This window comes from Lactuca serriola, chromosome 5, assembly GCF_051521515.1.
Source record: "Lactuca serriola cultivar US96UC23 chromosome 5, Lser_US96UC23_V15, whole genome shotgun sequence".
Taxonomy (NCBI): domain Eukaryota; kingdom Viridiplantae; phylum Streptophyta; class Magnoliopsida; order Asterales; family Asteraceae; genus Lactuca; species Lactuca serriola.
The window spans coordinates 247992416-248064504 of NC_136412.1; the positions used below are offsets into that span (position 1 = coordinate 247992416).

General features: G+C 35.9%; 1 protein-coding gene across 1 annotated transcript; it reads left to right on the forward strand.

Annotated features, from left to right (window-relative positions):
- Window positions 1-18325: 18325 nt before the first annotated feature.
- Window positions 18326-24653, forward strand: LOC145053952 (uncharacterized). Its single transcript, XM_079002078.1, has 2 exons — window positions 18326-19494; window positions 24090-24653. The coding sequence occupies exons 1-2, from the start codon at window positions 18397-18399 to the stop codon at window positions 24477-24479; spliced, it is 1488 nt and encodes a 495-aa protein (XP_078858204.1). The 5' UTR covers window positions 18326-18396; the 3' UTR covers window positions 24480-24653.
- Window positions 24654-72089: the final 47436 nt, after the last annotated feature.

A 72089-nucleotide genomic window follows, 5' to 3' on the forward strand; every position in this document is an offset into this window, starting at 1 on the left:
CAACTGGTAACTGCCTAGCATATCAGGGTGCTAACATACCCCTTCGGTCCTTTCGGCCGGTATCTTGCCTAGCATATCAGGGTGCTTGCCTACCCCTTCGGTCCTTTTGATAGATATCGGGGACTATTTCACCCCTACTCTACCACATAGTATCCTAGTGCATAAACATATAATCATATACTGCCAAACTTATCCGGGTGCTGGCATACCCCTTCGGCCCTATCTACCCGTACTAGGGTCTATCATACCCCTCCTATCACATATACCATAACATCATAGCATCCTAACACGTAATCATAACAGATAGCAACATATCAGATAATTATCACAAAGACAACCATCTCTACTACAACTCTTACTAGTTGTTCGACCTTGGTGCCTTAGACCCACTTCTACTGGAAGGTAACTCACCTCAATGTCGTGAAGTAACTGAACTGTCCTCGGTGTTGGGATCAACTCTCCTCAAACTCATACACATAACATCTCTTTTAATTACTCTTTCAAACTTATAACCCCTTGAAGGGTCAACTCTGGTCAATGATCTAGTCAAAGGTCAACACTTATGGTCAAAGTCAACCTTTTGGTCCAAGTCAACATTATGGTTAACTCAACTCGCCGAGTTGGTCCGTCAATTCATCTAGTTCCATGATTCAGAGAATCTCGAACTCGCTATTGAACTCGTTGAGTTACCCTTTAACTCGTCAAATTTCTCTTATGACAAAATCAGGACTTTCCGTTTGAACTCGTCAAGCCCTTCCTTCAACTCGTCGAGTTCCTCTTCATACAAATCGGGGCATTTCACTCGCAGCTCGCCGAGTTCATCCTTGAACTTGTCGAGTTCCTCTTCATAGATGCTAGGACATTTGCCATCAACTCGCCAAGTTCATCCTTAGACTCGTCGAGTTCTTTGATCTTCAAGTCCAAAAACACGTCCTACTTGATGAGTCATCTTCTAGACTCAACAAGTTTTATTAGTAACATAAAAGGTTGGGGAACCATGACCTAACTCGCCGAGTCGTATGGGCGACTCGTCGAGTCCCCCATATTCTCAATCCATACAGTCGATTTTAGTCGGGCTTAATGCATCCAAAACGTATATCTGGCCTCCTAGGGTCGATATAACACGTAAAGTTATGCACTTTACGTTCATGCATGGTTATCTTGCTTAAAACGCCCTAAAATGGGGTTCAAAAGTTGCATGGGACTCCCATGGCCATAAAGTTGGCATCTTTATGCCATGGAGTCCCTCAAAGGTTCCAAATCTGAAGTCAATACCCCAAGAGATGCTTTCATCCATGAATGGTTCAAAAAATGGCTCCTAAAATCCCTAAACTACTCCATGAAGGGATCTAACAAATGAATAGTCAAGGTATAGACTTTATACCTCAAATGACCTAGAAATGGAGCACAAACTCTAGATCTGCTTGCTTCCTATAGAACCCCCAAGCTTACTCTTCCTTCTCAAGCTTCAAAACAACAAAAAACACACAACAATGGATCTAGAACACTCAAAATGGGTTAAGGTTTCGAGTTAGGGTTTTTTGGACTAAGGGAGGCGATAAGGGAGGCCAAAATGGGGTGTTAAGGTCTTTAAATAGGGTGCAAACCCTAAGAATTAGGGTTTCACTCTAGCAGTCCTACTCGTCATGTCGAGGCTCCTCGACTCTTCGAGTAGACTTCAAGTCCTACGTCTAAACTTATCCCATACCTACTCGACGAGTTTGGGGGCTCCAACTCGTCTAGTCCCCTTGCTAAAATGAATAATTCTTATTTAAAGTACATACCAGGAACTGGTCGTTACAAATCTCCTCCACTTATTTTAAACTTCGTCCTTGTAGTCTGCTGTTGCATCCGGAAAAAGCTTAGGGTAGAGCTCCCTCATCTCGTCCTCTAGTTCCCAAGTTCATTCTCAGCCCTTGCGGTTCTACCATTGCACCTTTACCAACTCGACCTTCTTTTTCCTCAGACCCTTCGTCTTCCTGTCGAGGATGGCTACCAGCTGCTCGATGTATTACCAGGCACTTCATCTATACGCCACCTTGCCCACCCGGGCTGCCACTCTAAAAGGACCAGTGTACCTGGGGCCCAACTTGCCCCACTTCCTGAACCAGATGAAACCTTTCCAAGGTGACACCTTCAGGAGAACCTTATCCCCGACCTGGAAATCCAAGTCCAATCGGCGTCTGTCGGCGTAGCTCTTCTGCCAACTCTAATCAGTCTGAAGACTGCTCCTGACCTGTTGTATCCTCTCCGTCGTCTTGAGCACCACTTCGGTACTCCCCATGACCCTATGCCCAACCTCTCCCCGGTATATCGGGCTCATGCACTTCCTCCCATACAACATCTCGAAGGGAGGGTGGTCGATACTCGCATGGTAGCTATTATTGTAGGGTTTTCTGGACTAATGGAGGCGATAAGGGAGGCCAAAATGGGATGTTAAGGTCTTTTAATAGGGTACAAACCCTAAGGATTAGGGTTTCACTCTGGCAGTCCTACTCGTCGAGTTGAGGCTCCTCTACTCGTCGAATAGACTTCAAGTCCTGCATCCAAACTTATCCTATACCTACTCGACGAGTTTAAGGCCTCCAACTCGTCGAGTCCTCTTGCAAAAACAAATAATTCTTATTTAAAATACATACCTATAACTAGGCGTTACATATTATTAACAAATCATTTCTAATTTTAACACATCTTTTATTATAAACAAATAAAATCAATGTTTTCAAATTTTTAGGGATGTAAAGTTGGACTAAGTGCCCCCCTATCGTTTACTGACTACTTCAAACTATCTACGTTCCTTCTATATTGTATGTATCATGGTAAGATGTACTCTATAAGTGTTCCTATTATGTTGGTGTTCCTATCATATTCTTTAACCTAACTATCACCCAACCTCCATACCTTATCTGGTAACAACCATCAACTAACACATATCCATAGAGAATGAAAAGTGAACTTTAAATGACAGTTTAAATCGATAATCACTTTTCACAAGTTTTCCATTTATACTGCCATTCATGGTTCATTTTTTACTCTTAATGGATTTGTGTTAGCAGGTGATTGTTACCATGTAAGTTATGGAGATTGAGTGGTAGTTAAGTTAAAGAATATGTGTAACATCCCAAAACTCAAGTAAAATATTTATTTTTCAAAAACAAACAAAACCCATAAATGTTTACAAATCATAGTTTCCAAAGTGTAAATACACAAATCACAGTATCCCAAAATCAAATCTCATAAAAACTGAAGGATGTGCGCGAATAAGCCTTCTCATTGCCCCGATTATCTGAAGTATCTGAAACACGAACATTAAACCGTAAGCCAAAGCTTAGTGAGTTTCCCCAATTACCACACATAACCATACACATATACATAATGCATGTTGGGTCCACAGTCTCCCTACTGGATTACCATGGCCCACAACCTCCCGGTTGGATTGCCACTTTGGCCTACAAATTCCAAATTAGATTGTCACTGCCCATAATCTCCCGATTAGATTGACACTCTGGTCCACAACCTCCCGGTTGGATTACCACCGGGTTTGTTGGCCGACAGAACAAATACGTACAACCTCAACCCAACCACATTATGTCGACATATGCAACAGATAAACATATAACCAACAAACAGATAATCATATAGATCAAATAAATCACTACAATATAGCAACATCCTATATACCAGAATACATAACTGAATAGGTCGTCATTAGTGCCTTCGACCCACGAGTACAATGATGAGACTTGCCTCATAATCTGAGAAGATAGCAGAAAATAACGTTGCTCTAAATGCCAAATCTACAGATCACCTATACGACAAACAATGACCTAAACTCAACTACAGCTCAAAATACCCAAAATGCCCCTAGGTCAAAGTTAACGATTAATGGTCAAAACTCAAAGTCAACTCGAGCTAGTCACTATATCGTGGCGATCCTTGGCCACGCCTTGGCTGCTAGTCGAAGAAACAAATGTGTCTAGTCACCACGACATGGCAACCTAAGCCACACTGTGGGGACTGGTGTGGATAACTTAAACCATTAAGTCAATTTTCCCTAACTTCAAGAGCTTCAAAGCTCAGCTATGGTCCATTCTAAGGTTCAAGTGGATAAAGTTTCCAACTTTATCCATTTAGACCCTCCAAGAGATAGAGATCTCACTTCTAGGTCTAGATAGGGCAAAAACATAACTTTGCTTAACCCATTAAGCAATTCCTCTTGAAGACTACTACATCCACACTTCCACAAACATTTCTAGCATCTTATAACCACATAAAAACCCTTACTTTCCATACATACATGTCCAATGCATGTCTTGGACCCTTATTAGGTCAAAATGAGGGTTTATGACCCAAAGATCCATGCATGGCATCAAAGCTCACTAATACTTTAGATCCAAGGCACCATACACCCTAAATGGCATGGAGATTCATAAAGTAGCAAACTTAATGAGATCTCACCACCCAATGATCAAGAACATGAAGATTAAGGGACATGTGACAATTGTCGATTTTGGATCCAACAAAAGTCAAACGAAGCAACAAGAGTCAACTAAAGTCAACAAGTCAACGACTTAGGACTCAAAACATTTGGGATTTTTGTTGGCACATGAACCAAAATCACCATGTGATCTTGGTTGGTACATGGATCGAAATCACTAGGTGATCTCGGTGGTTCTAGACCGAAATCACATATGATTTCGGTGGTGCTAAAGGGTTCTTGGTGGGAAAGAAGAGAAAATAAGTGTTGACTTTGTGACTTGATGTTTCAGCATTTCCAATATAGAACATTACCCATCATGTAGCAAAACATTTATCTAGCAAATAACAATGCAAATGTCACCTCACCTTTCCCTCCTTAACTTGCCCGAGAACACCCCAACCTCACCCCACCATTTTCGAAGTGCCCCATTTTCTCTCAAGAATCAAGTCCAAAGCTTCCAAGGGTTAATCCTCCAAGTTGATTTCTAGAATTTTGGTAAGTAGTTCTTGCTAATTTAGTGTTTTTACACATTTTCATGTTAGATTCATTTTATTTACACACATTATTATGTGTTAAACCCATAGGATAAGACCATTTTTAAGGAGATCTTCAACCACTTCAAGTGTTCTAGGCTTAAAGATCTTCACCCTCATCCCTTCAACCAACCCCAACCACACTCAAGGTGAGTTCATACCCCTATATTTTTTGAGTTTTTGATGTTTTAGGGGGGCAGGAATACAAGTAACGTTTGGTTTATCACACATATACTTGCATGTTTCTATTAGATTAGTGTCTAAGTCCATAACTATTTTGGTATGTACTTGACCCGATTATGAGCATGGTCCTTTTGGGTTGCCTTCACCATAGCAATTTGTAGGATGAATTAAGGAGAGAAAGGTTTAATTATGATTTATCAATATATTATGAGAATAATATATTAAAGGAGAAATCATATTGTTTAATTAATATTAGTCAAGAATTAATTAAGAATTAATTTTATGGCTAAAAGAGATTAATTAAACTTAGGGGACTGGATTTGTAATTATAAGATAATTGCAATTGGGCTATGGATTACCTAAATAATATAGGTTGGACGAATTCTATGGGAAGCTCATAAGGAATTCGTCGAAGGGATATGTGAAATGAGTCCATGGGCTGCTTAGGGCTTAAACAGCCAGATTAGGGTTTCCTAGTTGTAAACCGTAATAGCCTACATGTATATAAAGGCTCCTTATGCACCAAAAACGTGGCTAACATTAGGATTAGGGTTTCTAGACGTTTTTGAGTGCCTCTTCTCTTCTCCTAATCATTCTTGTTGCTTAGTGGTGTTTGTGACTCCATTAGAGGTGCAACACTTGAGGCACTAAGCTTTCCAAAGCCAAGGATTAGATTGTTATTGCTATATAACAATCAAAGGTTAGATCTAAACCCTATTTTGTGTTAATATGATTAATTGTATGCTAGATCTAGGGTTTATCGATTTGGATATCCAATTGCATGTTCTTTAGACAAACTAGATCCAAAAGCTATTAGGGTTAGCATGTACACCATAGGAATGATGTATTGCTTGAAACCCATCAGTAGTATTAGAGACTAGGCTGTTTGTTTGATGGATTTGATGCTATAATGGATTATTCTTGCTTGAAAATCGAAAATTAGGGTTTCTAGGGGCTGGACTCGCCGAGTCCATGGTGTACTCGACGAGTCAGCTGGTCAGAAAGAGGTAATTTCGGGATTTTGTGCATCTTTGGCTGTAGGATAGTTACCAAAACGTTTTTTATTTATATAAATAAGATTTTTATGATATTGGATGATTATCATTGCCAAAATAAAAGATAACTTCATATTAATTAAACAATTATTTTCTTATATGATAAATTTGATTATTTGAATTATTAGGTGAATTATCTTGCAAGAAATTGGACTAGGTCGAAATTAGATAATTGCCTTATTTGAATTTTGTGATCTAGAATATTCTTGATAAAGTTTGGAAAAGTTTCAAATTAACCCTTTAGGTTTCATAGTTTAAATTTGAGCTTAATAGTTTTAGTTTTAAAATTTAAATAGTTGAACCTTAATGTTTTGAAAGGTTTCAAAACTTGCCCTCAAGTTTTGAATTTTAAAATTAATTAAAAGTCTTAATTGAAATTTTAAATTCTAAAACCCAAGTAATTTGAAAAGTTCAATTTACACCCTTATGGTTTTATTAATTAATTAAAGTATATAATTAAAAGAGATTTAATAAACCCATAAAGTTTTGGTTTACATTTAAATAAATTAAAAGTATAATTTGCTAAATTAGACCACCTAGTATTTTAAAAGTGTAAAATACACCTTATACTATATATATGTAGCATTAAAAGTCTAATATTATATATATATATATATATATATATATATATATATATATATATATATATATATATATATGAGTAAAGCATCGGTCTTACCGTTAGTAGGCCTCATTCACGAAGCTGGTCTATAAGGGGTGTTTAAGGAAATTGCCTATAAAATAGCGATTGAATGGGTATCCACTCTTACCCACCACACTCTTGACTAGTGGAGGGTCGTTAGCCGAACCGGTAGGATAAGACAGAAACCTTCCATTATAAGTATAATGAAGTACAAAGTAACTAAATGCTTTACAAATTCCCAAATCATAGTTACTTTAGGCAAAATGTGAAATTGTATGCTAATCCATGGAATTACACTTCGTACCCTTGTCAAACGTTAGTGGAGCATGTGTGGTTAACCGTCACACTAATTTGGGGATGACATTGGTAGCAAAGGGTGACTCGATGTTTGTCATAGATCAATGGAGCGTGTGTGGCTAACCGGCACATTGATTAGGTGATAGTAACATTAAGTGCACCACGTGATTCGATCGTATGATTATTCACACCTTATTTGTGATCCTCGGCATCCCAGTCACAAATAGTAGGGCATAATCAGGATTAAACATGCCATTGAAAAGTTCAATGAGTCTCAAAAGATCTAGGAGTTTCAATTCATTTAAAACTTAAACTTCCTTTTCGTTTTTCATGGTGGAAATTGGTAAATCGTCATTTACCTACCTTCAAATATTCTGCGACTAGATTACGACATCCCTTTTCTAGGTTGTAGAGTATTGTGTTGGATCCTATCCTCGATGTTTCATTTGGGTGTTACATCAAGGATTCCAATCAACTTAACTTGAATTTTCTCCCATTTTGTAGTTGTATGAATCTAACAATGGTCTTCCCAAATCCCATGGAATAAGTTTTCCAAATGAAGATGATATTCCACGATATGATCGAGGAACCAGAGATCATGCTTCACTCCCCCCACCTCCTCCTATTTTTCTCCCTGACCCACAAGTTCGAAGGCTTGAAAAGTTCAAGCTCACTCAAGCCCTATTGGCAATTAAGCATGAAGATGGAAAGTCTGTGTGTGCACACGTCTTAAAGATGAAGTCACACATTGATAGGTTAAGGATGTTGGGTGTCGATATCTCAGAGATGTTGGCTGTTGACTGGGTTCTTCAGTCATTTCCTGAATCATATAGTGAGTTCGTAAGAGAGTATTATATGATGGAACATGACGTGACCATCATTGATCTCACCTATTTGCTTATAGCTGCTGAATCAGCAATGATTTGGCGTGCTGGTCAAACAAATTTGTCTGGTGAATCAAACTCCCAAACTTCAATGGACATTGAAAATGATGACATTGGAGATCCAGAAAAGGTAAACTCTGAGATAGTTCCTCGTGTCATTCCAAAGGAGTCGATTTGCTTTTATTGCCAAGAGAAGGGGCATTGGAGACGAAGCTACCCTATCTACCTGAGAGATCTAAGAGATGGGAGAGTCTAGTGTTATCACTCCTCTTCAGGTATGAAATCCACTATCTGGCTCTTTTAAGTTCCTATTCTAGATTCTTAATTCATGATGTGATAAGATATCATTTTGATGTTTTGTAGGATCGAAGAAAAGAGAGGAGCTTAAGGGAAGAAGTGAGCTGAATCTAATCGTGAAGAAATGGATTTCGATCGCATTGCTTGAAGATTGGATTCTTGAGCTACTACTTGGAGTTAGAATAGATTTCTAAGAAATATGTAATAACATAGTTTTTCAATTGAATTGCATTGTAAGGACAAATTTTTCCACAATAAAATAAATTTTGATTTTATCTTATTTATTTATCCTTGCAACGGCGTGTATGAAAAATTGATGTTTGAAGGTTTCTATTATTAGCAATAATGAATTTGATTCTTAATTATGTTATTTGTGGAAATGTCGAGAATTTACAAATAGGGAGAGTTTCTCATCGCCCAAGTTTCAATTGGACAGAAACTTGGAATCATACAACTTGGTTGTGTGATGAATGAAAAATTTCATATTTGGAAATGAGACTAATTTTTTGACAGAGTGTCAAGTGAAGGACTAGGAGATCGAGTATACAAGATTCTACATTGATCAAGTCCACCACAAGAGTGATAAAGATATTCGTCATGATTTACTAAAGTTTAGTAAATATGATTATACTTATAAGATTAAGTGTAATTTTGAGTTGATTGAAAAAGTTTCAATGAATAGCAGAACGAATAAGAAGAATCTAGTAGGCAAAAAGATAAAAGTTCTCCATTCTAAGAAGAAGGGAGAGTACCTTTTATTGTGTTTTATGATAAAGTCTTAATGATTAAGAACCATATCTGAATTGGTCCTCTAAGTCAGTCTTAGTACATTTGTATGTCTAAGAAGAGGAATCGAGAATTGTGGATATGGTTAAATCAAGAAGTCAATCATACTTCGTTCCAATATCGAATCTTAGAGTCATACTCCAAGATTGCAAATTGAGTGAAAAGTCTTTAGTAGGTTTATAACACTCAAAAAATGTGGAATTTGGAAAACTTTTCTTATTCTTGCACATTTGAAATTGGTATGTAGTGTTGTCTTGAATAAGACAAAGACCAACTAGGACCAATTATGTGAAGTTTTTTGTCTTGATAAGAACTACACTAACTCTTGAATATTTGTTTTGTCTAGGAAAGTTTCCTGACAAGAGAATCATATATGTCAAGAGGTTAGTGGGAGTTTTAATGATCTTGAAAAAGATTTCAAGAACAAATCAATAATAAACCTTGTCGATCATCACTAGCACACGACTTGAGGTTTACAACCTATCGTGTTGACATTATTTTGTTTCTGTGCCATTCCAATTGAGTAAATTATGTATCTGAGTTCTATGAGTTCTCATTTGAATGCATAAAGACAAAGAACGTTGATTGATGGAAAGTACATTGATATGTAAGGATAAGTTGCTAAGCTACTTGGAAGACATGCTGGGCACTCGTGTTACCATAAGGCAAGAAATCAAGATTAAGAAAGTTCAGTCCATATGAGATTGTATTTGTCGCAAACTTTGGTTTTGGAAAATTCACATGGATAGGAACTCACACATCATAAAATCTAAGTGTCATAAGATTCCCTCCTTCGTGAAAATGACTATGAGGAAATGCTTTCACTAAGAGAGATTTTAAGAAGATACAAATTGTGAGAATTGTATTCTCAGATTCGATTATGGTTACGACATCCCTTTCCATAGTTCAAATTGTGAGATTTGGCAATTAGTCTAACATTTGGGACTTATTGATATAAGTTCTGAATTGTTTAGACACACATATGAGCCGTCTAAGGCAAGGGTGTATAAGTTTAAGAAGCTTAGATAAAGGCTTATCGAAGCATCTGGTATTAGAAATATGAACTTCAGAAATTCAATAGGCATTGTTTTCTGGAAGTTCAACTGTTTTATGAATACATGTCAAAGCTAGTGGGAGCATAAGTGTTATGCTTATATATATGATAATAATCATCATGATAGTGGGAGCATAAGTGTTATGCTTGTATGATTATTATGGAAAGTATTGCAAGTTAGCAATATTAATTATAGAAAAACAAAGATTAAATTTGCAAAGTTGCATGGGTTGAAAAGTTGTTTTGCTATAATTAAGGGAGAGAATATTATACTTCGTTTCAAAATCTAAAGCTTAGATTGAGAAATTTTAATAAATATAGTCAAATGATACATAGTGTGTTCTCAAATTTCGATTATGATTACGGCATCCCTCTTCATAGTTCGAATTGTGAAAACGTAACACATAAAATATTATGGCAGAAGATTGATAAAGTATCATATCTTTATGTAAGACATTATGCATTGTGTCCCATACGCTTTGGATATAGGATCGATTGCAAATGCTATAATATTTGACCATTCTAAAATTTTCCAAATGTCTAGCGCATTAAGAGGGAAAAAGGACTAGAATCGGTTTTGACTAAAATAATTAAACAACTATCAAAGGACGACCCTAATTTCGCTGAGGATTGGTCGCTTGTGAGTAGTTGGAAGTATGGTATTGGATGGACCATATCGACATTATTACGAATAGATAAGATTCTATTAAGAATAAGTTGTCGTATCGAAAATATGGAAATGTTTCCATATTGGGAGTTGGATATTGAGAGTCTAGATTAGAAAATTTTATGCAAGAAGGATGTTCAAAGGAATGTACTTTGAATGTGAGACTTCACGTCTATGGAATTGTCTTGTAACAATTTCTGATAGAGTACTTTGTAATTTCATTGGCCAAGTCTTGGTGACTTTTGTGCTATGACTTTGCAAAAGGATTGTTGCATAAAATGTTAGAATCTATCATATTCTAGTAGTGACAAGAACCTTGTGTTCTAACGCTAATGATAAGGATTGAGAATTGTGAAATGAGCATCATTGGAAAATTATTTAAATTGATCTATTTCACAAAGTAAGGACCATAGGAAACATAGTGTGCATGCTTGTGCATGGGATGGCTATTGTTGTAATTTGAGTAATAAGTTGATTTTCTGAAGCAGTAAACGATGAATAATGAGTAATCAATATGGTGTTTAAACAAAAGTGTTTTATTTACTCCCACAAGTTTTGGGCCATATAGGATTAAGTATTATAGTTGTGTTTCAGTTTGCATGTTTTGACTTCCAGAATAACTGGGTTATTCGAACCTCCACAGTCGGTCATACGTTGGAAGTAGGTATGAAGGAAGACTATCATGAAGAGTCTGTAGATTGTCTGAAGAGTTTTAAACATAGCACAAGTTTGCTGCAGGGTTCATGAGTGCTTTGATAAGATTAAAGGATTGGATTAAACCCACGCTCACAAGAATCACTTCATGGATTTTATCACGAGTGATTGTGAGTCGATAATATTGTATATTCTTGATACCGAGACGTGTGAGTTGTTATTTGCTGGTCGGTTACACATTATAATAAGTAAACGCACCAGTAACTTGGTGTTATAAAACTTATTGTTGTGTGTTCAATTCCTTTTACCCAAAGTGGGATAAAAGTGATATCTGTGGGCCCCTCGATGATTTAGTGATGACACTTAAGCGCTTGGCCAAGCCGAGACTAAGTTGATGTGTTTAATTGTAGTTTGTTGTCAGTCGTCATAAATCGGAAGTCGGGAAACAGTATAGAGAGAATGATTAAAATTCATGTCTTATGTCTATACGATATCTTGAGAATGGAGGAATATATGATACCTAATCTAAAGGACACGCGTATCTGATAATATCAGAGTTGACAACGGCTTTTGAAAGCTATGATTGCTGATCAGGTTCTGAAGTCATACGAAAAATAGCTATTAGACTTATCCAAGTGGGAGACTGTTGGATTAGTGTCTAAGTCCATAACTATTTTGGTATGTACTTGACCCGATTATGAGCATGGTCCTTTTGGGTTGCCTTCACCATAGCAATTTGTAGGATAAGTTAAGGAGAGAAAGGTTTAATTATGATTTATCAATATATTATGAGAAATCATATGGGAAAATCTTAGAAAAACCCAACATATTTTCACCAAATGCTTAAAAAAACCACTATATTATTTTTCTTAAATTCTTATTTAAGGTTTTCTGAGTTTAGAAAAACCTACTTTATTTTCATGAAAGGATTAAAAAAACCATTACATTATTTTTTTTAGTGCATTTAAACCCTCATATTTTTAATTTTTTTTTAATCTAATGAATTGTAACAATAGAAACGTTAAGAATCGAGTACCTAACATTTTTGGTTATCTAGGATTTACCGAGCTTAACGCCTTAAATGATACATTTTAAAAAATATAAGGGTTTTAACGTACAAAAAAAAATAATATAGTGGTTTTTTAAGACTTTGACGAAAATATGTTGGGTTTTTATAAGATTATCCCAAATCATATTGTAATATATTAAAGGAGAAACCATATTGTTTAATTAATATTAGTCAAGAATTAATTAAGAATTAATTTTGTGGCTAAAAGAGATTAATTAAACTTAGGGGACTGGATTTGATATTATTAGATAATTGCGATTGGGCTATGGATTACCTAAATAATACAGGTTGGACGAATTCTATGGGAAGCCCATAAGGAATTCGTCCAAGGGATATGTGAAAGGAGTCCATGGGTTGCTTAGGGCTTAAGCAGCCAGATTAGGGTTTCCTAGTTGTAAACCCTAATAGCCTACATGTATATAAAGGCTCCCTATGCACCAAAAACGTGGCTAACACTAGGATTAGGGTTTCCAGATGTTTTTGAGCGCCTCTTCTCTTCTCCTAATCATTCTTGTTGCTTAGTGGTGTTTGTGACTCCATTAGAGGTGCAACACTTGAGGCACTAAACTTTCTAAAGCCAAGGATTAGATTGTTATTGCTACATAACAATCAAAGGTTAGATCTAAACCCTATTTTCTGTTAATATGATTAATTGTATGCTAGATCTAGGGTTTATAGCTTTGGATATCCAATTGCATTTTCATTAGACAAATTAGATCCAAAAGCTATTAGGGTTTGCATGTACACCATAGGAATGATGTATTGCTCGAAACCCATCAGTTTCATCTCTATGTTAAATATAAAACATTATTTGCATGAAATATGGTTATCACTAGCTTTTAGACAAATATTTGTGATTTTATTAGTTTTGAGATGCAAAACTAACAAAAACAGAATATAGACTATGTTATATAATCATAAGAAAAGTTATGATTACAAAACTACAATGATCTTTTTATCAATATATGGTTTTTCCAACAAAAATAGCTATATTTTAGTTATTTCACCATTTTTGTGGGATACAACCCAAAATATGTTGTTTTGACCATACATTTTGAAGCTAGACCAAAAACACTGTTAAAAATGGGGCAAAAGTTTGAAATGGAATTTTTCATACTTATGTTAGATGTAAGTTTTATGACATAATCTTTTACAAACATCTAGACAAGATAACTACTAATAATTTATATAAATGATTATATAAATAGTCTTAACAAACAAACATAATAAACTATAATTGGTATAGTTTGGGAGTCACAAACACTACATTATCATTTTGGAAGAAACAAATAATTATTTAAAGGCATAATTATTTTTATCCTATGTGACCACTATGGAAGAGTAATGCATTCATTTACAAGAAAAAAGGGTTTTCAGTACACTATACGTAAACCGGTGAATACAATTTTGTGAGACATTTGGCTTCACCGTACCCACCAGAGTACACACTAAGTCCTGAATTATAACCATCGTCTTTTATAGGGAGAGTGTGACAGTTGTGTATAAATCTATACCGGATTGACAATCTTGCACCTAAGCTGTCAGCTACAGTTAGACCGGCCAGTCTAGGGTGACAAATGTCTACAATTTCGACGCCTGAAGAACGTCATAGCATGCCAACTAGTCATTAGCATGGTTATGATAACTCACATGGGGGTATTAACAATACATTTGGTTTACGGGGTTAACATACATTCAAGTAGTTTTATATAAAGATAAAACTTCATAATACTATTTTCCAGTACATCACTACTCACATTTTCAAGTCTTGGGTTAAGACTTACAACTCTTTTTTAAAGAAAGTATTGGATTTTCTAAAAGCACATTCTATCATTTTACAAGGAAAAGCTACCGATTTTTCTCTCATACAAAACGCTTATGAACTCACCAACTTAATTGTTGACACTTTTCAAAATCACTTGTATTCTCAGGAAATCAGTGAATAGGTAACCAAAAAGGTTTTTGAAGATAGAGCATATCAGCGTCACGTAATATATTATTGTCATTTGTATTTGGCATCAAACAAACAACGATTTGAATACAATGTAAAATTATTTTTTATCAATATGATGGTTGTAATGCTTTGATCACTACTATTCATTTGTTATGATACTGTACATGAAAGTCATCCACCCCTAGACGTTTCCGCCGTTCTAGTTTGGGGATGTGACAGGACAAGATAGCTAGATCTAGTCACTTAAAGCATAAATGTTCTATTTTTGAGGACTTACAAGAATCTAGGAGGTTGCTACAGCGAGGATGAGAGCTTGCTTGCAGATTCAAAGCTTACTTCTTCTTCTTCCTTTCTTTAATGGCTTCAAAAATACCAAAATAATGTTCAAACAAAGGAGGAAATGATTAGGGTTTTTAAAATATCAAAGAGGTTGATGGAGGCTGAGGGTGGGCAAACCCTAGCCTTATCATTCCTTTAAATATGGAGCAAAACACAGAAATAAGGTTTGTCATTTGCCAGCTGCCACACCATGGCCATATAATGTCACACTGTGGCGACCTTAAATGATCCCATGATTTTTCTTGAAGCACCATGTCGTGGCGCCTTCCCCCTACACTATGGCGACCTTAAATGCTTAAATGATTTAATTACCTCGGGATCTGGGTGTTACAATATAACAGGAACACTGAATCATAGAGAGTTAAATAATAAAAGAGTATTTAGTATGTTAGTATATCCCACATCAGTACGCCATGATCTTATAATCGGCCATATATGTTGGAGTTACCCTTCTCTCCGTAAAGGCTCTTTTAGAGAGACAATCTTGGGCTCCACATATATTTACATGGTATCAGAGTCGATGTCCTATACCACGTGGTTTCAACACATCCATATTTACATGATACCATGTAAATATATGCAGAGCCCCAAGACTGTCTCTCCAAAAGAGCCCTTGTGGAGAGAAGGGAAACTCCAACATATATATCCACTTATAAGATTGTGTCCCACCGATGTGGTATACACTAATACACCCCCTTAAAGTCAGAGATTCGATGAGGATAAACAGGGATGTGTTGAGCCACGAAGGTGCGAGACGCCGACTCTGATACCATGTAAATATATGTGGAGGCTACATTAGTGCAACACAGTCTTATAAGTAGTTATATATGTTGGAGTTTCCCTTATCTCCATAAGGGCTCTTTTGGAGAGACAATCTTAGGGCTCCATGTTGGTGATTTTAGTGTCACAATGTCATTTTATGTAATTGGAACTAACATGTGAGCTAAGGGGCTTCGTGATTTGTACCCTAATATATGTCGGGGTTTGTGCAGAGTGCACACTTGTATAAGATCAAATTAGAAGCCAGTTCGACGACAAGTCGGGGTCGGGGGTAGCGCCCTTAGCAGGGTCCAAGGGGCAGAGCCCCTGGCTAGGGTCCCGCTGACGGCCAACCCAAATTTTACATATAGAAACATAGTGGTAAAATGAAATTCTTGAGGGTGATTATGGCAAAACTAACGAAATTCGTTAGTTTTGGAAACCTTAAATCCTCATTAAATTCCGGATTTCCTGGCTTGCTTCCAAAGCATCCCATGACGACTAACCCTAAGAGGTAAACCCTAATCTCGTTTATTATATAAACGAGTCTTCTATTTGATAAGATACACACAATTATTAGCTCTCTTTTTCTTTTGACGAACATAGAATCCTTCTAGAAATTTGACTTACGATTTTTGTGCCGAGATTCGTAAGTGTCCTCTTGGATTATCCTAGACTGAATTTCTTGCAACCTAGGCATCTAGTAGAATTATCAGTTCGGAAAGTGTTCACACGATCCGAAGAATATCCAAATCTCCAACATAAACACTAATTCCTCCAACACTCCACATATATTTACATGGTATTAGAGTTAGTGTCTTGCACCCCCGTGGTTCAGCATATCCCTATTTATCCTTATCTAGCCTCCGACTCTGAGAGGAGTGTTAGTGAATCCCACATTGGTACAACATAGTCTTATAAGTTATATATGTTTGAGTTCCCTTGTCTCCATAATGACTCTTTTGGAGAGACAATATTGGGCTCCACATATATTTACATGGTATCAGAGTTTGCGTCCTGCACCCCCTTGGTTCAACACATCCCGTTTTATCTTTATTGAGTCTCCGACTCTTAAAGAAAATGTCAGTGTATTTCACATCGGTGCAACACGGTCTTATAAGTGACTATATATTTTGGAGTTCCTCTTTTCTCCACAAAAGCTCTTTTAAAGAGACAATCTTATGGATCCACATATATTTACATTACATAGTCCATATTTTCTTTCCAAAAAATTAACAAGTATTTCCTTTATTTCTTTCCCATATCATATTCATCTCCGAAGAGCAACCATGAGTCGATGAGGACTATATTTCGGATCCTATATGCATCGTATTTAAAAATACATAATTAGTTACCATCTTTTATATTTTACTTATAAAACCTGTTCTTTTATTATATATTTAGTCAACTAAAAGAGCTATTAACGAACAAAAAGAATATTTAATTTATAGAGATTTGGAGCCTTTTTAATTAGCTTGCTTCAACTTAAAAAAGAATCCTAAAATTGCGAGAGTTCTTGCATATACGTTATGCCAACCCTTCACAAGTAATTTACAACCCTCACTTATAATTAATGCATGCACAGAATTTGGATTTTATTCTCAAAATATTCATATAAGAGTGAAAAATCTTTGCAATATATGATATACTTTTTAGATTTAATATATATATATATATATATATATATATATATATATATATATATATATATATATATATATATATATATATACTAGTTTATAACCCGTAGGAACCACAGTTATAAAGTTAAATAAATTTTTATGCTAAAAATGCTAAATTATTAATCAATTATTTTAAATAAATTATTAATTAAGAGATTTTTTTGGTTATATAAAATTATTATCATTGATTTAAATAAATATGTGAAATTATAGTACTTTATAAATTATATTAATTTTATTTTAATGCTATTAATTTAATGTATATAAAGTGAGAAATTTAAAATTCATAATTTATAATTAATAGGTTGACAATTGACAAATAATAATTATAAGACATAACAGGATGACAAATGATAAAAGAAAAATAAAATATACATTCATTAAAAGATCTAATACATGTCAAAAATAATAAAATTATTCTTTCATTAGAATAAAAAGAAGATGCAATAAATCAAATCCATGAAGTCTTTGTTTCCAACTATACTTTTGTATCTCAAACAATGTTATAACTAATTTTATTTTAGTACTAGATTTTTGTTTTGATTTAAAATATAAAACTTATTATTTTTATTTTTTAACGGCATAAAAAAAAGCATTATAATATATTAATTTAAATATATCTATAGAAATCAACATATATTAGTTAACCATTCGAATCATTGTACGTAAAGCGGTAAAGGTGTGGAAATTATGACGATGGCTTGATCTGGTAATGGAATTGTACCTTTTCCCACATTTTGTTATATATTTTTATTTCTTGTATCATGCTTTCATGCCTGAAAACCCAACAACTTGTTGGTCAAAAACTACTCAAAAACCACAATGAACACGATTATTAAAGAAATTAAAAAAGTAAATAATATTTCAAAACATTTGTTAACAATAAATTATAAATATAAAAATGATTTTTTTAACAAGTTGATAGCATTAAAACACTTCTATTTCTCTTCTTTATATACAAATACACTTCTTTTGCAATCCATTGTGAATGAAATTATTTTATTAATATTTTTCACTTGCCTTAAATTCTAATTGCAAACTCATACTCAATCTCCTTACAATGACCGCAGTGCCCTCTCCCCACCAAAATTCCACCACCCCAAATTTAGAAATGCCATACCACCACAAACAGTCACCACGCGCCACCGCCGTCGTCACCAACCGCTCATCTTTCTTCTCGCCAAAACTCTCCGTCTACCTTTGCTCAATCTGCGTTACCCTTTTCGTCGTCTTCCACATTCAAATCCTCCAAACTCCATTACCATCTTCACCTAATACCCTCTCCTTCCTCCATAACTGGCAAGAAAAACTGACAACCAACGACGACTCTCCTTCATCATGCGCTCCAGATCTCGAATCCATGGGCGATAAGCTTCGAGAATCCGTTACTTTCCTTCCATTGAAAGACCTCAGGTTCTCAAACGCCGCCCTCGTGGGCCACACATGGTTCATGAGCTCGCTCTACGACACACATGAAGAAGGTGAGGTTCAATACCAACAATTCCCTTCAAAGTCATCCGATGGCCGGATTCTCTGCATCAAGGGTCACGACAATCACGACGGATCATGGAACTACTATGCTCTAGCGTACCCTGGATTCCTACCCAAAAACGCCACCCTGGTCACCGGCCGGACGTTCGTATCCTACAACCACTACGATTTCAGTAACATCTGGCACGGATTATCATCCCTTTTCCCGTTCGTTGCGTGGCATTTAAAACACCAGTGCGCACTGCCCACTCGGTGGATTTTATACCACTGGGGTGAGGTTCGGACTGGAATGAGCCCGTGGTTGAATACGCTTATGGAGGCGACGTTCGGTGGGGAAATGAACATTGAGAAGTTCGATGACGGCGGCGATGAGCAGTCGACGTTTTGTTATGAGGAGGCGGTGGTGATGAGGCATAACGAAGGTGGGATGTCGAGGGAGAGGAGGATGGAGGTTTATGATCTGATTCGATGTAAGGCGAGGTTGATGTGTGGTGCTGAAGTGGATCGTACCGACGGCGAGATTGGGTTGACGTTGTTGATGAGAACGGGGCCGAGATCGTTTAGAAATGAGACGGCGGTGGTGGAGATTTTTGAAAAGGAGTGTGAGAAGGTGGAGAACTGCCGTTTGAGGGTGGCGTATTCCAGTAATCTTACCATCTGTGAACAGGTTAGTATAAAATGTCTATTTTAACCTCGGAAAAATTGATTATCGATTGCATGAATATTTGTTAGCGAAAAATACAATTCGAAATTTTAGAACAAAAAGCACATTGGCAGAAATATATGACATGTCAGCAATATATAACGTCATCCATCTTAGGCCATCTCCAATTGATTAAACCCTTGGAGAGTTGTATGAAATGCCAAGTAGGAAAAAGAATATATACATTCATTTAAATTCTTAAAAAATTCATAAATTTCCATTACAAATCCATTGAACCATTATATGGCCATTCAACTCCACACTCTCTCTCCTCTTTATTATATTCATATTTATTCTATTAAACCCTTATAGAACTCCCATTGTGAATGACTTTAGTGTAAAGTTATAACTTACAAGACCTCAAGGTGTGTTCACAAACAATCCCTCATTTTTTGGTCCACGTCAGTTTTTCTCATAATTTTTATTCACTCACTAAACGTCTAAACCGTATACTTGAGGTGTGTATGGAAATGATTTCATTTTTTTTATATAAATATATATTTCATACAAATATTATATTAATTTTGTAAGAATTAAAAATCATATTTTTTATAATTACTTAATAAATATATAATTTAATAAATATTAAAAAACTAAAAAAAAATCTAACCAATCAAAACAGAAAAGAGAATGCGGGGTCTCTATCCCCCACTCCATTCCAATGTACGGGAACACCTTTCGCATTCTCTTCCCGTGATGCTTCGTCCGGCCTAATGTGTACAACCATAGGAGCGAAGTCACAAAGAATATTAAGGGCTGCTTAAATTTTTTTTAATCGTTTCACTATTACAAATAAAGATTATCTTCGACGATAGATTTTGTAATCCTTCGCTAAACGGATTTCGTTGACCGAATTACATTAGATTTATACTTATTAGGACTTAAGATTGATTTCCAATATATCTGTGAGTAATTTCCGACGGATTTTAAGTAAATAAAGATTTGCACCTATAAAACTTGAGGAATTGTTTTCTCACATCGGGACACCTCCTTTGTTCGTCCTTATATATAACACCTTCACACAAAAGAGTTTGTTATCTTAGGATTACATGATTACATTATCACCGTTTCAAACAATTTACTCTAAAAAATACCTACCACTCTTAGTATTTTACCATCCCAAATACTCTTAATTTTTTTTTTAATTTAAAAATAATATTAATACAGAGAAAGGTAGAGAGAAAAAAACTAAACAATGAAAGAGAAAATACTTTGAGGTTCTTTAGTCACTGCACAGTCTATAACGCCGTATATGCTTAACATAAGGTGGGAATGATGTTCATAAGTTATAACACACTCCACGTTAGGATAACTCATGGTGTGTTAGCACCACATTAAATAACATAATATTTTAGGTATATCACATTAGTTTTTTGAAATTATCCCACATCAACTTTGGCAATTGTGGCTCGTGTTATTAAAATAACAATATTCTTATAATCCATTTACACATCAACAATTAATTTATAATTGTTAACGAATATTATAATTTTAATAAATTTTATATATATATATATATATATATATATATATATATATATATATATATATATATATATATATATATATATATATCCCTTAAATAGTTTATATGTTTGGCCAGAATCACATACTTTCCTTTTGTTTCAAAAAATAATAGTATTAGTTCTTAGCAAGGTTCCAAATAACGATAGGCATGACTTGACGGTAATGTCAAGCCTCAAGTTTTTATAAGCCATGATGCACCATGTGGTTTGTAAGGCGTGTCTTAAGACGGAAATTTTGTATATATATATATATATATATATATATATATATATATATATATATATATATATATGATTTTAGACGATATTTTGTTAAAACATGGAGATATATACAAGCCTTGGAACCATAACATGCCACCACGAAACCACGACGAGTTTTTTAGAACTTGGTTCTTAGTCGATATAAAAAAACTACTTTACCATTTGTTATATATATTTTTTTTACCTAATTTACGGGTTTAAATAATATAAAACTAACAAAGGGACCATCTCATCCTACACACCCTGCAAAAGACTATTGGATTTAGGTTGTCGTTGATGTGAGTGTTGGCCTGGAAATAGATGGAGGGAGATGGTGATATGAATCATGGCACTAATAGGAACACAGAGTAAAAAGGACACCTATTTGGACATGCAGATGATAGGTTAAGTTGGATGTGTTAGAATTTCATATGTTTCTACTATAATTAATAAGTAATAGAAAATAATATATAAAATAAAGATTAAAACAATCTTTTTAAAAGGAGAAATTAAATATCCTTATAATTGTATTCTTAATTATTTTTCTATTCATTTGAAATGATGACAAGTGTTCAAAAATATAATTAATTTTATTAAGATTTAACACTTGTTATTTTTCACATGAGTATTAAAATAAAGTAGAAAAAAAGGCAGAAAGATATTTAATTTCTTTTTTAAAATAAATCTAAAACCAAAACCATAACGTTTTGTACAAAAGGTTTTGTAGCCTAGCTCATGTCATTTATGATAATTGTTCATCTCCAAGTTGTTAAAAGTTCAAGTTACATTGTGAACAAAAGGAATAAATTTAAGAGTAATTGGTGGGTGTATATGTGTAAACAGTTCAATTTTGTTTTTCCTATTTGTATTGATAAAAGTTTTAATATTTAAATAAAAAATATTGATTAAAATATTCCTAAGGGCATTGGGTATGGGTCCAATGTTATAACACCAAAAATTGACACATTACATGACAACACAAAAATAACTAGAAGTGGGGATGATGTGCATATGTTATAACTTGTTAAGAAGTAGAGAGAAAAGAAGAGAATAAAAGATTTAATTGTATGAATTTTCCGTTGCAAACTTTCAGCTTGTTGTCGTTATCACGAGAAATGCCTTAACAAGATTTGGAGGTGGTATTTTTGATGTTATCACAGCGTTATAGGCATGCCACATCAGTCTTAACGGCGTTGTAGTGCCCATACCACTTGCCCTAACATATATATATATATATATATATATATATATATATATATATATATATATATATATATATATATATATATATATATGAGCACCATTTTGAATAGTGAACCTGGGTCTTTTTTGGCGGAAATGATCCTCTATGTATATATATGTTTAAATTTCGTCTTTAGGTTCGTTTTCTATCAATATCCATATTTTTTGTGGACACGTGTTGCTTTTGCCTTCGCTCTTTCTTCTTTACCTTATCTCTATCGGCCTCCAGATCCTTCCATTTCTCCTCTAAGGTCTGCTTCTATCACTCTTCTTCACCCGCCTTTCTCCCAAATCCAGGAACCATCGACGCTCCATCGGCAAAAATTATCATTCACATTCACCTCCACGTTCACCCCCAAAAGTTGAACCATCGACGATCTCCGACGTGACCCCACTTGTCGCTGTCGATTCCATCTGCGCTCCGGACTCCAGTGTATAGCCACGTCATCGGTTCTTCACTTCTCGGTCTTGAATCAATGATTTATCGCATTATAATGATATGTGATTATATTTTAGAAACAACATAATTGAGTAAAAGTAAAAAAAATGATATATAAGATTATACGTGAGGTAATTCGCGATTTATAGATATTTTCGCTTATTTGTTTTTGAACGGCAAAAAACTATATATAAAAATCCAACACGCAAATGTTGGTTTTTATATAATTAATAATGTAAAATAAATATTCTAAATGTACCTTTGATTGTATTTGAAGGAATAAGGCCTTATGGTATACTTATAACGAGTATGTTCGTGGTCTATGTGTCCACGAACAAAAAATGTGAACACCACCCCATACTCTTAGTGGTGGCTAGTGGTGGAAAAATTCGTGGTCAATTGTGGTGGGGAGCATGGACAACAACATCCAATAACTTTTTTTCTCTCTCCATGTCTCTCTATCTCTCTCTACCTCTCTCTACATTTTAATTAATTAAAAAATATATATATTTTAATTTAAAAATTAAAAAATAAAAAGAATATTATGGTGGGTATCCCATAGGTTTAGTGGTTGAATGTGGTGATTAGGTGGCACCCACCACTATAGTGGTTAGTGGTGGGTATAACGGATGGCCTAATAGAATTTACCAGTCATCATTTGAATTTTAAAAGATTAACCTTACTTCAAAAGGGTTCATCAATGAAGACCCATCATTTTCAACCCGGCAATCTTCATCCACTAAAACTATCTCGTTTTAAGAAAAAACCCCAATTTTTTATTCTAAATTGTTACAAATTTCAACGCTTCTCATAGATAACTTTATCAAGAAGCACTTTGACATGTATTTAGTACTCATAAATATCGGGATAAATACAAAATTAACAAAATTATTTTTAAAAATTAACGTAAATGATCTCACATTTTTGTATTTATCGAAATAAAATAAACATATATTCAAATCTAAAATATGTATGTTTAGATTTTAGAAATAGAAAAATTGGATAATTGCATTATATTCTCGAAGTTAAATGGTTGTTTTATAATCATCTCTATATATTTTGTAAAATTATGTATAAAATATGTAATGTTTGGTTCTGAACGAATAATACAGGTAAAGTTAATGGGATTAACAGACATATTAGTTTCTCCACACGGCGCACAATTGACTAACATCTTCTTAATGGATAGAAACAGTAGTGTGATGGAGCTTTACCCAAAGGGTTGGCTCAAATTAGCCGGTGTCGGTCAATTTGTCTACAAATGGATAGCTAGTTGGTCTGGGATGAAATATGAAGGGTCATGGCGAGACACAGATGGCGAAAATTGTCCCTTCCCTGATGATGATCGTCGTTGTATGTCCATTTATAAGAATGGTAGAATTGGATACAACTCGACTTATTTTCGTGAATGGACATCCAAGGTTCTTAATGAAGTTAAAATCAGAAAATTTGAAGAGGCCTCAAAAGGAATCATAATTCCTACCAAGTGTGCTTGTAGCTAATATGTTCAATTTTCATTACATAAATTATAAGTTCTTTTAACATCATTGTTTTGAATTTGAGCATTCATGCTTTGAGGAAAATGTATACTATTTTTCGAACAACTTAGTGGTATGCTTTTAATGGCGCAGGAAGATTTGGTTAGTAAACAAAGTATCGTATCACATGATTTCATATATTAATTTCAAAACAACTAAAATTATGTAGCTTAAATGACTGAAATATTTATGGAATGATTACATATGGAAAAGAGTTTATGTTGTGCAAAGTTGTTCTATGAATTGATTCATAGCATGCGTTTGTTGTGAAAGTGAATTGCAATAAAAGATTCACAAGCTATGGGGTACTCTATGCAAGAGTGCGAGTCCAACATTTACGAAATTATTATGAAACATGGAGGTTGTGGATGTCAATGAATTTTTTTTCATTGAATATTCATGTACACAAACCGGATAAAAGGACTTGGGTGAGAAAGTTATGTATGATAATTGTATTACCTTTCTTTCAATTCAGGAAACCAACTTATAGCCTCTTGATGTGGTTTCTATTAGATACATGTGGGGAAATGTTTATTATGATTTTGCTAGTAGTTCTTCGCGAGTTCGCTCCGGTAAATTTCAGTTATATACTTATTAGGTTTAAACTCATGTATTACACGGTTACTAAATTCTAAAAACATATTCTATTTTTTAAAATCATAGTTTTGTACGGTGCTGCTTTGACAACAAATATTGAAATAACATACAAATAAAAAATAAAAAATGCAGATTCAGTCCATTTGTTAGCATCTTATTTTCTGTCTCTTAATATTTCAAAAGCCTCTTAATATTTCGGACATGAGATTGTATTTGAAAAAGAAAAAAGGCGTGTATTCTTATTTTGCCCTAAGCGACTTCCCTCTTCTCTTTTCTATTTCATACGACCGACCCCTCTTCCCTACCAACACACTACGATTACCTGTAATCTTTTGCCGCCATACGTCCCACCTCCGTCAGCCGCTGCCATCGCTGCCCTTCGGAACTCCGGCGCCACCCTCCCATACCTTCGGTGCCAGCCTCCCACGCATACGGCGCCACTGTCGCACATCAGAGGTCGGCTTCATGTATGTATCGTTTTTTATTTTTTCCTTTTTCTCTCCCCAAATACGATGAAATCCACGATTTCTGGGAGAAATCAATGTTTTCTTGCTGAAATCGATAATGAATCTGTAATTCTTGCTGGCATCTGGTATTTTTTTGCTGAAATCACCATTGTCAAATGTGTCGTTCACACAAATTGCTCCAATGTTCTGTTTTACTTAAATTGTTTTCAGGAAGTATGTTTTTATTTAAAGTGACACTAAATTGACATAAAGATTGATGATTTTAATTTGGAATTGAGGAATTTTGATTACATATCCTTTGAGCAGAGATGGCAAATGCAATACCAGGGCTGTTTTGGTCATTTTTTCTCGAAATAACTTTTCTTGATGTATTAATGTTGAAATCTGATGTGGTAATGTATGGGCACGAAAATCTGATCTGATGCTTATTATTTTTTTTTTTTTCAAAATCACAACTCATATCATATGTGCTGATGTGCTTGTAGGGTTTATTTGGATTTCAATATAATTTTTAGGATTTGAAAATATTTATGTTTGATATGCAGTTTCTATATATATGTTTAAAGTGTTTATTTGTTTCCTTGTTGAATTTGGATTTGTAGGTTGCAACATACTTTGAAAAGTCGGTTGCAAGTTTGTTGTCATTTATATCTCAACATTCAATGTCAAATATTTTGTTTTTTAACTTTGAAAACCTTAGGATGTAAAAAATGATGTTATTTTTGTAAATATATATCTCAAAAAGATCATTATAAACTATTGAAGATAAATTTTAATTTATGTTAATTTGGATTTTATATGGTGTTATATATATATATATATATATATATATATATATATATATATATATATATATATATATATATATATATATATATATATATATATTCAGCAAAAAATAATAAAAAAGGGTATAATGATCATTTTGATAATTCAACACAACAATTCAAAGGTTCCAACCAATCAACATTTTAAAAATTCAGATCTTAAAAATTCAGATCCTGCCAAACAGCCACTTAGTTGTGTCTTTGTCTTTATCCAATAGTGCTTGAATTAAAAACCATTTGCAAAAGTCTATAAGCAATTAAGATTGAAATGACACTTTATGTGATACGCACTATACTTGGTTACATATACAATAAATTAACCCTTATCCTATTTCATAACTCGAAAACCAGGACCGACCTTCTTTTATGATATGTACACAAATTAATCAGATGAAGGTTGAAAGTCTAAAATCTATGTCAAACATAGATTGATATATTAGACATTAAATCTATTATGCCTTTTACCGAAAACATACATGAACCAAAAAACTGACAAACTTAATTTCTTTTGCAAACTTGATTTAGCCAAAATATCCATCTCATTATCTTCTCCAATTTGCCTATTTTGCCACTGAGATGTGGCAGAAGAAAAGTTTACCCCCAACAAATATACAAACATGTAGTTTAGCTCCACCAACACTACTAATTACACCAAAAACATTGCAAATTCAGCTTCAAGATATGAAGAGGGGCAAAAATGTCCTTTGGCTCCACTACCTAAGGGTAATCCCATCTTGTAAAAGTTGACAACAAAAAATACAAGTAAAAAATGATGTGCAAATGTAAGATAACGTGTCTTTTTTGTTATGTAGATTCAAAGTCTCTCCAACCTATGTTGGAACATGCTCTACACATGATCAAACATGCACTAATATTCACAGTAAAAGAAAGAACATGCAATCGGAAGATAGGACAATTTTCTATGTATTGCTCTGCTCATTCATGTGATAGTTACTTAACCTTTAAATGCAAAATAAAATAAAATAAAATATAGTGAAATTTAGTAAAAGATGACAATTTCCCATCTTTTGGTGACGGAAATAAGAATGAAAGAAAGTAGTTGAAGTAACACTTAAAAAGTAAAATTTCCTATGCATAACCTATTGTATTGTCTGAGAAGTTGTTAGGTAGTCAACATGGACTACTTCTTCAAAAACATTGTAAAATTCTAACTAATTTTATATTGGGCTAATGTCATAAAAACCCTCAAGTTTTTAGGGTTTTGTCGGTTTTGCCCAAAGTTGAATTTTATGTTTGTTTTTACCCTAACATTTTCCAAAAAGTGTTCGGTTTTACCCTTTTACCGGTGATAACAGGTTACCATTATATTAACTTCGCAAAAAACAAAAACCCTTAAGTTTATAGTTTTTTTACGTTTTTGCCCTTAAGTTTATAATTTTTTTTACACTTTTACCCTATGTATTTTTTTTATATTATACGTATTCAAGCAGAAAAATCATATGAATATGTATATTATGCAAAAAATATACTTAGGGTAAAAGTGTAAAAAAAATTATAAACTTAAGGGTAAAAATGCAAAAAATGGTAAACTTAAGGGTTTTTTTTTTTTGCGAATTTAGTATAATGGTAACCTAGAAAACCTGTTATCACTGGTAAAAGGGTAAAAACGAACATTTTTCGAAAATGTTTGGGTAAAAACGAACATAAAGTTCAACTTTGGGCAAAACCGACAAAATCTTGAAAACTTGATGGTTTTTATGACATTAACCCTTTTTTATTTACATATATTAAATATTTTAAAAATCTCTTAGGTATATTTTACTATTAAAACAAAATAATATGATATTTCTGATAAAAAAAACATTATCATTAAGATTTAAATAAATAAAAATAGGGTTAATGTCGATATCAATAATTGACCTATTATATTTGGAGAAAATTATAAAAATAGCCAATTTTCTCCATTACTTTGTAGAAAATAGCCAAAAAAACCAACATTAAAAAAATAACCATCTAAATCACAAATGGATTAAGCTCGTCTACGATTTCGCCCATTGATCTGCGAATATACAAGTTGGTAAAGCACGGATGCGCATTATGAGTTGTACGTTCACAAATGATTTTATTATTTTTTTTAGTTTTTTTTCCCGGTAAAAATACCCTCACGCCTTACTAAAATCACAGATGAAATTAGTTTATCTGTGATTTTCTCTGAAGTTCAAATGTGATTTTGTGCAATTTTATTTATTTATTATTTTGATTACGAAATTGATAGGGTTTGACTATGAAACAACCTTATTATATATAATGTCTTGAAAAAAAGTATCACTTCAGTTGTTATTTCTTTGGAAAATTTGTTTAAAACCTCTCTAATAAAATGAATGAATATTTTGTTTGCGTTGTAACCGGTGGGAGGTGGAAAGTTGTGGAAACAAATCTTGAATATGTATGTTCACAGGGAGGTATTTCTGAATTCGTTTTGATATTTTTTTTAGTATATTAGTTATAATGATTTTATATCTTTGGTGAAAATGAAAACCGGTTTGTTAGACAAATATAAAATTAGTCTTCATTTCCATCATCCTGAATTGAATCATTTTATAGCTATGTTGATGACATTGGTGTTAGAATGTTGATCAACGTAATCAAATTAGTTGGCGGAAGGTATGTGAAAGTGTTTTGTGGTGGTGATGAAGGTGATGCGGTTACGGAGGATGGAGAGAGAGGAAGTAAGCTGGTTGCTAACTTATGCAGCGATAAATGGAGCAACAGCCCAATAGATACTTTCATGACTCCTAGTGTACCTCAGTTTCATCGTGTTGCTGAAAATGTTAATGTGAGGTGTTCACCTATTCACTATGTGGATGCTAAAAATTACAAGTACATTGGTGATGATGAAGTTGATACATATCTTAACAACGTGGGCGGTTGTTATGTTGACGTTCCCCAACTAGAAGTTAAAGTTACGAATAGGGGTGGAATAGATAATAGTAAAAAGAAAAAAGTTATGATTCAGAAAGATGAAAATCTACATGGTTACGGGGATTTTGTTGATGTTGTTGATGTAGCTTTAGATATAACTGACTTAGAAAGCAATTTTGATGGAGATGAGTTGGGTGATGAACATAAAGCTAAGTTTCCCGATAACATATTTTACGATATGTCCCCTTTAATAACATGTCCAGTTGATGTTAATAAAGATATCCCATCACAGATGGTAGACCTCAATCAAAAGATTGAATGTATTTGTATATTTAATAACAAAGACCTTCTAAAATGGACGATTGGGAAAAAATGTCTTCAAGAAGGTTTTTAGACGAAGACAAGTAGATCGACCAAATCAAAGTATGAGGTTGTGTGTGTTAGGAAAATTTGTTCTTGGTTACTAAGAGCAAAAGGAATTAAAATTTTGGCGGACTTTTCCAAGTAAATAAATTTGTTGACGTACACACATGTTCTTCAACAATGTTGCAACCTAATCATCGACAAGCAAACAAACATGTTTTGGCTGAATATCTTGCTGATGTTTTGGCTGAAGATTATAGTAAAGTATATCGGGGACAAGATATTATTAACGATATGAATGCTCAGTTGAAAATCAGTATCTCATACCATCAGTCTTGGTGTGCGAAGCAATATGCACTGTTGTTGTTAAGGGGTACGAAAGAGGATTCTTTTACCAAACTTTCGGCTTATTTCCGCAATTTGGTCAAACATAATCCCGACATGGTGACACATATTCAAACATATGGTGATGATCGATCACAGGGAACTATAGGGGTTGAAAATGTTTCTAGTGAGGAGTCAAAATGGTATGAGTCTGTAAGGAGTCAAAATCCAAATGATTTTGACTCTCTATGTATTTGTAAGGCACTGTTTGTATTCGAAGCTAGAATGTTTAGTCCTTGTATTTTTTGTTGAGTCTATTGTACCTTATAAATAGGGTAAGTACTAGAGTAGAGGGTAACTTTTGTGTTCTTCCGATTGTAAAACAATCTCGATATCAGACTTAATACAATCCAACTAGATTATATTTACATCATGTGTTCTTAAGTGTTCTTCTTGAATTGATTGTGTTTGTAATCAAACCTAGCACACATCAATTGGTATCAGAGCAGGATTTATCCAATCTATTGAAGTTTTCTCTGTTTTTTCATTTTTTTTTTGTATCATTTGTTCCGATTCAAAATATTCCACAATTTGAATCAGAAGACTTGTTTCAATTGATTGTTTTGTTTTGATTTTGCACTCTTTGTGTTAGATCTATTGATTATTGATCAATATTTGTTTGATTATCCTTTCATATATCTCTTTTTGAATCTAAAATCTCATTCATCTGTACAATAATGGCGAACTTTAACTTGAACACTATGTCGAGTTTCTCATACTTGCTCGGATCATCAACTATGATTCCAATGCTTATTCCAAAATACTACGAACAGTGGACCGACAGAATGGATGACTATCTGAATGGAATAGATGAAGATATTTGGAGATCAGTCAAAAGTGGTAATTTTCGTACTGGCATGCTTGAAAATGTTGGAACCATTGGTTCTTCTGCTGATATGATTTTGCAAAGGGACAAAATGGAGGCGAATGACAAGAAATGTCTACATGAACTACTCTTCCACCAACAGTTTACAATTACGTCCGAAGTTGTAAAACTGCAAAGGAGATTTAGGACACCTTGAAAGAAAAATATCAAGGCAATGAGACGAAGAAAAGTTTCGTGAAGCAGTGTTTGTTGGAACTGGCTGAGTCCAAACAAAAGGACAATGAATCAATTGAGTCTTTCTATGATCGTTTGAACGAACTGATATTCAAATGTCTCAATACGGTGTTACTCGTTCGTCTTTGGAGTTCAATCTTACTTTTCTGATGGGATTGAAAAAATAGTGGAGAAACATTACCCTCATGAACAAAACTCAAGAAAGTTTCGATGGTTATTCGTTGGCGAGTCTGTATAATGTTCTGAAAGCTCATGAAAATGAGATAAATGAAATTGCTAAAGAAGGAAAGTTAAGTTTGGGAGGACCATTGGCACTGATGTCGAAAGTGACTGCCAAGGAATCTGAAGTCGAATCTGCTAAAGATACTAATCTTGAGGAAGAAGGTTTTCTGTTTAATTCTGATGATGAAGCTGTGGCTTATCACTCAAACAAAAAAGTGAAGAAATTCTTCAAGAAGCCTTTCAATACGATGTTCAAGAATAGTAATGAGTTTTAGGGGAACAGTTTGACTGGAAAGAATACGAAGGTTGAGTCGAAAGAGGAAAAGAAAGAAATAAAGAACTTGGTTGGGAAGAAGGAGCTGAAGCTAAAAGGCGAATCTGGTTACAATTGTAACTATTGCAATGGGTCAAACCATCTAGCAAAGGACCGTATGCTTAGAAAGAAGGAAGAAAAGAAGGAGAAAGTCAAAGATGAAGCATACTATGCTAAAAAAATAGAAGAAATTTGTGCTCGAACAAAGAAAAATTTCTTGATGGCCAGAGGAGGAGATAAGGAAGAGGGCATTTATCAGATATGGTCATCTGGTTCAGATGATGAAGAGATGTGAAATCCTACGCACGGAGCTATGTATGCACAATATGAAAAGGTGATTATAATGAGGAAAAGATCTCAGGAAGATGTTTCATCACAAAAAGTGCTGACAAATCTCCTTTGACAGCGAAGGTACGTGATCTTCTTGTATCTCTTAATATTCGTTCGAATACTTATCATGCACTTTTTTAACAAAATTTGATGATACTTTTTCTTATCTTAATGATATGTTGATTTCCATGAGTAAAGAAGTTGAAAAATTGAAATCATTGCTATATGATGTTCGAAACAAATTGGAAGTAAAGAAGAGTGTCATTGAGATTTTAGAGCTTAAAATTAGAATTGTTACAGTAGATAGAGATTTTGTTAGGACATATAACATGTTGTCAGTCAAACAGAGGAATATTTACTATAATTCAGCTAAACGCTTATATGCAAAATTGATTGAGTGGCATCATTCGTCTAACATATGCAAAGAACCGCATCCAAAGTTGCTTCTTTTTTGGCTTATAATAGAGAAAAGATAGATGAAACTTCTTATGATTGTCAAAAGAAGATATCTGAATATGATAAAATGCCTAATGATTAATATGCATATGGAATAGTTAAGATTGATGATTACTTGAATGCTGATGATCTTATGCATATTGTTAATGAAACTTTAACTAAAAATGAACAAGTCAAGATTTTGAACATGATTGAGAAGTTGACATTTGATTCTTAACCATATTGTTAATATCGAAGATTATTCTGATAATATCAGTGAAACTGAGGCTGAGGAGAGTGTAGGTTGCTCACAATTGTCTGTTATTAATGTCAATTTGATGGCTAAAGGAAAGAAAAATGTCATGATTCAATGTCGAAAGTAAACAATGATCGATCTTCCACATCCAAAGTCTATGATCCTCTTGATCATGTTGTGGTTGAAGACTATATGAGTGATGAGGATGATGTTTCGAATGATAAACCTATTCCTAGAGTTGTAGTTGAATAAGTCTTCGAGGAAACAAAGGAGTACATAAAGGTGTTGAAAGATAAAGGAAAACATTATCTGGAATCAAATTCGGTGGTATATCCAAGGTTTAAGGATACATATGAAGTTTTGTTTTCTAAGCAAATCTTTGTCACCTCAGGAAATGGTGATAAGGTGGATCTTGAATTGAACAAAAACTCAACACATTTTCAAAAACAAAAACCAAAATGTTTTTGGGCAGTGAAGATTGAAAAGTCTGTTGTGAAAAATAAAAATAAAGAAAAAGATGTCAACTCTTTACCTAATGATTCAGAACATCAGAAGGTGAAAACACAAACTTTTTAAAGGAAATTTAGTAAAAGTGTCTTGTGAGGAAGGTGTTTCGAAATCAAAAACACGAAACAAAGCCTATTGGAAAAATGTAAAAGCTTTTCATAAACAAAAGGTTTTTAAGAAAAAATCTTCTGAAAATGTTCAGACACTTTTTCAAAATAAAACGACATTTCAAAACAAACAGTCTCAAAAGCAAAGTGGTTTTTAAAAGAGTCAAACCAATGTTCAAAATCAATTTCGACCCCATAATTTTCAAAATCTTGGAAATGCAATCTATGTTCAAAACCATAATCAAAGAAATTTTGGTCAAAAATATGGAGATGGACGTTTTGTTCAAAACAATGAACAAAGGAATTTTGTTCAAAATAATGGATGAAGGAATTTTAGTCCAACTCATGATCAAAGAAGTTTTGATCAAAATCAAAAACCTTTCAACAAAATGGTGTTGGTTATCATAATCAATACCAAAATCGTTTTCAAAATCAACCAAAAAGGTCATTTCCAAAACGAGAATTTGAAAAATTGGAAGTTAAAGGAAAGCAATGTGAACCTCTCAAACCTAAAAATCCACATTTTCCAAATCCTGATTTGAAACAGAAAATGAAAGCATCATTTTCAAAAGGAAGAAGTGATGTAAGGAACATCAATTACTGGATTGAGGGAAAATGAAAACAATACCAGCCAGGAAAGTATTCTCAATAGCAAATTCAATCTACTTATGAGAAGTATTTGAATGATTCGATGTGTGGAAGTACTTCGTCTCAAGAATATACTCCTGTAGTGCAAAAGTGGAAAGAAATTTAAAAGAAGAAAGTTGAGGGACTTCAGAAAAAGGATGAAAGAGTGAAAGTTAATGGTGAACCTTTCCCATTAAATGATTACATTTTGATGCCTAAAGCCAATGAAATTAACTTAATTTACAGTTTCAAATCGAAAGTTCGTAGTTGGGTTATAGGTCTGTAGTTGCATAATGTGTTTCAAACTAATGTCCAAGGACCTAAAAGGTCTTGGGGACCTAAATTCTTCTAAATGATTGCATGTTTTTTTATGATGAGCAACATGACGAAAACTGGTATATTGATAGTGGATACTCACGTCACATGACTGGGAGGAAGGGGAATTTGCATGACTCTCGAAAGTTGGACAGTGCTGGAGTTGTAAAGTTTGGAAACAACAAGTGTAAAGTCAAAGGATACAAAAAATTAATGAATGGGAAATTCACGGTGAATCGAGTAACATATGTTGAAGGCTTAAAGCATAATCTGATTAGTGTTTCACAACTGGTTGTTGCCACTGGAAATCAGGTTATATTTGATTAGGAAGGAAGCATTATTTCAAACAAGAAAATGAAGGAAATTATACTAAAGTCAAAACAAAAGGGAGATATATTCACTCTCGACTTGAAACCAATTGTGGGTGTACCTTCTGTGTGTTTGCTTTCGAAAGCATCCTCTGATCTCAGCTGACTATGGCATCGACGTCTTTCCCATATTAATTTAAAAAATATTAACAAACCTGTTTTAAATGATCTTTTTCAAGGTTTACCTGTCTTAAAATTTTATAATGATTCGTTGTGTGCGGCATTTGAACATGGAAAGCAACATCGACAAGGTCATCGAATCGTAATAGATTCAAAAATCATTGAAGCTTTGAAACTTCTCCACATTGACTTATGTGGACCTTCGACTGTTTAAACTATCAATAAGAAGTACATATGGGTCATTGTTGATGATTTTTCAAAGGTTTACTTGGTTTTTTTCGACAGAAGTTTGAAACTGCACAAGTGATGATTGACATTATCAAGAACATACATTTGAGTATAATAAAGAAAGTTCGGAGAATAAAGAATGATAATGGATCAACATTCAAGAATCGAATTCTAGATTCAGTCTTAACTAAGTTGGGAATATCACACAACTTTTCGTCTCCTTACACATCGCAAAAAATGGTATTACCGAAAGGAGAAATCGTTCTTTATTTGAAGCTGCAAGAAAAATGCTTACTTATGTGAACTTGCCTCAATATCTTTTAGTAGAAGCTGTTTCAACTGCTTGTTTCACACAAAATTGTTCTTTTATTCGTCGTTGTTTTAATATTACACCTTATGAAATAATAAACAAGAGGAACCTTAACGTTCAATTCTTTCATTTTTTTGGTGCAGATGTTTCATCATGAATCTCAAGGATAATCTTTCTAAATTTTAGTTGAAAGCTGATGAAGGAATTTTCTTGGGATATTCACACAACTTTGTTGCCTACAGGGTGTTGAACAAACGAATGAGAACGACCGAAGAAACTTTCAATCTTACATTCGATGACTATTACGTCAAAAGTGTCGAACAATCTTTCGTTTAAAAAGCCTATAATGGCTGAAACAAATGTTGAATCTGAAATCATGAATTCAATGATATTGATCTTGATTTGATTTTTGGAATTCCTGATAGGGCCATTGATGCTGAAAACCATGTGTAACATCTATAAAATTCATAACAATTTAAAACTTTTTCAAACATCCAAAAACCATTATTTATTAAAAAATGTTTTCAAAAGAATTTCATATCAGAGAATCCCAGAAATCAAAATCATAAAATGTGAGTAGGTGCATGATCATGCCTTCGCCTTCCCACGATCATCCGAAGTACCTGAAACAAAATCCAAAACTATAAGCGCATAGCTTAGTGAGTTCCCCCAAAATACCAACGCCATACAAACCAAAACAATATCATAACGAACAACATGCATATAGAGTCTTCAGCATGACTGGACCGCCTCACCGGCGTTCAACCTATCTGTAACGCCCGTAGGGGTTAGTCAATTTAGAGGCAATAGGGGTCGTAAACGAATTTTCGACAAAATATTAATTAGAATAAATAATTTGAACTAAGTTGTAGTAGATGTCACAAGGTTTCCGTGCATATAAAGAACGCTAAAATCCGAGTTATAACGAAGAAGTTATGACCCGTCGAAGTTTCGCGTCGGAACCGGCACGACACCGGGAAGCGTAAATAGTGAATTTACGATAGAGAGAGTTTTAGCCTTAGCGCTCTAAACGAAAGTCGTAGAATATGTTAAACTAAGAACATCGATAAAAAGAACGCCCAAATCTGACTTCGTATGAAGAAGTTATGATTTTTCGAAGTTTCGGATTAGCACTGTACAACCCGAAATTCGAATAATAGAACGAGTGATTTTTAGCCGACATGACCTAAACGAGAATCGAAGATCTCGTTAAAAGTAGCGTAACAAGAAAAAGATGGGCGAAAACAGACGTTGGATGAAGAAGTTATGAGAATTTAACGGAACAATCTTGTCCCGACCTGTTAATAATATAAATTTTAAAATAAGGTCAAAATTAGCCGACGTAGTCTAAACAAAAGTTGTAGAGTACGTTCCCACCTTCGCGTGTATATAAAGAACGTCAAAAACGGAGCTCGTACGCGAAAGTTACGAATTTTTAAAGTTGAAGCATGAACTTGCGAAGTTGATGCATGAAATTATGACGTGGCTCAATCAGGTCCGTTGCTTGTTGATCACGGTCTAGTCTTCAGATTCGGACACCTATACTTCAGACGCCCAACGTAGCCAAGAAGCGCCTCGCGTACGAGGAGGGAGCGTTGTGTGTACGCCAAGCCTTCTGCGGTCCGAAAAGCAGCCACGATGCACCATCAGCGAAGCGACACATCTCAAGAAGAACGCGCCGCGTCCGAGGCTACACCCCACGTAGTCTGAGGACCTCTGGCCTATAAATTGAATGCGAGATTTCCCGAAATTTCACACCTTTTTCACTTCTCTCTCTAACTTCTTTCTCTCTCTAACCCATTCCAACCCCTCTAAACCCTAGATAAAAACCCCTAGCACCCTAAGGAAGCCCCGAGGCTCCCGGAGTCCCGAGAAAAAGAGTCTTTCGGTTTCGAAAAGTTGCTCGAAATAAAGCCCGGTTTTCTCTAAAATCCGCTATAAGTGAGCTACGCTTATGCAACTTTTAATATAGCTTTCAAATAATTATAGGGATGTTATTAGGTCCTTAAAATAATTATTTGGGCTATTATTATGAGTTATATTGAGTGTTATCAACGCTTATATAATAATAAAAATCAGACTATTAATTTGTCGCGGTTATCGTTAGACTAAACCCTAGTGGTATTGGTACTAGGTTTTATCGAAGGAAAATTGTTTTGAGAGTATCGAAGCGCTGTCTGAGTGCTGAGTCACCAGCAGCCAGTTCACTCGAAGCATAGTCCCTTTCATCTTACACATAGATATGAAGTATTTTATTGAAATGACCCAAAAATACGACCCGAAAATTTCATTTTTAATATAACCAAAAATCATAAAAAAGAGTATATCATCATAAAATCATGTGTTGCAAATCTCAAAACCATACTAAAATACAAATGAGAAAGCGGTGTCACGACTGTATCAAAACATATCTAAGATAGCTGATCAACTCCCAGGATAAAAACTGTAGCTGTGGTGTGTGCGATGTCATCATCCCGAGCTCTTCCCTTTGCTTGCGGAAGTACCTGAAACCAAAACTGAAACTGTAAGCACGAAGCTTAGTGAGCTCCCCCAAACTACCACATACCACACAATAACATAAGCACATACTGGGCCTTGCCCACTGCATCGGACCGAAGTCCGGCTAACCGGGGCCTTGCCCCCTACATCGGACCGAAGTTCGAAGCTGACTGGAACATCGGGCCGAAGTCCGAAGCTGACTGGGACCTTCGTCCCCTACATCGAACCGAGTCCGAAGCTGACTAGGACATCGGACTAAAGTCCGAAGCTGACTGAGACATCGGACCGAAGTCCGAAGCTGACTGGAACCTACGTCCTCTACATCGGACCGGAGTCCGAAGCTGACATCGGACCAAAGTCCGAAGCTGACTGGGACCTTGTCCCCTACATCGGATCAAAGTCCAAAGCTGACTGAACATAGCATAAACATATCATCTAGCGTAAACACATCATCTAACATAAACACATAACCCTGTCTGAACCACGAAGGCATCAAACATACTAACTACTACATCGGACCGAGGTCTGAAGCTGACTGCTAGCTAAACGGGCCGGCATTGTGGCCTTAGACCCATTACTACTGGAAGGAAACTCACCTCGTGAACTGGTTGCTGTGTGTATGGTTCTGGAAGCTAACTGCTGCTGCTCCGGTATCTCCCCGGCTACAAGGCCATAAACACACTCAATCAAATACTAAACACTGCACTGGGGTAAAATGACTCTTTTACCCTTGGTCAAAGTCAACTCTCCCGGTTAAAGTCAACCCTCTCGGTCAAAGTCAACCCACAGTTGACCTGACTCGCCGAGTTGGGCTGCCAACTCGCCGAGTCTCTAGTTCTCATTTCACAATCCCACTCGTGGCTACTCGTCGAGTATGGCATCGACTCGACGAGTACTCTCTCGATCCAAAAACTCAGACAATTTGCATCCGACTCGCCGATTCATATGAACAACTCGACGAGCTGTTCTTGAGCTTAAGAAGATTGCCTTGGACTCGCCGAGTTGTATGAAAAACTCGTCGAGTCCCTCCATTACTGAGTCTGCTCTCCAACTCACTGAGTCCACTCTACTACTCACGGCTTCCACTCGACAATACTCAAAAAGGGGAAAAACGGGACTCGCGACTTGACTCGCCGAGTCACATCCATGCATCTACTCTAAACTCGATTCTGCTTGAAACCATTGCATACAAATGATAGATCTGAGTCCAATAAGCTGATTCACCACGTAAAGTTTCCAACTTTACGTGTACATACACATGAAAAAGGAGATAAAGGCTAAAAAGGCACTTAAAAGGGTAGATCTAGGGTTATCATGCAAAATAGCTCCATAAAGACAATAGATCTGGGCTCTACAACTCCTAAATGAACAGATCTAAGGATATCTCGACATAATAGGGTATCCATACAATCATAAGGCTTGAGAAAAGCATCAAACTAGATCTAAAAGAGTTCTAATGGAGGTTTAAAGCATAAAACAGGAGGGAATCCGAAGAATACCTCAAAGAACTCTGATTTGCCCTTGAATCTTTGCTCTACACCTCTTCTCCTTGCTCCTTTCTTCTTCTCCTTCTTCAAGCCTTCAAAATTTAACACAAGAACACTTAGATTACTCAAGGATGGATTAGGGTTTTCTCAAAACTTTCTGAGGGTGAAGGAGGCGAGAATGGGGGCTATAAGGTGGATTAAATAGTGAGCAACCCGGGGATTTAGGGTTTCTTCCAGGCAGGCAGACTCGCCGAGTCCCGAATATGGACTCGCCGAGTCGCCGACTAACACGTGCTCGAAATCCCGTCCCTACTCGGCGAGTCAGGCTATGAACTCGCCGAGTCCCTCTTGCAAACTTCTAATTAAATACTATGGAATCATCATACCGGCGATGGGTTGTTACATTTATATAAACTACGTGCTATGTGTGCATATTATCTGAATACTTGCTATCTATGCTGGATTAACGTTTTATACATGTTTTAAATGATTTAAACTGTATACGTATTTTATATATACGAATATGTTGGGTATGACATGGGTAGATGAATGATGAGAGATATAAGATGATGTGAGTATACAATGGCAGCTATAAACTTAGTGTCTATGGGAGAAACACCGGTAGCTATGGATTTAGTACCTGTTAGGAATTGGTAGCTATGGACTTAGTACCTATTAGTTAGACACTGGTAGCTATGGATTTAGTACCTGTTAGGAATTGGTAGCTATGGATTTAGTACCCGATGAATAGACTATAGCACCTATGGAATTAGTGCTTTACGAACGAACATTGGTAGCTATGGACTTAGTGCCAGTCCTATAACCCTGGAAGTAAGGGACTTCGGAATAAACGAATGCAGGATAGATGACTCTTAGGTTAAATCCTTAAGAGTAAAGAAGATAATGGGGATGGGTAATTGGGTTGATTGTTTGATTGTTTAAACATAATAATTATATTATTATGGGTTGAAAACCCTATGTACTCACCGGGTTTCCCAACCTGACCCACTCAGTTTATTTATATCACAGGTGTTGATATGATGTCACATTACACTGAGAGATTTAAAGAGATGTAGATCACTAGTGAAAATAAATGTAAGTTCTGTTTATGCTTATGTTTCTGTATTAACGATGACATCCCAAACGTTTTAAAATGAATAAAATACGTTTCTTCGAAAATGTTTTAATAATGTATTTATCATGTTTTTCTGGGAACAAATTCCGCAACACTTTTATTAAAAAAAGTACTCTGATTTTTATAAAGCATAAACAAAATCGGTCTTTTCTGGCCGTGAAAAATGGGGATGTCACACTATCTGGCCTACTCTCAGAACCTTCAGCATGTCTGGACCGCCCTACCGGGCCTTCAGCCTGTCTGGACTGTTCTCTGGGCCTTCGGCTTGACTAGTACGCCTCGTTGGGCCTTTAGTCTATTCGGGCCGCCCTGGGTCTGTTGGCCTAGAGCACAAAGCAGGACCGCCTCAACCCACCCGCAACACAAAATCAACACATAGATATCAAAAGCTAGCTAGCATGTACAAACAATCATACACATTGAACATATCACTAATCATAGCATCATCCTATATACCAGGATACAGATCTAACAAATCACTAAACATAGCATCATCCTATATACCAGGATACAGATCTAACAGATCACTAAGCATGTCATCATACGAGAAACCAAGATACAATCCAATAAGGGCCGACCTTGGTGCCTTCGAGCCTGTTAGCATAGTGAGGAAAACTCACTTCACAAGTAGTGCTGAATTGGACTGAAAGTCTCCTACCGCTGTCTCACCGAAAATCCTGAACTATTAAAATAGTGAATACTAAGTCAACAGTTGGAATATCAACCTTGACCAAGGGTCCAAAAATAGGGTAATAGTCCATTCTATCTTTTCCTTAAGCTGGGCTAAGGCCGAATTGTTGGGTTTTGAGCATTCTAACACTCCTAAGTGTACATGCAACCCTAAATACCTTCGATCTATGTTTTCTCTATTATACATGAAAATATGAATATTCCAAGGTATTATCCTAACTAGCATACAAAACATTGATCCATATGTGATATAGAGGGTTAATAGACATACCTTTCGATGTATCTTGATTCCATGAAGCTTAAGAGCCTAGTGCCCCAAGTGTGACACCTCAAGTGGTTCACACAACATGAAATGCACTTGGAATAACATATAGAGAAATGAAACACTTCATGAAATCGGTTAGCTCTCACCATTCCTTCATAGTCCCCATTTTTGGGAAGAATAAGATGCTTATATAGTGTGTCACAATTAGGGTTACACCATATAAACCCTAATTGTCATGGCCTTTCATTTCCATGATCCATGGGTACAAAAACACCATGGAGCATCCATGGAGCATCCTATGGGTTTTAGCCCAACTTGATAATCCATGGAGCATTAGCCCACTATACAAGTATGGATGATTTACACAATCAACCCATATATTTAATTAGTCTCCTTTTGATCATTTATTTAATTCCAAATTAATTATTGATCAATACTAATTAAATAATCTTATTAATATATTAGAACTTATAGTATATTAATAAACCTTAAGTGTTATTTCTCTCATTTTAGTCTATCCGAATGCATGATGCCATGCAACCCAAATAGACCATGCCAATTGGGTCAAGTACATACCAAATATAGTTACGGACCTAGACACTAATCCAACACCAACTCCAAATCCTTAATCCAAAAGCCCAATATACAAGCTGCATAGTTGGCCCAATTTTCCAAGTTAGACCTAACTCTCTAATTGGGACTCATCCTAAGATCCATTTCCAAAATTAGCCTAAAACACTTCTATTCATAAAGTCCAGCAAGGGCCCAAGCCAAACTGGCCCAAATCCGAAGCCCAACTCGCAAAAACCCATCAGAGGGCGTACGTTGGGCGTACCTCGAAGCTATCTGGGGTGTACGCGATCCTTGCATTGACTAGAAAACAGGGATGTTGGCTATGTACGCGGGGCGTACTGCTCTCTATGCGGGGCATACCCTCGCTGTATTGAAAACTCCAATAAGTTCTTAATGGCTTAAGCACTTAAGCCCAAATTCCAGATCCATCAACCAAATGTGTCTTAGAACCATAAAGTCTCAAACTTTAAGACTTTGAACGTCTATAAATTCCTTAATGCAAGGTCTTAATCCATTAAGACCATTCTACAACTTGCATGGGACACTTCTAGCCATTGGGACCTCATGTTTCTCACTTTGAACCCTTCCTAGGGTCTGAAAGGACAGCTTAAGACGTCTAAAACATAACATGCACAATATTGGGACTTTTTGGGACAAGAAGGGTGTCATAAAGCTATCAAGGCAAGATCTACATCATACAAGTATAAATGCAGAAGCTTTTTTACCTCCTGGAGCTTCTAGAGGACAAGATAATCTCAGATCTTCAAGCTTGCCTCACTTCTCCAACACCTTGATGCAACTTCTTCTTCTTCAACTACTCAAAACACACACTTTTAGATCATACACTCAAGAGAGAGGTTAGGGTTTGGGGAAAACGACTCAAAACTATGGAGGATGAAATGGTAGAGGGTTTTGAGCTCATAATGAGACTTATATACCACCCACACCCTAAATGTTAGGGTTTTCCCCTGATGTGAGTACACCTAGCGTACTAGGGTTCACCTACTACGGTCAACATACCCTTATGTACGCTTAGCGTACTCCTCATGATCCAAAGTTGCAACTTTAGCCATTAAGGCATCTCATGGTTCCATCCTTCCATCCCTAAGGAATGAAAATGACAAGGATAATAATAAAGGGAGGATTCGAAAATACCTGTAAATTCGTGGATGTTACACCATGCTAACGATAATCATGTTCCTAAAGCATCGAAACATTCTGATGATTCTACTATCACAAGTGAAGAAGACAACACACTTTCTTCATCAACTTCATGGGTTAATGTTGAAAGAGTATCGGTTTCAGCTAATGATCAAGTGGAGGGCAACACTTGATTTCGACAATACAAAATGAAAAACATGATTCGACTGTTGAGGGGGAGCATATGCCAACTACAGTTCAAGTGAAGGGGGAGCATGTGTTGAACCATGTTGATGTTAAAGGGGAGTATCACATCTCATATCTATTGGTTGAGGGTAAGCTAATTGGATTGAATCTTGATAATAACAATGATCAAACTAATGATTTTCATGATGTAATTGACAAAATCTTGATTACAAGAGATGGTTCAGAAGTGGATGATATTTTCGAAGATGCGCCTTTAGATTTTGATCCTGCATATCCACCAATGGATAAGTGGACAAGAGATCATCAAAGGAATAGGTTCTTGGTGATCCAAATTTCGGTGTCTTGACTCGATCCCAAATTCGAGCTAGAAACAAAGTGTTGAATGTTCACCATGAATATTGTATGTTTAATGTGTTCATTTCGAAGCTAGAAGAAAAAACAATAAAGGTTGTATTAGAGCACTTTGATTGGGTTGTTGCATTGCAATCCAAACTTGCTAAGTTCGAACGAAATAAAGTTTGGAGGTTAATTCCTAAACCAAATAATGTTTCGTTAATTGGTCTAAAATGGAGTTTTAAAAATAAAATTGACAAAGAAGGCAATGTTATTCGAAAGAAAGCAAGACTAGTTATAAAATGTTATTCTGAACAAGAAGGTATCAATTATGAGGAAACTTTTGCCCATGTTGTAAGACTCGAGGGGGTACAAAATTTTCTTTCTTATGCAGCTCATAAGGATTTCGATGTTTATCAGATGAATGTCAAATGTGAATTCCTCAATGGAGTTATAGAGGTAACAATATATGTCGAATATCCATTTGGTTTCGTTATTGATAAGTATCCTGATCACTGATATATTTTAGATAAGGCAATCTATGGGTTGAAACAAGCACCTCGTGCCTAGTATGCAACTCTGACAAATTTTTTTTTGAAAACTACTAAATTTAAACAAGGATCAATTAATCCTACATTATTTCGAAAGAAAGAAGGGAATCATCTAATGCTTGTTCAAATTTATGTCGATGATATTATTTTTGGTTCGGCTGATCCTTTATTATCTAAGGAATTTGAGGAACTCATGAAAAGTCAATTCAAAATGAGTATGATGAGGAAAATTAATAACTTTTTGGATTTTCATATTTGTCAAAGCAGGGAATGAATTTTTATTAATCAAGAAAAATATACGTGCAATCTTCTTGAAAGGTTTGGCATGATGAATAGCACTAATGTTAAAGTACTTGTGGTTGTTGGCACACGCTTGAATCCTTCGTTGGATAAGCCTGTTGTGGACTTAACGACGTATAGAAGCATGATCGGTTTGCTTTTGTATTTAATTGCAAGTCAAATTGATATTATGTTTGCTGTATGTAATTGTGCCAGGTACTAATCAAATCCAAGAGTACGTCATCTCAATGCTGTTAAGATTATCTTTCAATATCTCAAAGGAACAATTTCGTTGGGATTATGGTATCTTTTGAAGAAAGGATTCTTTATCCAAGCTTTCTATGATGTACATCTAGGTGGATGTCAACTTGATCGAAAGAGACCATCTAGAGGATGTTAATTAATGGATGGAAAGCTTGTGAGCTAGCAATCGAAAAAACAAACTTGTGTTTCGATTTCGACTGCAGAAGCCGAGTATGTGGTTGTTGTTGCATGCACATCACAAGTAATTTGGATTCAAAGCTATTTGCAAGACTGTGCAATCAATATGAAGAAAATCCCTTTGTAGTGTGATTCACAAACTACTATACGCATTTGCCACATTCCGATCCAACATTTGAAAACCAAACTCATTTCTCTTCGATATCTCTTCATAAAGGACCATGTAGAAGATGGGAACATTGAAGTGCATTTTGTTAAAAAACCGAATCAACTTGCAGACATTTTCACAAAACCTTTAGATGAAAAGTCATTCTTAAGGGTTTTGAGTGGATTGGGAATGATATAAGCAAGATCTGTTCCATGTTCTTCTTTATCGAATTACTATCGATTTGTTGGTATTTTTCTGAAACCTTTAGAGGTTACTATTTCCGTTCAGCGTTCGATTGCATTCACATTTGATTTCCCTCTGAACCATTATGAACTCTATTCATTTTTGGTGAAATATGTTCGATGTGCAAAACATGATTGATGGTTGCTATCTAATAGGTCGAACGTATCTCAGTAACATTTTATAGTTCATTTTTGTTTGTTCTTTTTCAAAAATCAAAAATACAAAAAGTTTTTCTTATTTTTGTAATTGATTTCTAAAAACAAAAATCCAAAATATTTTAATATTTTTGTGTTCAATTCAAAAAAATAAAAACAATACAAAAAAGAAAATAAAAATAAAACAAAACAAAAAAAATCCAAAAAGATTTTCTTATTTTTGGGTTTGATTTCTTAAAGCAAAAATCCAATAAGTTTTTATTGTTTTTGTACTTCATATTTTGTCTAACGGTTCATGTCTCATTGTAACAACGTGATGTTGTGATGCATGCTCAACGAACATATTCTTCAAGGGAACAAGTATTCATTTGAACTGATGTACTAGTTAAGTGTCCTTAGAAGCATGTTGCTGCATGTTGTCCTCCTGCCTCATAAACTCTATGTGTTCGAAGCCTTAATGGAACTCTCACTATGAAAGTTTCTCTCCAATTAGGCTACATTCACATTAGTCAAAGAGCTACCTTTCTCTTCTCATAATTAAGAAAAGAGAATTCTACAATGTCCACATATTTCACAGAGGTACAATGACTTCTTATATCCAATCTTTTTCACCAAAATTTCTTTCATGATCACACACTACACTGTATATCCTCGACATTTCTGGTCGAAACCAACCAGAATGTAGATATGACGATACTTTGTGTTTATGATCCTAAATCATTCTACCGTGATGATGGTGAAACCCAATGAACCCAACTATTAATGACTTGACGGTGGTCATTTTTGTTCAAGATTTTAATGATACACTTGTTTCAGTACCTTTTCGATATTCAAAATCTCATTCCATTCGACTTTCATGATCTTGATAAAATGTTCTATCACCAAGACATTTTTGCCCAACAAGATCCATAACTTATTTTTTTTGGAATGTGGTTTTCATCTGAATATCTTTCAAACTTCTTGTCATTTAAAATCATATCCAACCATACTTATTCTTGACTACACTGGTCATCCAAGTAATTTTGTTCAATTGAATCACACTTATGTTAAGTTGTGGTGTTGATCAAAATTAATTGAGCCTAACTTTCGAAACCAATGAAAAAGAAGCCCTTCGATGCTCATCAACGAGTATTCCAATGACTTTGATTTCTCTTGCCGGTTCCACTGCTGTCTTTAACAAAACAATGAAGGTGGTCACATTTCAGTTAACAAATTAAAAGACGAGGAAGCTTATGAGAAAGAACTTTGCCCAAATCCTGCAGTTGCCTGTATCAGGTACCTTTTATGAAGTTTCGAATGATCAAGTTCTTCATATGTTCAATGAAATGGGGCATCAACCACTTCTTACCGGGATCAGTCATTTTAAGAAGTCGAGTCTTCCTTGAATATGGAGTTTTCTGTTTGGGATCGAGTTATGTTGCTTAATAGGGCAATGCTTGTTGGATTAGGTGTTTAAGCCCATAACTATAATTGGTATGTACTTGACCCGAGAGTAGCATGGTTCTTTTGGGTTGCCTTCACCAATGCAACTAGGTAGGATGGACTTTTGAGAATAAGGTTATTTATGATTTGTTAATATATTACAAGTATAATATATTTGTATGAAATAATATTATTTAATTAGTATTGATTAAGAATTAATTAATTTGGAGTTAATTTAGTGATCAAAAGAGACTAATTAAATATACGGGGACTGATTTTGTAAATCATTGATTCTTATAGTGTCAACCAATGATCCATGGTTATTTGGGTGGGCTAAAACAACATGGATAGTCCATGGAGGTTAAACCATGGAGCCTAAGTAAGATGAAGAGTCATGCTACATTAGGGTTTTCATGGATGTAACCCTAGCACTTGCCACATTATAAATAGACACCCCTAGAGCCAAAATTGGCTACACCTATCATTCGTAGAGTTTGATATTTATTTTGAGCTGCAACTTATTCTATTAAGCCTCCTTTTGTACTTGGTGTTTGTTACACATTAGAGGCATCACATTGGAGGTGCTAAAGCTTTTGAAGGCCAAGAACTACAAGTCCTACTAAGAGGTAAGTTATCTAACTAGTTATCTTGTTCAATTGTCAAAATTGTATGCTAGTTAGGATGAATGCTTTGGAAAATCAAATTGCATGTACAATTAGAGAAAACATAGATCAAAATCATTTAGGGTTGCATGTGCACCATAAGGTTGTTAGAGTGCTCAAAACCCATCAATGCTCAGGGTTAGACAAAGCCAAACTAGAGACTTATTTAGTTATCATAGGGCTATACTATGGTCTGAATTGTTGGCTTTTGAGCATTCTAACACTCCTAAGTGTACATGCAACCCTAAATACCTTGGATCTATGTTTTCTCTATTATACATGCAAATATGAACTTTCCAAGGTATTCATCCTAACTAGCATAATAACATTGATTCATATGAATATATCAAGTTAGAATTACATACTACATTGATGCAGAATGTCTTCATGAAGCTTGAGTGCCTAGTGCCCCAAGTGTGACACCTCAAATGGTTCGCACAACATCATATGCACTTGGAAAGACTTGAGAGAATATACACACTTCATGAAAATCGGCTAGCCCTTTCTATCACACATAGTGTCCGATTTTGTCAACAATAAGATGCTTATATAGTTAGTGACAATTAGGTTAAACCCTAATTGTCATGGAGTTCCATTTCCTTGGATCCATGGGTTCAAATATACCATGGAGCATCCTATGGATTTTAGCCCAATTTGATAATCCATGGAGTCTTAGCCCACTATACAAGTATGGATGATTTACACAATCAACCCATATATTTAATTAGTCTTCTTTTGATCACTTAATTAACTCTAGATTAATTCTTGATTAATACTAATTAAATAATCTTATTAATATATTAGAACTTATAATATATTAATAAACCTTAAGTGTTATTTCTCTCATTTTAGTCTATCCAAATGCATGATGCCATGCAACCCAAATGGACCATGCCGGGTCGGGTCAAGTCTTACCAATTATAGTTATGGACTTAGACATTAATTCAACAGTCTCCCACTTGGATAAGTCTAAAACTATTATTGCAAGTATGACTTCAAGAACCGACTGGTAATCGTAGCTCTCAAAAGCTTTTGTTGAACTCTGACCTTGCCGATGATCTCTGACCTTTGTCAATGACTTGTCCATTAGATAAGGGATTATATATTCCTCCATTCTAGATATCATATGGACTGAGACATGGATTATAACCATTCTCTCTGTCCATTTGTTGTTTCCCGATTTCCGATTTATGACGACTGACTAACTAAACAAATCAAATCAGTCCAGGCCCGACCAAGCACTTACATTTGTCATCACCAAATCATCGAGTTGCCCACATATATCACTTTTCTCCCAAAGGTAAAAGGAATGGATAAACTTCGACTCATATGGCCTGTTCTACTACTTGTTTAATCATACACAAAGGCACGTTTTATAACATCGAGTTACCAATGCATTTTTGTGCAATCAATGTATAACCAACTCATAGTAACAACTCATATCTCTAGGTTTGAAGAATATAACATATTATCGTCTCATGATCACTCGTGATAAAATCCATGAAGTGATTCAAATGAGCGTGGGTTGAATCCAATACTCAGAACTTATGAGCACTCATGAATGTTGTAGCACCTCTTGGCTATGTCCCATACCTTGGACATCTACAAACCCAATTCATGACAGTCTTGCCTTAATACCTACTTCCAACATATTATCGACTATGGATGGTTTGAATGAACGACCTAGTCATTCTGGATGTCAAAACATGCAAAATGAAACACAAGAATAATTGAATCCAATATGGTCTCAGAATTTATGAATATAAATAAACCACTTTTATTTATCACCATAATGATTACTCATTATTCATTGTTTCGGTTTATCAACTTTATACTTGAATTAAAAACATTAGTTTTCCCATGCTCCAAGCATGTACGCTATGTTTTTCTAAACAATAGCTTTGCCATACACCAAGTATGCACTCTATGTTTGTCTGTGATCTTTACTTTGTGAAATAGATCAATTGAACATAACTCCAATGATTCTCATTTCACAGTCCCAATTCCTTACCATAAATGCAAAAATTCCAAATTCTTTTCATTTACCTAAATTTGTTAGATTCTAAACTTATATGCATTGGTACTCTTGTAATGATTATGCACAAAGTCACAAAGACTTGACAACAAACATTACAGAGCATTCCAAAGGAGATCAAGTCCTTGGAAACATCCTTCTTGTATTAAGTTTCCTAATCATACACAAATTTATTGAACAACTTCCACCTATGGTATCATTTCCATATTCCCATTTTGACTATCACTTCTAAACAAGAGTTGCCTCTTTTCAGAATATGTCAATATGGTCCTTCCAACAATTAACACTATACTTCTAACTGTCCCTGAGCAACCAATCTTTGGTAAACCTTAGATTGTCCACAACAATTGCTTAATCCTTTTAGTTATATCCAATTCTAGACCTTTTCCCTTCTTAATGCCCCCAGGCATTTGGAAAATTTTAGAAAGGATGAATATTATAACACATGCAATCCATCCTATATCTGAAGCATATGGGACACGATTCATGATGCCTCACATAAAGACATGATACTAGACCAGTCCTTTTGCTACAATATTTCTATTTGCCAGGTTCTCATAATTTCAGATTATGAAAAGGGATGCTGTAATCATAATCGAAATTTAGAACGCAAATAATAGACCCATATATAGAATTTCCTTATTTTGAGCCTCTTCTTAACTATCAAATGCAGTTAGGGGATGAATAGTGATAAGGTCTCAAAATCATTAAGATGGTCTTAAAACATGATACTAAAGTACTCTCCCATCTTTTCAGATTTGAGAAACTTTTATCTTTCTGCCTAAATTGATTCTTCTTATTCGCTCTACCATACATTGGAACCTTTTCCAATGTCTCAGAATTACACTTAAGCTTGTAAGTATAACCATATTTACTGAGCTATAGTAAATTATGATGAATAGTCTTATCAATCTTTTGTGGTGGACTTAACCAGTGCACAAGAATGTGTACTCGATCCCTTAGTCCTTTACTTGACTCAAACATCCATGTGAACAAGTAGTTAGTCTTAATTTTTCCAATGCTTGAAAGTTCTCATTCATCATGCTATACAACTTGCATGATTCCAAGTTTCTATCCAACTGAAACTTGGGTGATGAGAATCTTTCCTTATTTAGTAAATTTAGACACTAACACAAATGAAAGAATCAAATTCATATTTCCACTCTTGCTCTTAATGGAATCCTATAAGCAACAAAAGTTTTCACAAATGCCATTGTAAGGATATTTTAAAATAAATAAAATCAAAATTTTTCCTTTTATTTTAAAAACTTTGCGGAGAAACTATCCTTACAGTGCAAAAGCACATGAAAAATTTGTTGTTATCTATTCCTAAGCAATATATCATAACTCCTAAGAAGTAGCTCAAGAATCTGATCTTGAAACTATGCGATAGAAATCCATCTACGCGATCAGATTCAACATATTCTTTCTTTAAGTTTCTTCACTTCTCTTTGATTCTTAAAACATCAACATGAGACCCAGTCACATCATGTATCAAGAATCTCAGAATAGAAACTTAGCAGAGTTAGATAGTGGACTTTACCTGAAGTAGAGTCAAACTTATTGACTTTAACATCCTTAGGTAAGATTGGCAGTTTCGCAACTAATGCCCATTCCTTTGGCAATATAAACATATGGACCCTTTGGTAATGGGACTATCTCAGACTTAGCCTCTCTTTTTACCATTTGGTCAACCGAGTTGACTATGGCCGGTCCCTTTACATTGGGAATAGAGAGCTTTACTGTATATCCAATGTCATCATTGTCAATGTCCATAAAGTTTTAGGAAGTTGATCTTAGCAAATAGATAAGATCATTACGGGTCTTGTCATAGTTTGTTTCATAGGAGTCCCAAAGGAACTCACTGTGTGACTTAGAAAGTAGTTGGGCCACCAACTTTCTCAAGACTTTGACACCTAACTCACCCGACTTGTCAATATGTGACTACATGTAGGGTTTCAAAGCACTCCATGGATGATGGCAATGGGCCTCTTTGATGAATTCTAGGTTAAAAGCCCAAGACTTGTCTTTTCCCTATAAATATTCATGTATTATTCACAATTAGGGTTAAGAGTGAGACAAAATGTAGCCGCCACGTGAGGTTTGTTATGTAGTGTTAGATTCTTTAGTCTATGCTGAAAGTGTAATTTATTCCTCTTGTTATGAATAAATCGAGTGATCATTCGACATAATCTTCATATTTGTGTTTGTTCTTATTTTCCGCATCTTATTCATCAAATCTCAATTAGGGGTTTATTCCCAACAAGTGGTATCAGAGCAGGTCTTTGAATATCTATCGATTTTTGAAGTATCGGTTCTTGATTTCATGATTTTCTGCACGAGTTATTGAAGATTATTGGTGTTTTGGCGGTATGGAATCAAGATTTTTTTTGTTCGATCTACTGTTCATAGAGATCTACATATTCTGTTACTGTTCATCATGGTAATTCCAATCTGATTCTCATTTAATTCATATATATTTTTTTTGAATCTGATTGGTTTACGATTAAAGTCCTTTGATTCATTATTTTTCTATCGATCCATGTTTTAGCCCACATAATCATGTTCCAGTTTATTGTATTCACGGTATTTTGTTTTGGATCTAAAAAGCGTTTATTCTGTCAATAGTGGCCCAATTGCATTTGATTTTATTTTATTCAACCGAGTTTATTGGTTTAAGCCCTTGACTTGTTCCTTGACATCGCACATTCTGATGCACGCATCGACACATCTCAATTGTGAATGTTGTATCGCGATTTCGCAACTCATTCTCATATTCAGATTGAATTCTTGTCTCGACTCTATTTAATCATTTGTTATCGATTTCTGTTCTTGAGTCAAAGTTTCAAAACGGTTTCATTCTCAAAATCGATCTTGCTTTTATTTGATCATGATGTTTGAATGAATTTGCTTAATCTGCTCCACATCTTGATTGGGTGTTTGTTAAATGGAAATTACGACACCTGAGATGAACCATTGAAGAACATATGAACATGGTATGCCAATCACGTGGTCGGATGATGAATGGATGAACGGCAGTGTATTTCGATTTGGAGGGTCAAACCATAGAAAGTCAAAATTGGGGCAAAATCGGAACTATAATGTGTCTTGGAATCAGATTGATGGAATAGAAATTAGAACGAAGGAGATTTGTGGTCCTTGTCAGATCTTGAATCGTGATTTGGCTTGACATCTTGTTCGCTTCGCCAAGCAGGTCTCTTAATAGAGGCTTAATAACATCGATCGAATGATGTTGGATTCGCAATCTTACCTACAAACGAAAAAAATTGACTGTGATATGGGTGTTTCATGAACTGAAAACGAATCAATCTCAATTGGGATGAACATTGGTCAACAGAAAAGTCAAGATCGGTGTGAAATCCTTTCCTGCGATCGGAAGCGAACCTATGATTAGGTTCGTTTGTTAGCTCTTGTAACGAAAGAATGGAGATTCGCCTTGGGATAAAGCTGATGCACTTGGATCGAACCTAGAACAACGACCTTGGGTTCGCTTGTTAATGGTTAGAGCGAACGGAGGATGAACCGAAAGCGAACCTGTGCTCGGACCGAACATGGTTTCGGTTCAATGAACCTGGACCGAACTTGGTTTCGGTTGCTTGTACTCGGAGCGAACCTATTGCAGTTGATGTTTATATGTGCCAATTTCAAGGTTTCGCGTCTGGTTTGAGTCATCGTTGAAAGATCAAGTGGAGTATGATGTTGTGCTCTTTCATCTACGTCTAAATGGGGAAGAAGATAGTAAAGTTTAATTTTTGGTCCCTGCAACTTCAGCGCATTGGCACTTTTGGTCCCTGTTGTTTTCACAGATTGGTATTTTTGGATCATTTCCAGTTTTTGCTTCAAATAAAGGGGTATATTGATGCTGTATTACCATTCCAGCCCCTATCTTTCAGCAAGTGACAGTTTCGGCCCAATATTCAGAAAAGTTTACTACATTGAGGGCCGGTGAACAGTTTTGGATTTTTCAACGCTCATATTTTTCGTGAACAGCAAAATAATGATTCCATCAAGTCTTGGCTGTTCGGAAAGTCGTTTTTCGTGATAACGACAAATTTTCACAACTTTTTCGGATTTTATACTTCATTGTATATATCATTTTCTTGCGGGGGAGCACATTAATTTTTATCCATTCACGATCATTCTCATGACCATAAGAAGGCTTTATAATCACGTTTTCGATTATAAATCGGGGAGAATTTGATATGGCCATTCGAAATTGGATTTGTAACTTTTCAAATTTGAAAGATTTTTGATAAATCTTGTGGTAGAAATATGAAGGTAGCTTTTATAGTGGAAGTTCTTCATCGAGCTCTGCTAAAGCTTTTACAGAGAAGTATCCTTTACAGTAGATGTTCTTCATTGAGCTCGGCTAAGGACTTGTTATATCTCCGAAGTCTAGTATTTTCTTGATCAAGTGGCATTACAAATCTTAAAGTTTGGGTTGTTACATAATATTTTTTTGAATGCTTATATCATTAGCTTATTTGAAGATTATTGTGACATGGAGGGGGAGCTCTTCAAAGACAAGAAGTGATTCGGTTTCTTTGTTCTGAAATGGGTTTTTATGGCGGGTTTGGTTTTCATGAAGATTCTTTGGGATTACATTCGAAAATGAAGTTTAAAGACATTACTTCAGTGCTTGATTTATATATCCTAGAGCCCGTGTTTGAAGACTATTAAAGAATCAAGATTCGTGGATTGCTTCATATATTCCTCGTTGTAGATCTTTTTATTTGCTAGATGCTTGTTTTGGAAGTTAAAGCATTGTCATCCATTCCATACTTTGAGGGGGGAGCTTGTAGGGTTTCAAAGCACTCCATGGATGATGGCAATAGGCCCCTTTGATGACTTCTAGGTTAAAATCCCAAGACTTGTCTTTTCCCTAGAAATAGTCATGTATTATTCACAATTAGGGTTAAGAGTGAGGCAAAATGTAGCCGCCACGTGAGGTTTCTTATGTTGTGTTAGACTCTTTAGTCTATGCTGAAAGTGTAATTTGTTCCTCTTGTTATGAATAAATTGATGGGTTTTAGCCATAAGAACTTTCCTATGTGCGCATGCAAAACCCTAATGCTCGGATCTAGGCTCTCTAATTAAACATGCTTTGAATCCAAGACTTCTAATGGCTAATTAGGTTAAATAACAACATTGAAACAGATCTAGAACCATACCTTTGAGTTCCTTGTTGATCTTGTGGTCTTGGAGCTTCTAGAGTCACAAATGTCACTCCTCTGATGGCTTACAAACACCAATAGCAAGGAAGATGATTTAGGAGAGAGGAGAGGGAAGGAAATCGGCCAGGGTTCTCTTACTTTAGGAGAGATGCCGATTTCCCTTGCCCATGGGATCTATTTATACTTGTAGACTCCTTAAGGGTTACAACCTAAACCCTAATTGGATAATCTTCTCTTAAGGCTATCCAAATCCTTTCCATAGATAAGCCATGGACGAATTTAGCTATCCTTTAGCTTCTAGAATTCGTCCCTAGTATATCTATAAGGATTTTCAGTCTAAAGCTTAACTATCAAACAATTGACAGTTTATACCCCTTTATTTAATTAACCTCTTTAAGTCACCAAATTAATTCTAATTAATTCTATGACTTATATTAATCAAATAACAATATATTATTCTTTATATTATTCTCATAATATACTAATAATATTTACTCTCTCATATTAAATCATCCTATCAAGTTGCTATGGTGAAGGCAACCCAAAAGGACCATGCACAACCGGGTCAAATACTTGCCTAATATAGTTGCAGCCTTAGACACTATTCGAACAGTCTCCCACTTGGATAAGTCTAGTAACTATATGCACAAGTACAATTCGATTTGCAATCGTAGCTCTCAAAGACGCTGTCAAACTCTGATCTAATCAATCTTGTCCTTTAGATAAGGGATCGTACAGTCCTCTGTTAGATATCATGCTGACAATCCTATGGAATGGTTAGTCAAGCATTTAGGTTTCTCGATCTCTGATTAATTTGACATAGAACTTAATCGAACACATCAATTCAGTTCTGATCGGGCCCGGCACATAAGTCAAATCAAATCATCGAGCGGTCGAGATATCGCTTTTACCTTGTTAGATAAAAGTTACAGATAAACTTCGACTTATATGCATTTACTTATTCATTAACCAACTATACACAACAATGCGTTTTATAACACCGAGTTACTGATGCGTTTTCGCATTATCAATGTATAATCAATTAACAAATAACAAACCATATATCTAGGTTTTAAGACTATATGATATTATCGTCTTGCGATCACCCTTTTCTATCTTATTCCATAAGGTGATTCCAGCAAGCACGGGTTTGTTCCAATGCTCAAAACTAGTTCATAAGCACTCATGAACGTTGCAGCAACCCTTTGCTATGTCTAACACCATTTAGACAATCTACACTCCAATTCATGACAATCTTCATTCATATCTACTTCCAACATATGAACGATTGTGGACAATTTGAACAATTCCATTATTCCTAATAATGTCAATTATTCCGGAAGTCAAAACATGCAAAGTGAAACAATAGTTAAACAATTAACATAAGACAGTAACATTACTCATAAATAAAACTCCTTTATTTAATCATCAAATGTTAATTACATTTATCTATTACACGTTTCTAATACTATCTAATCTATGCTAATATCATCCTTCAGCCCAATACTCCTAGCATGCTGTAAGTGCTTAACCCTACTTAGTCCCTTCGTAAGCGGATCTGTTGGGTTATCTTATGATGATATCCTCTTCACTACGAGTTGTCCTTCTTCTACACGATGTCTAATGAAGTGATATTTTCTGTCGATATGTCTTGATCTACCATGATCCCTCAGTTCCTTGGTCAAGGCAACCGCTCCTTCGTTATCACAGAAAATCTCCATGGGCTCCTTTATGGCAGGTACGACTCCAAGATCACCGATGAAGTTCTTTAGCCATATTGCCTCCTTCGACGCTTCGCTCGCTGCAATGTACTCTGATTCGCACGTTGAATCAGCTACGGTCTCCTGCTTGGAACTCTTCCATGTCACTGCTCCTCCATTTAAGGTAAAGACCCAACCCGACTGCGAACGGTAGTTGTCCCTGTCAGTCTGAAAACTGGCGTCACTATACCCTCGCACCTTCAAGTCATCACTCCCTCCGAGGACTAAGAACCATTCCTTTGTCCTCCGAAGGTACTTAAGGATATTCTTCACCGCAATCCAATGTGCTTTGCCAGGATTCCCTTGATATCTGCTAACCATGCTCAAAGCGAAGGCTACATCAGGGCGAGTACAAGTCATAGCGTACATGATTGAGCCAACTGCAGAAGCGTATGGTACTCGGCTCATTTCTGCTATCTCAGCTTCGGTACTCGGACTTTGAGTCTTACTCAACTTGGCATTACTTTGTATCGGTAATTCTCCCTTCTTTGAGTTTTCCATACTAAAACGTTTTAGTACCTTCTCTAAGTAAGTGTTCTGACTAAGTCCAATTAGTCTCTTACTTCTTTCTCTCACTATCCTTATTCCCAAAATGTAAGAAGCCTCTCCGAGGTCCTTCATAGCGAAGCACTTCCCGAGCCAGGACTTAACTTCCTGCAGAGTCGGGATGTCGTTTCCTATGAGCAATATGTCATCGACATATAGAACGAGGAAGCTCACTATACTCCCACTGGCTTTGACATATACACAAGACTCGTCTTCGCTTCGTACAAATCCAAACTCTTTGACTTTCTCATCGAAGCAAAGATTCCATCTGCGAGACGCTTGCTTAAGTCCATAAATGGACTTCTCAAGCTTACACACTCTATTCGGATGCTTCGGATCCACAAACCCCTCGGGCTGAGCCATGTAAACATCCTCAGCCAACTTCCCGTTAAGGAAAGCGGTCTTGACATCCATTTGCCAAATCTCATAATCATGAAATGCGACAATAGCTAGCATCACTCTAATAGATTTAATCTTCGCAACTGGTGAGAAGGTCTCATTATAGTCAACTCCGGGAGTTTGAGTAAAGCCCTTCGCAACCAATCGCGCTTTATATGTGTGCACGTTTCCATCCACGTCGGTCTTCTTCTTGAAGATCCACTTGCACCCAACGGTCTTACGTCCGGGCACATAATCAACTAAATTCCAAACTTGGTTGTCATACATGGATTGGATCTCGCTATCCATTGCCTCTTTCCATTTTGCAGACTCCGGGCCTGCCATGACTTCCTTATAGCTATTAGGTTCATCAAGATTTATTAGTGTACCATCACTAATATACGTGTCCCCTTCGGTAGTAATATGAAAACCATAAAACTGGGGTAGAACTTTAACTCTATCGGAACGTCTAAGAGGTAAGGACTCGTCAATCGGTTCAACCGGAGTTTCCTCCTCGGTTTGAGTGCCAGCGGTAGAGGTTCCTTCATCTATCGACTCTTGAATCTCTCCAAGCTCGATTTGCCTCCCACTGTCTCCTTGGCTTATGAGTTCTCGCTCTCGGAAAACCCCTCTCCTCGCAATGAAGACATCATTGTCCTTCGGTCTATAGAAGAGATATCCAAAGGATGTCTGCGGGTAGCCGATGAAAATACATCGCTCACTTCGAGGTTCAAGCTTGTCGTGAGTATCTCGTCTTTCGAAAGCCTCGCAACCCCAAACCTTGATATGTGCCAATGAGGGAGCTTTCTCTGTCCACATCTCGTGAGGTGTTTTGGCAACCTTCTTGGTAGGGACTCGGTTAAGGATATGGGCGGCAGTCTCTAAGGCATACCCCCAGAAAGAGATAGGTAGTGAAGCACGACTCATCATAGAGCGAACCATATCCAATAAGGTTCGATTACGCCTTTCTGCCACACCATTCAACTGCGGTGTCCTAGGAGGCGTCAATTGCGAAACTATTCCACACTCCTTGAGATAATCGTGGAATTCAAGACTTAGGTACTCTCCTCCTCGATCAGATCGAAGCATCTTGATTTTCCTGCCCAATTGATTCTCCACTTCATTCTTGAACTCTTTGAACTTTTCAAAGGTTTCTGACTTTTTATTGATTAAATAGATATACCCATATCTACTATAATCATCGGTAAAAGTCATGTAGAAGCGGTTTCCATCCTTCGTGGTTGATCTAAATGGTCCACATACATCGGTATGTATAAGGTCCAATAGACCTTCACCCCTTTCACATGTACTCGTGAAGGGTGATTTGGTCATCTTTCCAAGTAAACAAGACTCGCATGTGTCATCTTCCCTAAGCTCGAATGACTCCAACACTCCATCCTTTTGGAGTTGGGCTATGCGTTTCTTGTTGACATGTCCAAGACGACAATGCCACAAGGATGCTTTATCCATACTAGTGGAAGAATCAATATTCAAAACATCATTTCCTAAGTTATCAACAATCATAACAGTTTCATAAATTCCATTACATGGTATAGCTTCAAAGTAAAAGACACCATTTAGATAAGCTAAAATAGAACCATTCTCATTATTAAAAGAAAATCTAAATTCTTGTCTATATAAACCATGAAATGAAATGATGTTTCTAGCCATTCCTGGCGAATAGCCACAATTGTTCAAATCTAAACACAAATTATTCCTAAGCACTAAAGAATACACTCCAATCTTGGTCACAGGCGACGATCTTCTGTTCCCCATGATTAGATTGATCCTTCCTTGCTCCACATCCCTACTTCTTTTTAGTCCCTGCACATTAGAACAAATGTGATAACCACAACCGGTATCAAGAACCCAAGAAATAGCATGATTAGAATCGTTAGATTTAATTGTGTATATACCTGCGAAAGATGGCTTGATCTTTCCTTCTTTGATTGCTTGCAGGTACTCTGGGCAGCTTCTCTTCCAATGTCCTATCTTGTGGCAGTAGTGGCACTCTGCCTCCTTCGGGTTAGGACAGGGCTTAGCGGGATCAACTTTGGTTCGACTAGAAGAGGTACCATCTCGGGCTTTGACCTTGCGATAGTTCTTTGATGAAGCTTTCCTCTTCTTTCCCTTTCCTTGACCAATAGCTAAGACAGGAGCAGCAGTCGGATGGGGAGTAGGTGCAGCAGACTTGTCTTTGAAGTTGCTATCAGCAACCCTCAAGAGACCTTGGAGCTTGCTTAGGGTGACCTCTTCTTTGTTCATGTGGTAGGTCATCCTAAACTGGTTGTACATCGGAGGCAAAGAGTGAAGCACCATGTCGATCGCCAAGTCTTCCCCAAAGTCAACATTTAACTTGCGAAGGCGGTCGACATACCTTTGCATCTTTTGCAAGTGCACGGTAAGAGATTCTCCATGACCCATCTTAGCGGAAATCATGTTGGTGAAAATCTCATAATGCTCTTGTCTCGCGTTCTAGTGGTATCTCTCCAATAAGTCTTGGTGCATCTCGTACGGGTACATGTCCTCGTAGGACTTTTGGAATTCGGAGTTCATGGTAGCAATCATGATGCAATGTACCTTCGTTGCATCTCGCTCATGAGTTTCAAAGGCGGTGATTTCGGCTGGAGTAGCGATTTCGGTGTTGATTTTCTCGAGCTTCTCATCAAGGACATACTCCTTGTCCTCATAGCGAGCAATGGTGCGAATGTATCTTATCCATTCGCTAAAGTTCGTTCCATCGAAGGTGACCTTTTGGCAAAGGCTCATCAACGTGAAAGAACTAGCAGCAACGTTGTTTGCGTTTGACATCTATAAAAGAAAAACGACAAAGATAGATTAGAATAAGAATCCCTAATTATCACCCAATATGAAAATTAGGGCTAGGATCCAACAATAACATTTACATACTAGAAAAGGGATGCCGTAATCTAACATGCAAATAAATTGAAGGTAAGTGAATGACGATTCACTAATTCTCCATCACAAAACTTAAACTATTAGTCCTAAGTGTTTTGAGAATTCCTAGGTTCGGATGAGATTCATTGAAACTATTCAATGGCATGTTTAAATCTCGATATGCCCCTCTTGTTTGTGACTGGGATGCCGAGGATCACAAAGCGGGTGTGAATTACCATGCAAATTCACATGGTGCCTTCATTGCAACGATCACCTATTCGATGTGCCGGTAAACCACACACGCTCCATCGAACTATGATAAACAATGAATCACCCCTTGCCACCTTTGCTTAGAACCAATTAGTGTGCCGGTAAACCACACACGCTCCACTAACTTCTTAGCAAGGGTGCAAAGTGTAATTTCATGGGTTTGCATCAATTCACTTTTCCTAAAGTAACTAAGATTGGGAAATTTTAAAAAAATGTGTAGTTACTTTGTATCACTTATTATACTTTTAATGAGAGGATGAGGTTGCCCTATCCTACCCGTTCGGCTAACGACCCTCCACCAATCAAGCAAGCGGTGGGTGTGAGTGTACACCCATTAAGCACCATTTTATAGGCCGCAACCTTATACCCACCTTATAGATCGGCTTCGTGAATGGGGCCTACTAACGGTAAGACTAGCATTTAGTTATACATATATATATTATACTATTAATATCATATTAGTATAGGGTTGTATTTTAAACCTTTTAAAATCTAGGGTTTTGAAATTTAAGTTGTCTAAATTAAAACTTTTAATCACAAATATAAATTTCAAAACTTGAGGGCAAGTTTTTTAAACATTTAAAACATGGAGGATCAAATAACAAATAATTCCAATTAACAATTAATATCCTAATTATCTATATTTGATTTTATTCAAGATTTCTTTGAAAGATAATTACCAAAATAACTAAAATAATTAATTAATTATCATATAAGGAAATTAAATATTTAATTAGTTGATAAATACCTTTAACTAGATCAAGATAATAGTCATATATATCAAAAAATCGGATTTAGATTGATCTATTATGATTAAGGTAAGTTTCCATAAGATAATCATGAAAAAATCCCGAATCTGGCCATTCCTGACGCCTGGACTCGCCGAGTGCACAAAGGGACTCGCCGAGTCAGGCCTAATCGCCGAGTCCACTTTGAGACTCGCCGATTCCATGACTCAGAAACGAAAAAATCGAATTTTGCAGGTTTGTTTCAGTTAATCAAGCAACAATTTAAAGAAAACCAAGCTAGGCTCTGATACCACTGATGGGTTTTAGCCATAAGAACTTTCCTATGTGCGCATGCAAAACCCTAATGCTCGGATCTAGGCTTTCTAATTAAACATGCTTTGAATCCAAGACTTCTAATGGCTAATTAGGTTAAATAACAACATTGAAACAGATCTAGAACCATACCTTTGAGTTCCTTGTTGATCTTGTGGTCTTGGAGCTTCTAGAGTCACAAATGTCACTCCTCTGATGGCTTACAAACACCAATAGCAAGGAAGATGATTTAGGAGAGAGGAGAGGGAAGGAAATCGGCCAGGGTTCTCTTACTTTAGGAGAGATGCCGATTTCCCTTGCCCATGAGATCTATTTATACTTGTAGACTCCTTAAGGGTTACAACCTAAACCCTAATTGGATAATCTTCTCTTAAGGCTATCCAAATCCTTTCCATAGATAAGCCATGGACGAATTTAGCTATCCTTTAGCTTCTAGAATTCGTCCCTAGTATATCTATAAGGATTTTCAGTCTAAAGCTTAACTATCAAACAATTGACAGTTTATACCCCTTTATTTAATTAACCTCTTTAAGTCACCAAATTAATTCTAATTAATTCTATGACTTATATTAATCAAATAACAATATATTATTCTTTATATTATTCTCATAATATACTAATAATATTTACTCTCTCATAATAAATCATCCTATCAAGTTGCTATGGTGAAGGCAACCCAAAAGGACCATGCACAACCGGGTCAAATACTTGCCTAATATAGTTGCAGCCTTAGACACTATTCCAACATAAATCGAGTGATCATTCGACATAATCTTCATATTTGTGTTTGTTCTTATTTTCCGCATCTTGTTCATCAAATCTCAATTAGGGTTTTATTCCCAACACTACATCTCCAAGATGTGATCACACATAGACCTTTGCTCGCCAATAGGGCTTGAGTGACCTTAAACTTTTCAAGAACTTGTGGGTTAGGGAGAATAATTGGTGGAGGTGAAAGAAGTATAATTTCCATGGGACATCATATTCATTTAGGAAAGCTTGTTTCAAAAGATTTGGGAAGATCATAAATGTCTAAACTAGACATCTTTTGGGAGATATTCAAGATAGTTGATTTAAAGTCCCTAATATAACACCCAATATGAAATATTAAGGCTAGGACCCAACACAATACTTTTATAACTTGGAAGAGGGATGTTGTAATCCAAGCTATAAAATATTTGAAGGTAGGTGAATGACGATTCACCAATTTCCACCAAGATTAATGAAATGTATTATTAGGTTTTAATTGGTTTTGAAACTCCTAGATTCTTTTGAGATTCATTGAACTTTTCGATGGCATGTTTCAATCTCGAGTGTGCCCTTCAGGTTTTGTGACTGGGATGCCGAGGATCACAAAACAAGGTGTGAATAACCATGCAAATATACTTGGTACCCTTAATATTTACCCCTCAATCGATGTGGTGGTTAACCACACACGCTCCACCGATGCTATGATAAACATTAAGTTACGCTTTGCCTACCTTGTTAAATCCAGGTTAGTGTGTCGGTTAACCATACATGCTCCGCTAACCGACTTAAACAAAGTGCAAAGTGTAATTTCATAGATTAACACCTTATTCACATTTTCCTAAAGTAACTAATATTAGGAACTATAAAAACATTTTAGTTACTTTATATTTATCATTAATACTTTTAATGAAGGGAAAATAATAGTCCTTGTCCTACCTGTTCGGCTAACGACCCTCTACCAGTCAAGGAAGTGGTGGGTGAGAGTGGACACCCATTAAACTGCCATTTTATAGGCAGTAACCTTACACCCCCCTTATAGACTGGCTTCGTGAATGAGGCCTACTAACGGTAAGACTGACTTGCTCTTAAACATACATAAATATTATTAACTTATAATATTATAAAGTATAAGGGTTGAATTTTAACTCTTTAAAATTTTAAGGGCTTAACTTGGAATCAAAGTATTCATGAGAGAAACTTTACAAATTCCAAAACTTGAGGGCAAGTTTTGAAAATATTCAAAACCATTTAATTCCATAACTTATATGTTTAAAGTAGTTTTAATTAAATTTCTTCAAGTTCCATAACTTGAGGACAAGTTATGGAAGACTTTAAACTATTAAAGAATGTAAATCTTCTTCTTTTGTAACTTATGGAACTAATTAATGTTACACATTTTTATTGTTTAATGAAGAGACTCTTGAACCTCCATAACTTGAGGACAAGTTATCGAGTCATGAAATCATTTAATGAGGACAAGACTCTTCATTTTGTAACCTTCGCCAACTTTTATGAGTTTTAAGAAATTTAAATGTGACCTTTCATGTAACTCGAGGACAAGTTACACAAACACATTTTAGAATCATCTCTTAGATTAAAACGGATTAAAGACACATAATCAATCAAGTTTTCTATTAATCTAAGCAACTCATATGAACAAAGATAATTCACATCAAACCTTTTTCATGTAATTAGCATAACTTTTAAACTAATACAAAACATGAATATATTGACAATTATCTTTGAAATTGGATTAGCTTGAACATTAACTCATCAAAAACAAGTTTATAAGTCCAAAAACATCTTAGGGTAATGTTCCTAGTCCAATTCCAGCCAAAACAATCGAATATATGTTGTCAGGGGGTCCAACTCGTCGAGTGCATGAACCAACTCGGCGAGTTGGATGCTTTTTTCCTTGGACTCGTCGTGTCCCTTCATGGACTCGGCGAGTTTGCTGTGCAGACAGCAACAAAATTCGATTTTCAGCCAAAATTTTGCAAGTATAACAAGAAAACAAGCCTAGGCTCTGATACCACTATTGGGTTTTGAGCATTCTAAGACTCCTAAGTGTACATGCAACCCTAAATACCTTGGATCTATATTTTCTCTATTATACATGCAAATATGAAATTTCTAAGGTGTTCATCCTAACTAGCATAATAACATTGATTCATATGAATATATCAAGTTAGAATTACATACCTCTTTGATGCAGAATGTCTTGATGAAGCTTGAGTGCCTAGTGCCCCAAGTATGACACCTCAAATGGTTCACACAACATCATATGCACTTGGAAAGACTTGAGAGAATATACACACTTCATGAAAATCGGCTAGCCCTTTCTATCACACATAGTGGCCGATTTTGTCAACAATAAGATGCTTATATAGTTAGTGACAATTAGGGTAAACCCTAATTGTCATGGAATTCCATTTCCTTGGATCCATGGGTTCAAATATACCATGGAGTATCCTATGGGTTTTAGCCCAAATTGATAATCCATGGAGTCTCAGCCCACTATACAAGTATGGATGATTTACACAATCAACCCATATATTTAATTAGTCTTCTTTTGATCACTTAATTAATTCTAGATTAATTCTTGATTAATACTAATTAAATAATCTTATTAATATATATTAGAACTTATAATATATTAATAAACCTTAAGTGTTATTTCTCTCATTTTAGTCTATCCAAATGCATGATGCCATGCAAACCAAATGGACCATGCCGAGTCGGGTCAAGTCTTACCAATTATAGTTATGGACTTAGACATTAATCCAACATGAATGTGGCCTATGCCACATATCTTTAGGAGAAGTTTGGAACTACCATTACTCACACCAATGTTGCTAATGGTGTTTTGAGTGCTCATTGTTGGAGTTTGGTTTTGAAAGAGGTTTATCAAGAAGATGGAATTTTGGTTCCTTATGATGTAAAAACTGCTGAGTCTCTGACTATAGCAACCCCAAGGATATTTGTTGAAGATCCGACCTTGTTTCCAACTGTTGCTCGTATTCCGAATGCAATGCTCAAGCTTGTTGATCCTAAAAATCCGCTTCTTGTGCAATTTTTGGCTTTAATTGACTCTACTGAATCCATTGATTTTTTTTCCACCAAAGGGGGTGAGCGTTCTTCCAAAGCTTCTAAAGCTCCAAAGAAGAAGAAGCAAGTTGAGAAACCACCAACTGTAGAGGAGGATGTTATGAAAGAAATTTTTTGTTCTTGTTTCACCTACATCGAAGAAGTGCCAAGCCTTGGATATGGCTTAAAAGTTGCAAAAGAAGAAACGAAAGCACCAATTTATTGTCAAAACTGATCACAACAGTGATAGTGACAGATCTAACATTCACAAAGAAGATTCGGTCATTGGATCGCCTCAAAGGGATTCTCCTCTCAAGTCGAATTTCGAGATGGTATAGGATCTTGATGTTAATGTAAACATATCTAATATGGATACAAACATGAATTCAAATGATCAACCACGAACATCCATTCCTAAGAAGGCTAATGTTATGCCATCCAGTGTTTTGCCAACCAAGTCCAATACATATGAGGTTCATACATCCCTGTGGACTTATCTAATAAGGACCAAAAAATCAACACGGATGAAGGAATGCAAAAACAACGAATCCTCTGTTACTTCTACCTTTCAAACATCAACCGTTCACACTTCAACTATCATCTCATCTACAATCTAAACTTCTATAGTTGAAACCTTCATAACCACCACTTTCATCATCCTTAACAACTTCAATTCTAGTTTCGACCATATCACCAACATATTCCACAATCATGATTCATGCATGAACCAATTACCACTCTCTTCTCTTCTCAATCCACTGAGGGTGAAAGAATGATTCATGATGAAGAACCTAATGATGATGAGATCGTGGTGTCCTTTGCAGATCTTCAATTTGATCCTAAGGAGGACAATGTTCCTGATGACTTAATCATGTCAGGTAAACAGTTCAAAATCATCAACATGAAAATAAATTCTCTTCTTTAAATACAAGAAGATACAGGGGAAGGAATTTTGTGACTTGGATTGAGATGGAATATTTGTTGAAATATAAAACAAAACGCTTTCGAAGTTTAGTTGAAAGCATTGAACAGGAATATGCTAAAAGCTTAGCAATTCACTTCATGAGCTTTGACTATGTGATTTAGAAGCTTCGTTATGTTGTGAAGGATAGTCATGACATTTTTGTTGAACAAGTGAAGACAATGAAGGAATATGTGGATCTCAAAGTTGCTGAACTCAAATCCGAGATGTCAAAAGAAGTTCAGAAAATGGAGTAAAACTACACTTTGTTGCATAGAAAAGTCGATGTCATTTTGAATTCTATCACTAAGTTGGTTGAATTTGACACTGAGTATTCAAACAACCTTAAAGAGAAATTAGAAAAGGATTCTCAGGTGTTTGAAAATATGGAAGAATTCTTATCTAGTATCAAGGAGTCTATTTTGAAAGCTGCTCTTCCGAACCAATCAACAATTTCTCAAGAGTCTATTTCTCAGTTGATTTCGACTATTGAGACCGATATCAAGTCAGATCTTGCTCCAATCTTTGAGTTGGTTCTTCAATTGCCAACTAATGCTCTACATGCAGTGCAAGTGTCACAAGATGGAGAGAAAGGATTTGGAGGAGTTGGTTCTTTGAACGACTATGAGAAAGAGGTTGTTGATAGGAAAGTGAATTCGACTCAAATTCCGACTTCACTTCCCATATCATTGACCACGACTTCTACAACAACAACAAATACAAGAGCTCTGACAAAAGGAATCTCAATAAACGAAGGATATGGAGGTTCAAGTTCAAGTTCAGTTCCACTATCTTCGAATGATGATCCAAGAAATAAAGGAAAGCTATTTTTGTGGTTCCTTTATGGAAGGAATGACTCCAAGGTCTCCGATGAAGTTTTTCAACCATATCTCATCCTTCGATGCTTCTCTTGCTGCTATGTACTCTGATTCGCACGTTGAATCAGCTACAGTCTCCTGCTTGGAACTTTTCCATGTCACTGCCCATCCATTCAGGGTAAATATCCAGCCTGACTGAGAGCGGAAATTATCTCGGTCGGTTTGAAAGCTGGCGTCGCTATACCCTGTCACTCTCAAGTCATCACTCCCTCCAAGGGTAAGGACCTAGTCCTTAGTCCTCTACAGGTACTTAATAATGTTCTTAACCGCAATCCAATAAAATTCACTAGGGTTCCCTTGATATCTGCTAACCATGCTCAAAGCAAAGGCCACATCAGGGCGAGTACAAGTCATAGCATACATGATTGAACCAACTGCGGAAGCATATGGTATATGACTCATTTCTACTGTCTCAGCCTCTATACTCAGACTCTGAGTCTTGCTCAGTTTGGTATCGCCTTCGATAGGTAAGTTACCTATCTTGGAGTTCTCCATGATGAAATGTTTCAACACCGTGTCCAAGTAGGTACTTTGACTAAGTTTTATTAGTCTTTTACTTCTGTTTCTTAATATCCTTATCCCTAGGATATAAGCAACTTCTCCAACGTCCTTCATAGTGAAACACTTCCCAAGCCAGGACTTAACCTCCTGCAAGGTTGGGATGACATTTCCTATGAGCAGTATGTCATCTACATCCAATACAAGAAATCTCACTATACTCCCACTAGCTTTAACATATACACAAGACTCATCTTCGCTTCTCGCAAAACCAAACTCTTTGACTTTCTCATCAAAACAATGATTCCATCTGCGAGATGCTTGTTTTAATCCATATATGGATTTCTTAAGTTTACACACTCTATTAGGGTACTTTGCATTGACAAAACCCTCTGGCTGACTCATGTAAACATCTTCAGCCAACTTTCCATTAAGGAAAGCGGTTTTGACATCCATTTTGCAGATTTCATAGTCATGAAATGCAGCTATGGCTAGCATAACCCTTATAGATTTAATCTTCGCTACTGGTGAGAAGGTTCATCATAGTCAACTCCATGAGTTTAAGTAAGCCCTTCGCAACCAGTCGTGCCTTATATGTGTGTACTTTCCCGTCCATTTCGGTCTTCTTCTTGAAGATCCATTTGCACCCGACTGTCTTTCGACCCGGTATATTGGCAACCAAGTTCCAAACTTGATTGTCATACATGGACTGAATCTCGCTGTCCATAGTCTCTTTCCATTTTGCAGACTCGGGGCCTGCCATGGCTTCCCTATAGTTATTAGGTTCATCTAAATTTACCAGTGTGCTATCATTGATAAATGTATCACCTTTAGATGTTATACGAAAACCATATAAATTAGGTAGAACTCTAACTCTAGTAGAACGCCTTAGAGGTATGAACTCGTCAATTGGCTCAACCGGAGTTTCCTCCTCAGGTTGATTGCTAGTGTTTGAGGTTCCTTCACCGCTTGACTCTTGAAGCTCTTCAATTTTAATTTGCCTCCCACTGTCCCCTTGTAATATGAGTTCTCTCTCATGAAAGACTCCTCTCCGCGCAATGAAGATAACATTGTCACTCGGTTTATAGAAGAGATATCCAAAGGCCTTCTGCGGGTAGTCGATGAAAATACATCGTTCACTTCGAGGTTCGAGCTTTTCATGAGTCTCGCATCTCACGAAAGCCTCGCAACCCCAAACTTTGATGTTGTCTAATGAGGGAACCTTCCCTGTCCACCTCTCATGAGATGTTTTGGAAACCTTTTTGGCAGGGACTAGATTAAGGATATGGGTGGCAGTCTCTAAGGCATACCCCCAAAATGAGATAGGTAACAAAGCTCGACTCATCATGGAACGAACCATGTCTAGCAAGGTTCTATTGTGCCTCTCAGCCACACCATTAAGCTGTGGTGTCCTAGGTGGCGTCAATTGTGAAACAATTCCACATTCCTTAAGATAGTCAAGGAACTTGATAATAAGATACTCTCATCCTCGATTGGATGGCAACATCTTTATCCTGCTCAATTGATTCTCCACTTCTTGCTTAAACTGTTTGAACTTTTCAAAGGTTTCTAGCTTGTGCTTGATTAAGTTGATATAACCATATCTACTGTAATCATTAGTAAAAGTCACATAGAAGTGATTAGCATCGCTTGTGACGGTTCTGAATGGTCCACACACATCAGTGTGTATGAGATCCAACAGACCTTCGCCCCTTTCACAAGAACCAGTGAAGGGTGACTTGGTCATCTTTCCAAGTAAAGAAGATTTGGAAGTGTCATCCGACTTCAAGTCAAATGACTCCAAAACTCCATCGTTTTGGAGTTGGGCTATAGTTGACATGTCCAAGACGACAATGCCACAAGCATGCCTTATCCAAATCATTGGAAGAATCAATGTGTAACACATTATTTCCTAAGTTATCTACAACATTCATAGTTTCATATACACCATTGCAAGGTAATGCCTTCAAAATAAAATACACCATTATAATAAGCATTAATAGTACCAACTTCATTATTGAAAGAAAAGGTAGAACCTTGTTTGTACAAACTATGAAAGGAAATAATATTTCTCACCATATCGGCCGAGTAATAACAGTTATTTAAATCTAAATTTAAATCATTACTAAGCAATAAAGAATAAACTCCAATATTGGTCACAGGCGGCATTTTCCTATTTCCCATGATTAACTGTATCTTCCTGTGCTCCACATCCCTACTTCTTTTTATTCCCCACAAATCAGAAAAAATGTGAAATACAAAACCTGTATCAAGGACCCAAGAATTAGCATGTGATGAGCTATTAGACTAAATAGTGTAAATACCTGCAAAGAAGGGTTTGATCATCCCATCCTTTATGTCCTACAAGTACTTGGGCAACTTCATTTCTAGTGCCCTTTTTCATGACAATGGAAGCAATCAACATCCTTCAAATTGGAAAAGGATTTAGCAGAACCAACTTTGGTCCCACTAGAAGAGGATCCATCAAGAGACTTTCCATTGCGGCTCTTGGAGGGAGCCTTCCTCGTTTTTCCCTTCCCATGTCTAATTTCCAGAACAGGGAAGTAGTAGTAGTAGTAGTAGGAGTAGACACAACCGATTTACCATTCAGGTTGCTTTCTGCATTCGTTAGAAGGTCTTGAAGCTTGCTAAGAGCGACCTCCTCCTTGTTCATATGATAGGTCATACAAATTGATCATAACAAGAAGGTAAATAGTGTAGAATAATATCTATGGTCAACTCCTCATCAAAATTGACATTCAATTTAAGCAAGCAGTCCACGAATCTCTGCATCTTTTGCAAGTGGGCCGTGATGGGTTCACCATCCTTCATTTTGGTTGTGATCATGGAGACAATGATCTCATACCTCTCCCCCCGAGCACTTTGATGGTATCCTTCCATCAAATCTTGATACATTTTATAGGGATAGTAGTCCTCATAGGACTTATGTAACTTAGAAGTCATGGTAGCAATCATTAGACACGACACCTTTGTCGCATCCCTTTCATGAGTAGTGTGCTCAACGATTTGTTCAGGAGCGGCAGTGGTTACATCAATCTCCTTAAGCTCTTTATCCAGGACATATTCTTTTTCCTTATAGCGAATAGCCATTTTGATGTTACGAATCCAGTCATTGAAGTTTGAGCCATCAAAAATGACCCTCCCACATAGGTTCATGAGGGAGAAAGAGCCTGAAGGGATTAGGTTGGAAGCATTGTTTGGGATAGACATCTGACAATGAAAAAGAACAAAGTTTAGGTTAGATGATAACCCATAATATTATACCCAATATGAAATATTAAGGCTAGGACCCAACACAATATTTAACAATTACGAAGAGGGATACCGTAATCCAATTGTAAAATATTTGAAGGTAGGTAAATGACAATTTACCAATTTCCAATACGAAAAACGAAATATATTATTAAGTTTTAATTGGTTTGAAATTCCTAGATCTTTGAGATTCATTGAACTTTTCAATGGCATGTTTAAATCTCGATTGTGCCCTTCAAGTTTGTGACTGGGATGCCGATGATCACAAACAAGGTGTGAATAACCATGCAAATTAAGTTGGTACACCCAATGTTACAAATCACCTAATGAATGTGCCGGTTAACCACATACGCTCCATTGATCTATGATTAACATCAAGCTACCCTTTACCACACATTGTCAGTCAAATATTAGTGTGTCGGTTAACCACACATGCTCCACTAACGACTTAACAAGGTGCAAAGTGTAATTTCATGGATTAGCAGCATTTTCGCATTTTTCTAAAGTAACTAAGACTGGGAATTTAATAAAAGTTTAGTTACTTTATATTTATCATTATACTTTTAATGAGGGAGAATTAATGTCATATCCTACCCGTTCAGCTAACCACCTGCCACCAGTCAAGGAAGCGGTGGGTGAGAGTGGACACCCATTAAATTGTCATTTTATAGGCAATAACCTTATACACCCTTTTAGACCGGCTTCGTGAATGAGGTCTACTAATGGTAAGACTTACTAGTCTTATATATATATATATATATATATATATATATATATATATATATATATATATATATATTAAACTTATAATATTATAAAGTATAAGGGTTGAATTTTAACTTTTAAAACTCTAGGGTTTGGAATTAAAGTTTCATTGATGAGACTTTACAAATTCCAAAACTTGAGGGAACATTTTGAAACTTGTCAAAACTCTTCATATTCATAACTTATGAGTTTAATTGGATTTTAATGTATGAGACTTTTCATTTTCCATAACTTGAGGACAAGTTATGGAGGTCATTAAAATTCATCTAG

Bases quoted from the DNA above. Each gene is read 5' to 3' on its own strand.
- LOC145053952 (XM_079002078.1), top strand. From the start codon at position 18,397: ATGACCGCAGTGCCCTCTCCCCACCAAAATTCCACCACCCCAAATTTA. The intron at 19,495-24,089 runs GTTAGTATAAAA...CGAATAATACAG, and splicing joins ATCTTACCATCTGTGAACAG to GTAAAGTTAATGGGATTAAC.